The sequence below is a fragment of the Carcharhinus amblyrhynchos genome, unplaced genomic scaffold (assembly GCF_965287045.1).
Source record: "Carcharhinus amblyrhynchos unplaced genomic scaffold, sCarAmb.v2.hapA scaffold_496, whole genome shotgun sequence".
Lineage (NCBI taxonomy): Eukaryota > Metazoa > Chordata > Chondrichthyes > Carcharhiniformes > Carcharhinidae > Carcharhinus > Carcharhinus amblyrhynchos.
In genome coordinates, this window is record NW_027650236.1 from 66,288 (window position 1) to 130,141 (window position 63,854).

The 63,854-nt window shown below is 46.6% G+C and overlaps 1 protein-coding gene across 1 annotated transcript; it reads right to left on the minus strand.

Moving 5' to 3' along the window:
* Positions 1-20,027: 20,027 nt before the first annotated feature.
* LOC145339486 (roundabout homolog 4-like) lies at positions 20,028-55,915 on the minus strand (the record flags this gene model as incomplete). The annotated part of the gene is made up of 6 exons (XM_080183955.1): positions 20,028-21,111; positions 24,333-24,602; positions 37,102-37,508; positions 41,981-42,208; positions 45,793-45,934; positions 55,850-55,915. Coding segments are annotated over 6 exons (1,286 nt in total), but the record flags the coding sequence as incomplete, so codon positions are not given.
* Positions 55,916-63,854: the final 7,939 nt, after the last annotated feature.

The following is a 63,854-nucleotide window of genomic DNA, read 5'->3' on the forward strand; positions in this document are numbered from 1 at the left end:
GGAACAGCTCTAAACAGTTAATTCAAGGTGGTACAGTGGTTAGCACTGCTGTCTCATAGCACCAGGGATCCAGGTTCAATTCTGACCTCGAGTCACTGTCTGTGTGGAGTTTACTCATTTTCCCCATGTGTGTGTGGACTTCCTCCGGGTGCTCCGGTTTCCTGCCATGGTCCAAGGATGTACGGATTAGGTGGATTGGCCGTGTTAAATTGCCTCTTAGTGCCCCAATATACATAGGTTAGACGGATTAGGCATGGGAAATGCATGGGGTTACCGGGATGGGGCAGAGGAGAGGGCCTGGCTAAGATACTCTGTCAGAGGGTTGGTGCAGACCCGATGGGCAGAATGGCCTCTTCTGCACTATTGGGAATCTATGATTCTATGAGACAATCTAGTAAATTGGGACAAAAACCATTCCAAACCTGTAATGATAACAACTAGTGGACAGACACAGTCACACTTAAAAGCCAATACAAGACTATCTGGGTGAGTCGGGCTTGTGGCCAAAAGAGACATTAATTTTATTTGGTCCTGCTTGCCGTTATTTAAAGCCGGGCAGTAAAAGGTAATTACTAGTTTATTAGCGACCTTACTTTTGTCACATAATTAAAATGTACTCATTATAAACCTGCCAAGTGCCTGCATAAAGACAAAAGATCGAGAGGTGAGAGGCAGAGAACTTTTTGAGTGCAATGAAATGTTATGATCTGCCCTGCTTGATGGAAGCAGATTTAATAAAATTTTCAGTAGGGAATTGTATATGTACAACTGAAAAGGAAAACTTAGCAGGGCTATTAAAAAAGCACAAGGGAGTGGGACTAATTGGACAGATCATTCAATAGAACAGGCACAGGGCAAGATGCACCAAAGACCTGTGCTGCACCATTCTGTAGTTCTGTGATAAGATAATTGGCACCCACAGTGAATCATCATATCAAATATTGCAAACCAGCACAGATTAGTTAGTACAATTTTCATTAAAACATCTTTACTTTCTTATAGCATGGGAACTGAGAGAGTGTTCCCCTTATGGGAGAAACTAGAATTAAGGGTCACAGTTTAAATTGGGGCCTTTCATTGAAGAGTGAAATGAGAACATTTTTTTCTCTGAGAGGGTCATTAGTCTGTGAAATTCTCTTCTAAACTTTGGCGGCTGTGTCATTGAAACTACTTAAGGTTGGGTCAGACAGATTTTTGACCGACAAGGGATTCGAGGTGGCAGTCAGAGACCACAAGCAGATCAGCGCAACAGGCACGAGAGCCAAAATGGCCTACTCCAGATCTTAATTCTTGATCTGATAGAGATGTTCAAAATCGTGAGAGGACTGGACAAAGTAGATAGGGAGAAACTGTTTCTACTCATAAAAGGATCAGGAACAAGGAGTGGGGGTGGGGGGACACAGATTTAAGGTGATTTGCAAAAGAAGCAACTATAATGTGAGAAAAGTCCTTTTCATCTGGTGAGTGGTTGGGTTCTGGTAGTGTGGTGGAGGGACTTCAGTCAAAACTTTCAAGTGGGCGTCAGATGGTTACTTGAATAGATACAATACGCGGGATTTTCCAGCCACATTCATCCCGAAACTGGAAAACCCCGCCCGAGATCAAGGGACCTTTCCGTTGTCCGCCCCTTGCCCATTATGAACCCCCTGGCATGCGAGATGGGAACATTTGCCCCATTGTGTAGGAGTAAGGGGAAAAGGTGCAGCACTAACCCATGATGCTTACCGGCGCAGACATGATGGGCTGAAGGACCTTCTCCTGCGCCGTAACAATCCTCTGATTCTTGTGAAATACTAAAAATTGCAAGTGGAGAAAATAATGCGTCAGTCCATGTCGGCAGAGGAAACAGCCAGGCAAATATATCGGGTAGAAACCCTTCAGCGGAACTGGATGAAATTACAGGTAAACAGCAATGTGATGAATGGCTGGTTTGGTTGAGGGAGCAACAGGAGATGTTGGTTCTTCCTCAATAATGCCAGCTTTTATGTTGAACGGAATCTCAATTTCATTTAAAGGAGATGGCATGTGACAATGAGAGAGTCTCTCAGTGCTTTAGTAGAGTTCAAACCTGGATATCTACTGCAGCAGGACTTCAGCCCAGAACTTTATAACCCAGAGGTGAGCATGCTTGCAGCACTTTCTGCATCTAGATGCTCTTGGATTGCAGAATTGTAGCAATTAATAATTATTCCCAGTCAATCCCATGATGTGGAAAACTGAGGCAATGAAGGTTCCTGTGCTGGTTTTGAGTTGCTTTGCTTCCCGCGGCTGGCTAATACACAATCTGCCTCACACTTCACTACTTGTTTCTCGGTTTCCATCAGCTGGTTCCGTACAGGAAGACAGATGTTATGACTGAGAATGAGACAAAGGTAGCATCTCTGACAGGGTAGCGCTCCCTTTGTGCACTGCAATGTGCTGGGGTTTCAGATTCTGCTCTAGAATTAGGTCTTACATCTGACAGTTGCAATTTTCACCAAATCTTAGCAGCACTTCTGGTTTGCATGTCTATTTATTTGTGGGGCATGGGTGTCACTGGCTGCCCAGCATTTGTTGCCCACCCATAGTTGCCCTTGAACTGAATGGCTTGCTCAGCCATTTCAGAGGACAGTTGCGAGTCAACCACATTACTGTGGCTCTGGAGTTACGTGTAGACCAGCCCTAAGGACAGCAGATTTCCTTCCCTAAAGGACATCACTGAACCAGATGGGTTTTTTCTGGCAATTGACAATGGTTTCATGGTCATCAGTAGGTTCTTAACTCCAGATACTTATTATTAAATTCACCACCTGCGGTGATGGGGTTTGAATCCGGGTCCCCAGAAAATTAGCTGAGTTTCTGGATTAACAGCCTAGTGATAATATACTGGGCCATCATCTCCCCATGTGCCTTTGGAGAATTGTACCCTTGATGCTGTCAGGATCAGGGAATTGGTTTCCACAGTACAAACCTAGAGAAAATACACGAGGGAGCAAATTTTCCTGTCTTACTCACCATGGGAACCAAACCGGGCGAAGGGTGGACCGTTGACCTCAAGCGGGGTTTTCCAGTTTCGGGGCGAGTACGGCCAAACATCCCATCCGACCACTGAACTGCAGAAGCATCAAACGGAAAGATACTTTTCAGCCTCGATTTACATAATGTATATATTATTTTATCTATTCAGGGGATGTGAGTGTCACTAGCTGGGCCAGCATTTGTCACCCATTTCTAATTGCCCTTGAACCGAATGGCTTGCTAGTACATTTCAGAGGGCAGTTAGAGTCACTTTTTTTTATTCATTCATGGGACATAGGTGTCACTGGCTGGGCCAGCATGTATTACCCATCCCTAATTGCCCCTTGAACTGAGCGTCTTCCTAAGCCATTTCGGAAGGCAGCTGAGAGCCAACCACGTGACTCTAGAGCCAGGGCAATATGTAGGCCAGACCAGGTAAGAATGGCAGGTTTCCTTCGCTAAAGGACATCAGTGAACCAGATGAGTTTTCCCAACAATTGACAATTGTTTCATAGTCATCAGTAAATTCTTAATTGCAGACTTTTAATTGTATTCACATTCCATCATCTGCCATGGTGGGATTCGAACCCAGGAACCAGTGCATTACCCTGGGCCTCTGGGTTACAAATCCTGTGACACCACTGTTATACCACTTCCCCCCCCCGAGAGGGTAATTTTAGGGTAATTATTAATGTGTTAATGCAGCATTCCAGTCATTTACAAGTGCTAATCTAAGGTGGTGGGGGGGGGGCCGATTCTCCCCAAAAACTTCTAAGGGTCAAATTTGTGTAAAAACTGGAGTAAATCACATTGGTTTTATCGGCAGCCATTTCAAAATGAATCTCCCACACTCTGTGCACTGCACGGTTCCTCAGCGTGAATCACACTGAAAATCATCGGGCAAGGCCTATTCCCACGGGAGAGGCCGGCAGCGTGATACTGAGTGGGCCACTGCACATGCGCGATCTGTCAGCACCGAGATCGACACGCACGCAGTTGTCCCACACTGCCGGCCTCCCGGTCACTGGCCAGCCCCGCAACTCCCACATCGCTGGCTGTGCGAACTCACCATTACCTGATCGCTGGCCCCCCAAACATGCCTGGGCCCTCAAAACACCCCCAACCCCCAGCCTGCCTCAATGAGCCCCCCCCCCCGCAGTCCCGATCTCCTGAAACTAGCCCCCCGCCGATATCCACCCCTTGTTCCCACTGGATGCCCTCCCACCTCCCCCCCACCCCCACAGCCCTGATCACATCCCCTCCCACCTGATGGTCAGCTCCAATCACTGGTCTTCCTCCCGCTGTCACTCAGCTAAAATGCAGAGTGGCAGTGGGATCCCCTCCATGCTCCCACTTATCACCCCCATTAGACTGTGTCTCCATGAGGCCCTACCCCCATTAGGTCCTGCCCCCTTGCCACTGCCCTATGTTTGGTGGGCAGTGCCAATGTGCCCCCTGGGCATTGACACTTTGCCTCTTGGGCAGTGCCTGGAGGTCCAGGCTGGCATTCCCAAAGTGGCAATGCCCAGGGGACACCCAGCCCCCTCCCTACCATCTGATCCTCTGGGGGGGCCTCAATGGCTAACCACCATCGATGCACCTAACCAGCATACCTTTTGGACTGTGGGAGGAAACAGTCTGAAAGACGTGCTGGTTAAGTTCATTGGTCACGCTATATTCTCCCTCGGTGTACCTGAACAGGTGACTAGGGGATTTTCACAATAACTTCATCACAGTGTTAATGTAAGTCTACTTGCGACTCGAATAAATAAACTTGAAAAGAATCCTATACTGTTAAAAAGAAAGTAGGGGAAGCACATGACATTATTTTGTGCTTTTCAAAATTCAGGATATCTCAATGATTGTGACAATGAATAGACACCTTCTGCAGCATTCCAATTTGAATTTCATGTCTGTATGTAGCTAATTAAATTACTTAATTTAAATTAATTTACGTCTCAATTGCAGACAGTGAAAATCAATATTTGGCTTGTTTCACCTTAAAAAAAATCGCAAATTGGAAGACAAACATTTGGTAATATACAATGTCATGAGAATGAGTTTGATTTATTGAGAATGGTGCAAAATTCCACAACACAAAAGGGAAAACAAAATTTTAAAATGGTGGGGAGAATAATTTCTGAAGTGTTGCACTCAGTAAGAGTGACATTCAGAGTTGTTAAAAGACAAAAAGAACAAAGAACAGCACAGGAAACAGGCCCTTCGGCCCTACAAGCCCGCACCGCCCATTTTAACACTCAGTGAGTGCCTCATTCCAATCCTCCGTCTACCTACGACTTTTGCCTACGCCTCTTGGACTCCACAATAAAAGGGGTGCAAATTTAGAGAATTATATATGTGCCAGATTAAGGGAGGTCTAATTTAGGGGCAATTTATTAACACCAATCAGCCTAAAAGCACGTTTTTGGGGTGTGGGAGGAAACCGGAGCACCCGGAGAAAACCCACGCAAGCATGGGGAGAATGTGCAAACTCCCACAGATACCGACCCAAGTCAGAGATCCGACCCGGGTCCCTGTATCTGCACAGCAAACAGTGATAGTCACTGATCTGTCGTGCCAGAGGATTCATCTGCATGATATGACACATTCTGTCAATGCTATTGTTGAGTTGTTTGTCAAAGAGTTCATCACCTCAGGTTTCATACTTAGCCTGACTAACGCAGTGAGATTAGTAGCTCACCATTCACAAACTGCAGTGTTCATGGTTGAAGACATCCATTCTATCATTAGACTGCATGAAGGGCTCAGTACGTGGAACATTTTTCATCAATATCTGATCACTAGTGACTCAGAAGTGCAATAAATCACTGAAAATAAGCAAGTGAAGTTTTCCTCTGCTCTTTGTTCAAGTTTCCAACTCTTCTGTACCCCTCCGCCATCAGTCAATAAGAATATTTTGACCTAAAAGACAAAGCAACAGCAGGAGACCATTTAGACCCGCAAACCCATTGTATAATTCAATTAGTTCATCACAGAATGGAGTGGCAGGATGGCACAGTGGTGAGCACTGCTGCCTCACAGCGCCAGGGACCTAGGTTCTATTCCCAGCTTGGGTCAGTCGCTGCGCAGAGTCTGTATGTTCTCTGTGGGTTTCCTTCAGGGTTCCAGTTTTCCTCCCACAGTCCCAAAAGACATGCTGGTTAGGTGCCTTGGCCATGCTAAATTTTCCCTTAGTGTAGCCAAATAGGCACCAGAGTGTGGCGACTAGGGGATTTTCACAGTAACTTCACAGTAAGCTCACTTGTGACACTAATAAAGAAATATAAACACCTGCGCTCCTGATTTCTAGATACCATTACCCAACAAAAAGAAAGTAATGATCGAGGCCTTGAAATCTTCAATCGGCCCCCAGCATCTAAAACCTTTTGAAGAGAATTCCAGATTTCTATTACCCTGAGCCTGAGATTTCCCAAAGTTCCGCTTGTTGAACGACAGAGGTAGCATTAGGTGGGATGAGATTGTTCCTTCCCATTGGCGCGCAATGCAATCCAACCACAGTTGAGTGTCATCGGAGATAAGGGGTGGGATTTTACGGCCCCTCTCGACCCAAGTCCGGAAAATCCTGCCCGAGGTCAACAGACATTTCCATTGTCCCCCCCTTGACCGCTCCAATTCCATAGTGGGCTGGGCAATAGAATTCTGGCGAAGGAATCAAACCTCACTCTCTGTAGTTCAGGAAACTGATACAAAGGGTTGTCTGGACTCGAAACATCAGCTCTTTTCTCTCCTTATGGATGCTGCCAGACCTACTGAGATTTTCCAGCATTTTATCTTTTGGAAGCTTATACGTCATTGATGAGACACTGAAAGATAGGATCTTTTAAAAGAGGACCACAAGTTAATTTTGCTTCACTGTAGACCCAGTTGCAGGAGAGCAGGTTGGAATGTCTACCGTTGAAGCATTGCAAATGGGTCATTCTTTCTTATATTTTACATGAGTTTCAAGATAAGCCCCAAATGTAGGTCAGCCCAGACAGACAATGCAGGAACCAGGCTGCTTTAATAAAAATGGATGAGAACATGCTTCCCACAGCTGAGTTTTAATGTTAACCATGCATTTTGTGCTTGATTTGTGGGATGTTTCTTTGGGTCTGCAGAGGTCCATGTGCAGTCGCAACATTCACTAAAAAAAAAGCAGCTCTGTGTTAAGCTGGATTCAACCACAGTGAGAATATCCAGGTCAGGGGAGGATTTCAGAGAGAAAAGAAACAACAGGACAAGTGTTTTTTTTAATCCTTAGAGACATCCGAAATTGTTTTTCTCCTGACACAAAGGAAAAAGAAAAGTGGCCAACGTCAGAAGTTTGAAGCGTACGGAACCTGAAAACAGAAAGGGCCAATATTTCATCAGGACTAGGCGGTGGAAGATGAAGGAGCTCCTTATTATTATTGAACGAAACAATGAGGAGAGGGGAGTACAGCAGATAAAGGTTATGAGTTCAGAACAGGAGCTGCTATTACAGTTCATGGATTGAGAGTTTAAAACCTGAGAATTAACATTTTTCAGAAGCAGTTAAGAGGTAACAAAATGTTGATTGATGTATAAAGACAAGATTAGGTCATTTGATGTTGGTGAGATGTTGGAGAAACGGAGGTAGTGCCACCAGGGTGATAAGGCGGCAAAAGTACAGTGATCAAGTTTTGATTTAGAAATCAGCTCCTTTTTTTTATTCATTCGTGTGACATGGGCATTGCTGGCTGGCCAGCAGTTGTTGCCCACCCCTAGTTGCCCTTGGCTACGCCATTTCAGAGGGCAGCTAAGAGTCAACCACATTGTTGTGGCTCTGGAGTCACAAGTAGACCAAACCTGGCAAAGAAGGCAGACCCCAGTTCCCCAACGGATTCTTTATGCAAAGGCTATTTTGAAGGAAATGGGAGAGGATTTTTAAGCAAATTGTGTAGTGGCACAGTGGTTAGCACTGCTCCCTCACAACACCAAGGACCCAGGTTCGATTCCAGCCTCGGGTCACTGTCTGTGTGGAGTCTGCACATTCTCCACGTGTCTGTGTGGGTTTCCTCTAGATGCTCCGGTTTCCCCCCACACTTCAAAGTATTCAGGTTAGAGGTTAGATCATGCTAAATTACCCCTTAGATGTGTAAGTTAGATGGGTTAGCCTTGGGAAACATACGAGGTTATGGGGATAGGACCTGTGTAAAATACTCTGTCAAAGACTAGGTTCAGGCTTGATGGGCCGAATGGCCTCTTCTGCACTGTAGGAATTTAATAATTCTATGAAAACTGAAAGTACTTGCTGTGCAAGACTTCAATCAATTGGTGAAATCTTTAAAAGCAGAATGCTGAGGGTACAGCCAAGTACATTCCCGAGATTAAGAAATTTAAGAAGAAGCCTACATGGATTAATAAATTAATTAGAAGGGAGATAAAGAGGGAAAATAAATCTGAGAAAGATAAAGAGCTTCGCCAAAATTAATATATGAAAGAACATGCAGAAAGATATTAAGAAGTAATTCAAACAGGCAAAGAGTTCTGGAAATATCATGGCCTCAGATACAAAATATAACAAGATTAAAGAAGGTCATCAGATAAAAGAAAAACCCTAAATAGAGGTCACAAAGTATGACCATAAACTGCTAATACTTTTTCCATCTATCCACAGGGGGTGTGGGAATGATATGCTCTCTATAAATCATGATAATCCTAGTAAAATTAATAGCTTCTACATCAATGATAGAAGTCGTATAGATTAAAAAACCTGAAAACAAATAAATCTCCAGGGATGGATGATATTTATCCTCGATTACTAACAGAGACAAGGGGATGCAACTTGCAAATTTTTGGCAGTTATTATGAGGAAGCTGTGAACACTCAGGGAATTCTCAGAATCGGGTATACATTGAGGCCATTGTCAAAAAAGGTGTCAAAACAAACTCAAACATCTGCAGTCCAATATTCTCCACATCAAATAATTAACCTCGGAGATGATACAGCCTGGCCAGCATAGATTCAGATGATGATCCCGTTTGACCAATTCCTTGTTGGAGAGCGCTTTCAGCAACTTCCACCAAACATTTGACAAAGATTTTCTTGGCAACCCATCCATCACTTTAAATGTGGGCTTTCTCCTTTCAGCAGGGACCTAGCAGTATTATCGCTAGATTATTAATCCAGAAATTCAGCTAATGTTCTGGGGATCTGGGTTCAAATCCCATCACAGCAGATGATATTTCAATTCAATAAGAATAATTATCCAGAATTAAGAATCTACTGATGACCATAAAACCATTGTCGATTTTGGAAAACCCCACCTGGTTCACTAATGTCCTTTAGGGAAGGAAATCGGCCTTATCCTTATTGGCTGTCCTGTCCTTATCTGGTCTGGCCTACATGTGACTCCAGAGCCACAGCAATGTGGTTCACGTGCAACTGCCCTCAGGCAACTAGGGATGGGTAATAAATGCTGCGATGCCCATGCCCCCCAAATTACTAAAAAAAAATCTGTAGCTTTGACTATCTCCAAAGCTGTATAATTGCAATTTGTAATGGCTTCTTCTCCTTTTAAACCATCAACCATCACCACCTAGAAGATGAAGAGCAGCAGGACAATCGCAACACCACCATTTCCAATGTCCCCTCCATGCACAATCCTAATTTGCTCATATCTTGCTCTTATTTTAGCATTCTTGTGTCAGTTTGCAAGGTTCCACAACTGACAATGTGATCATGACCTGATCATCTGCTTTAGTAACGTAAAGGGCTAAATGTTGGCCAGAAAATCAGCTCTTCTTCGATGTATGTTTTTTTAACACATGAGCACAGAGAGGGTGAAGGGCTAACGTCTCACCTGAAAAATGGCATCTCCAGCAGTGCAAGAGCTTTTTACAGGAGTGTCATCATGGATTTTTTCAGATGTTTCAGGAGCGAACTTGGAACCTTCTGACTCAGATGTGAGAATGCTAACAATATGACTGACAATAAGGAGAAAGTAATGAATGACAAAAGTGGCATAACTTGGGCCTCTACCAAAATATTTTAATCAATCCAAAAGTCAACAAGCCTACTTACTCTGAACTACTGTTTGACTGTATTTTCAATACATGAGTTAGTATGCCAAATACGCACCAACCCTTAAGGTTTCAAACAAAAAGAGACCACAAACATCTATTGTTCAACATAAACTACTAATTCAAACATCTTTCTAAGTCAACTATAAATCATGAATTTAGACAATATTATATTGTTGAATTTTCATTGTGCATTAACAGGCTTTTCCAAACGCAAAATAATTGGAATGAAGAGAGGGTAATCATAGAATCCCTACAGTGCAGAAGGAAGCCATTTGGCCCACTGAGTCTGCATCGACCACAATCCCACCCAGACCTTATTCTCATAACGCCACATATTTACCTTGCTAAACCCCTAACACTAAGGTTAATTTAGCATGGCCAATCAACCTGACCCACACAACTTTGCACTGTGGGAGGAAACTGGAGCACCCGGAGAAAACCCACACAGACACCAAGAGAAGGTGCAAACTCCAAACAGACAGTGACCCAAGGCCAGAATTGAACCTGTGTCCCTGGTGCTGCGAGACAGCAGTGTTAACCACTTTGCCGCCATACCGCCCAATGTGGCCAATTTCCCAACCCATTTGGAAACCATTTGAACTCATGTTACCCCTGGTCAGCCCAGGAGTCTGCTGACTCAGAGCGGGGTAGCACGAATCCATGTAAATTCGAATATCAGGATGTACGATTTTAAGACATAGCTGGATAGACACCCTGCACGGTATAAGTTGGAAGCCAAGAAGAAGAGATAAAATGTAAGGGTAAAAATTATTTTTGAAGGCTGGAGGAGGAGAGCTCTCCACAAGCATCACTCACCAAAGGTACCTTCCACTCCATTCCCTTGGACAATCAAACCGCTCCCTGAATCCACCTTTCCGTTAGGCTGACCGGTTTCTGGGCTGTCCAATATTGCCTATGATCTGGAGCTGGCATGGACTGCCCATTTGGGCAGGATACATTTTAAAAAGGTCAGCTCTCAAACAGGACTGACCTCTCACTCATCCACCACCAGAAGTTTTGGGCGGTTGGTCAATACATTCCTCTGGGCAACGGTAAAGTCACCCTTCAGTCCTTTGCCAGAATGTGGTCGGCACAGTGGCACAGTGTGGTCAGTGCAGATTCGATGGGCTGCATGACCTCTTTCTGTACTATAGGATTCTATAATTCTATGAGCCAGCAATGAGAGGGATGAGCAGGACATCATCTCTCCCTGCTCAGGAACACTGGGGGGCTGTGGGAGGGAGGAGTTTCAGTGCTGAACCTTCTTACTCAGTTTGTCTTTATAGATTGAACTATCAAAAATCTGTCAGCTTTAAAAGTTTCAATGGAATTCCAGCCTCAAGAGCTTTTCAGAGAGAGCTCCAAAATTCTATGTGGACAGGTTCTTCCTGATATTGTATCATATCTGAATGGCCCAGCTCACATTTTGAAGTTTGATTCCCTCTATTCCAGGCTGCCCCATCAATGAAATAGTTTCTCTCTGCCAACTAACTACTTTGATCATCTAAAACACCTCACTTCGATCACCCATCAGTTTTCTGTACTTGACATAATGGTTTGTGCAACCTATGTCATGTTCATCTCGCCATCATCTCTACTGCGTATCCTCCAAGGTCAAGTTATCTTTCTTGAGATATAGGGCACAGAACAGAACACAATACTCCAGCTGGGCTTTGCCAGAGCTTTATATATAACTGGGAATCACAAACGTTGAGTGTATTTACATGGTTTGTTACCATTGTGTCTTATGTTCTGCTTTTGATTGACAGTTCTGCATAAGCTTGGGAATAAATATGACAAGCTTTGACTAGTTCCTTACAGCAGCTTGTGCTGTTCATTCAGTCATACTGTCTGTCTGAGTCCCTGTTGTGAGACTTGGGAATCTGAAGTGCTCGATCACGTATTTTTAAACTGTAGCAGTAAGAGTTCATAGAATCATAGAACCCCTACAGTGCAGGAGGAGGCCATTTGGCTCATCAAATCTGCACTGACCAAAATCTGACCTAGGCCCTATCCCCATAACCCCACATATTTAACCTGCCAATCCCCTGACACTAAGAGGCAATTTAGCATGGTCAATCCACCTAATCTGCACATCTTTTGGACTGTGACCACTAATCACCCTGTTCCAGATATACCCGTCTGGAAAGAGTGTTGGTAGGAGATCAGAATGTCATGCAGCAGAGGGGTAACAGTGTGAACCAAAAGTCAGTCACAGCTACAGATTCAAAGACTGTAAACCTTTTCCTATGGAAGCCTCAACAAATAAATGAATTCAGAAATCATACAGACACTGCCACCTTCCCAAGTAGAATCTGCTGCTATATTCAGCTACGGTCTCAGAAGCTTCTACCCTTGTTCACTTGGACATTTCTGCTGGAAGGCAGAATCCAAACATTTTCCCATCTAACACCAAAACTGAAGTGGACAATGAAAGTGGCTCTTTAACAAGCTCAATACCTCGTCAACTTGTAATGTCAAAATAGTGGGCACCTGCTCGCCATCTATAGTTTCGGAGACTGGTTTTATGTCACTGTATTTTCTGCTTGTATCCAGGGTGAGGTGAGGTGGGGTGAGGTGGGGTGGGGTTGGGGGGGGTGGGGGGAGGGGAGGCAGCCCACCCAATTTGCAGCCATAAAATCCAGCACTTTGATCCAATTCTCAACTCATATGCCTGAGAGAAAGAACTGCTTTCATCTTATTAATAGTCAATTCAAAAGAATTCTTGACCCACTCCCTGTGTACAGAATGAATGTAGAACGGAATAAATACAGAATGCAATGCTGTAATCAACTGAACGGGTTATTGAGGATTGGGGATAATGACTACAAGTCCTGGATGCTTGTGGTTCTTCCCAGCACGTGGGTCCTTGGTGCTGTGAGTCAGCAGGGTGCCACCGTGCAGCCCTTAGATTGGAAAGGGTACATTTAAATTGCTGTCTATTGCAAGGAGCAGTGAGGTGCAGTCAAAGGCATGGAAAAAGGCAGTTGTCAATCAAAAGGGAGAGTGAATAGAAAGTGAGCGGAAGGAGTAATGGGTTATAATGAATAATTGGTAATGAAATCATTCAACAGGTGGTAAAAATAATAGAACGCAACTTCTCAGATAGAGAGTAGTAGAATGAAAGGCGGGGGTTTTAAGGATTCTGACTGTACAAATACTGGGTTGCAATAACTGGCAACGAGGGGCTGACAAAATTAAAGATTTATTGATCACACTGGACAGATTTTACATGCTGTATGTCTGCCCACGCCCCCAGGTCCAAAGAGATGCAGGTTAGGTTGATTGGACATGCTAAATTGACCCTTAGTGTCAGAGGGATTTGCGAGGTAAGGATTACGGGGATGGGTCTGGGTGAGATTGTTGTCTCAATGGACTGAATGACCTCCTTCTGCACTTTAGGGATGCTATGATTCTAGGAAGTCCTTCCCATTGGAGCAAAGATGTGGAGATGCCGGCGTTGGACTGGGGTGGGCACAGTAAGAAGTTTCATGACACCAGGTTGAAGTCCAACAGGTTTACTTGGTAGCTCAAGCTTTTGGAGCATTGCCCCTTCATCAGGCGAGTGATGAACTTGATGAATGAGGGACACTCTGAAAGCTTGTGCTGTCAAATAAACCTGTCGGACTTCAACCTGGTGTCGTGAGACTTCTTATGATTGGAGCAAGAGCAGGAAGCAACATCAAGGTGGCGAGATGTGAGTGGGACTTCACATAGCACACAAAAGATTGGCATATCTGGGAGCCATACACGTTCTCTTAGTGATACCTGTAGTATGTGTGGTTCTGAAAAGCGACAGCAAGTTCAGCCAAGCAAAGGAGGGCAGTCTGAGGCCATTTTGTGTCAACACTATTATCTTTTTCCTCTTTCTGATTAGAACAGGAAGCCTTTCTTGTGTTTCTTTTACTCCGGCTGGGTGAATTTGTGACAAACAACGCAAGCTAAAATCAGATAGTGCAGAATGATGAAAAAACTCGTTGTTCCACAGCCCAATCAGTGCCCAACAACTGAAAACAATTGAACGTCATGAACTAATTAGTGCTTCCAGTCAGGACGGGCTCCATTTCCCACTTCCATTGTGTCTGTGGAACGTGCGAGCACATTGTAGCTCATTCCAATTTTGACACACAATTACACAAACAATTCATTCCTTGTAATTCATCATTTCCTCTCATTTTGGGCCTCGAGGTGAAAGGTCATCAAACTAAATTCTTGTGTCAGGCATTTATTAACAATTTAATCGTGTCATGTAATTAATTGGATTGTCTATTCAACATGCTTGATAGTAAATGTCTGATTTGAACTCAAAACAGATGATTTTCACCCGTGTTCACCATCAGAAAGAACAGCAACGTGGGCTGAAAATCCAGGGAGAATCGGAAATCGTGATTCTCTCCGGAAAGATCGTGCCCCGCAATTTCCCTATTGCGAGAATCTGATTTAATTGTATTTTAATATATTTCAATATTATTAACCACCCCCACTATACCCCACTATATCCCCCCCACCCCCATATTTTCAAATTTCGCCAAGTGAACAGCTGTGGGAATCCTCCCCAGGGGCACAAAGTGAGTATAGCCCCAGGGAGAGGAACATGGGCTAGGCAGTGCCCTGGCATTGCACCTTGACACAGTAAAAAGTCTGACAACACCAGGTTTTAGTCCAACCTATTTATTTGATAATATACTCACAAGCTTTCGAGGGGACTGCCTCTTCGTCAGGTGAATGGAGAGCTGAGGCCAGAACTCTCCATTCACCTGACGAAGAGGCAGTCCCCTCGAAAGCTTGTGAGTATATTATCAAATAAATAGGTTGGACTAAAACCTGGTGTTGTCAGACTTTTTACTGTGTTTACGCCAGTCCAACGCCGGCATACCCACATCATTGCACCTTGACACAGGTTGCCATCATGTCAATGCAGCAATGTCAACCTAATAGTGCCAACATGCAAGTGCCAATCTGTGCCAGGGGACAGCACCAGGGTAGACCCAAGCGAGAGACTCATGCAGCGGGTGCGAGGGGGGGGGGGTGGCATGTGTATGTAGTGGGGGAAGAGAAGGGGTGATGACTATTGGAAAGTGGGGTGGGAGAGAGAGAAGGGTTGATGCTGAAAGTGGGGTGCGGAGAAAGATGCCAGCGAAGACTTGGTGGGGGAGTAGTGATGCCAGCTAAGATTATGGAGAGGGCTGATGGTGGCAGTAAGAGAGATCCCAGCGTTCATTGCAGGGAAGGAGGTGAGGGGAAACCCTTGAGACTTCTGTGGTGGGGTGCGGGGGAGGTAATCTCTTAGCGCAGCCAGGCTTCGCCAGTGTGTTTAGGCCCCAGACTTGAATATGATGGTGTGAAACATGCCCCTCTGTTATTTGCTCCAAGTGCCATAAAAATCAGGACAGAAATTCCCTGTGTTTCTCCGGAAGAGAAACATTTCAGTTTTCAATCAGATCCTGACACTTTACTATTTCTTGGTAAAATTCCACCTGAGGATTCTTTCAGTTTCTGGATAGAAATTACAGCGCTTGAAACTGTTCACTGATTCTTCTGTCTAATGACTGTTTTGCACTTGCATCAATGTGAGAGTAACATGCTCGAAGTGCAAGATTCTGTCACTACATAGGTTATTGGATCTATTGTGGCAATGTTTATTGCATATCAAACAGTTTTATAAGGATGGATGTGTTGTAGAAATACTAGATGGATCATGTAGAAGAATGATGACCTTCAAAACCACAGGATACCCCAAAGCCAGTGGAGTATTTTCTGAAGCGTAATCACTGTTGTAATGTAGGAAATGACATGGAGAGTGCGGGAGATACTTTTTTCAGCGGAATCCCACTTACCTGATGAAGGAGCAGTACTCCGAAAGCTGGCGGATTTTGCTACCAAATAAACCTGTTGGACTTTAACCTGGTGTTGTGAGACTTCTTACTGTAATGTAGGAAACCCAGCAGCTAACCTACACATGGCCAACAGCGAAGAATATGAGCAGATAATCTGGGATTTTCTTTGTTGGTGATGTTGTTTGGGGGATAAATATTGACCAGGCCACCAAGAGATATTCCTTCTTCAAATAATGCCACGGGATCTCACCCATCCACCTCAGAGGGAAGATAGGGCTTTGGTTGGACCTTGCATCTGAAAGACAGAACCTCTGACAGTGCAGCATTCCCACCGTACAGCACTGGAGTGTCAGCTTAGATTGTGTTCAAATTCCTGGAGCAGATTTGAACCTCTGGTTCCAGCTTCTTCTGTATGTACTGCCTGCAGATACAGCAGGCAGTAAAGAAGGCAAATAGATTGTTGGCCTTCATAGCAAGAAGATTCAAGTATAGGAATAGGGATGTTTTGCTGCAATTGCATAGGGCGTTGGTGAGGCCACACCTGGGGTATTGTGTGAGGTTTTGTTGTACTTATCTGAAGGAGGATGTCCTTGCTAAAGCGGAAATGCAGGGAAGGTTTACCGGGCTGATTCCTGGGATGGCAGGTCTGTCACATGAGGAGAGACTAAGTCAGTTAGGATTATATTCACCAGAGTTTAGAAGTGTAAGAGCCGATCTCGTAGAAACTTATAAAATTCTAACAGTGTTAGACAAAGTAGATTCAGAAAGAATGTTCCCACTGGTGGGGGAGTCCAGAACTAGGGGTCATAGTTTAAGGATAAGGAGTAAGCCTTTTAGAACTGAGGTCAGGAGTTATTGCATATGCGCCCTGATCTCCAATACACTGTGTACAAATACACAAAGTACACTGGGAAGTCTGACACTACCGTCAAACAGCAACCACCACCACCACCCCCCCCCACCCACCACCACCCCCATCCCCCCATCCACCAACCCCCACCCACCACCACCCACCAGCCACCACCACCCCCCCCACACCACCACCCACCAGCCACCCCCCCCCCACCACCACCCACCACCACCCACCCCCCCCCCCACCACCACCCACCACCACCCACCAACCCCCCCCCCAACCACCAACCCCCCCCCCAACCACCACCACCCACCAACCCCCCCCCAACCACCACCACCCCACCAACCCCCCCCCCAACCACCACCACCCCACCAACCCCCCCCCCAACCACCACCACCCACCAACCCCCCCCCCAACCACCACCACCCCACCAACCCCCCCCCCCCCAACCACCACCACCCACCAACCCCCCCCCCCCAACCACCACCACCCCACCAACCCCCACCACCCCACCAACCCCCCCCCCCAACCACCACCACCCACCAACCCCCCCCCCCAACCACCACCACCCACCAACCGCCCCCCCAACCACCACCACCCACCAACCCCCCCCCCAACCACCACCACCCACCCACCCGCCACCCCCCCCCCCACCACCCACCCACCCGCCACCCACCCCCACCACCACCCACCAACCCCCCCCAACCACCACCACCCACCAACCCCCCCCCCAACCACCACCACCCACCAACCCCCCCCCCAACCACCACCACCCACCAACCCCCCCCCCAACCACCACCACCCACCAACCCCCCCCCCAACCACCACCACCCACCAACCCCCCCCCCCAACCACCACCACCCACCAACCCCCCCCCCCCAACCACCACCACCCACCAACCCCCCCCCCCAACCACCACCACCCACCAACCCCCCCCCCAACCACCACCACCCACCAACCACCACCCCCCCACCCCACCATGGACATTACTCACCACCCCCACACAGACACCCCCAATCGCTGGCCCCCAACACCCGATCGCCAGCCACTCCCCGATCACCTGCTCCAACCCCCAACTCACCGGCCCTTCCCGATCGCCAGCCCTGACCACCACCCCCCCAATCGCCAGCCTCAATTTCCGACTGACCAGCCCCTAACCCCCGAAGCAGAGATTCCCCCTTTTCCAATACTTCTACCGACCTCCCCAGTGCCTCAGTAACTGGCCCCACTTTGTCAGACTCCAAGGCCCCACCCCCTCAGGCCCCCATGGTGCACCCAACCACACAGGAGATTCAATGGCCTCTGTTCCCTCCAGTGAGGCCATCACATCTGGTCCCCATTGGTGACCCTCACTGGTGAGGATATCCATGGGCAAGGTCGGGAAGCTAGGTGAACCTGGACCAGTATGTCCCGGGCTCACGAACAACATTAAAATTAGTAGCTACGTATTTAAATCAGTCTCACGGTCTTCCCAGGTGCGAGGCTGATTTTACCAGCAGAACGAGTTGGCAACAGTGGGAGCAATGAGAAATCCCACTGTGCTACTTGATCAACTCAGCAGGGTGGAAAATTCACATCCTATGATGATGATAATGCCACTTTGAAATGTATGTTACATGCACGGTTCTTGATTTGAGTCCAATAGGATTCTTTTTCAGTTCTGAAGAAGTCACGTGGACTCAAAACATTAACTATGTTTCTCTTGACCTGCTGACTTTATCCAATATCTTTGGTTTTTATTTCAGATTTCCAACATCCGCAGTATTTTGCTTAGAGGTTGTTTTGAATGATTTAAGGTCACCATCACGAAAGCCTATCATGGGCAAACATTTACACGGGGTGAACCACTTACCATTCCGACTGAAATCAACGCCAAAGTTGCTGCTTAATTAGAACACATTAAGGGTGCCAGCTAATTGAGCCAATTCAGAGCGGTGTTAGGTATTCTTTGATAACCTGGTGGTGAAAGGGAAGCAGGAATCCACAAGGTAAATATGTCTTCAGAGAAAAGCTGGTGGAGCAAGAGCCCAACAATGGTCTCCCTCCCTCATTCCTACAACACAATGATCAATGGGTGGCACAGTGGTTAGCACCGCTGCCTCACAGCGCCAGGGACCCAGGTTCGATTCCTGGCTTAGGTCACCATCTGTATGGAGTTTGCATGTTCTCCTTGTGTCTGCATGGGTTTCCTCCCACACTCCAAAATGTGCAGATCAGGTGGATTGGCCATCCTAAATTACCTGTTAGTGGCCCAAGATGTGTCGGTTAGATTGATTAGCTATGGTAAATGTGTAGGGTTATGGGGATAGGATGGGGGAAGAGAGCCTGGGTAAGATGCTTGTCAGAGAGTCAGTGCAAACTCGATGGGCCGAATGGCCCCCTTCTGCACTGTAGAGTTTTTAGGATTTAATGACCAAGTTGCTGTTAGTTTTCTCAACCGGCAGCCCATCAGTCCAACCAGCGACTGGGAGGGAAACAAAAGATAGGAAATGATAATTGGATTCTGCCGCTAAGTTTGACTGGACGTCAACATTCCTGGGATTTCTCGTCCCCACCCCCTACTTCCTGTAACTATATTCCCTGCCTCTACCACCTCTCTGTAAATATGAAGGCTAATGTTTTCGTTTGACACTTTGACACTGGTTTCATCCGCCAGGTAGTATAGACAAATGGGTGAGTATTAAATGCCCCTGATGTAAAGGCATGGAGCAGCACGGTGGCATAGTGGTTAGCACTGCTGCCTTAAAGCACCAGGGATCCAGGTTCAATTCCAGCCTTGGGTAACCGTCTGTGTGGAGTTTGCACATTCTCCCAGTGTCTGCGTGGGTTTCCTCTGGGTGCTCCAGTTTCCTCGCACGGTACAAAGATGTGCAGGTTAGGTGAATCGGCCATGCTAAATTGGCCCTCAGGTTAGATGGAAAGTTGTAGGATTATGGGAATAGGGCAAGAAAGAGGGCTTGGGTAAGATGTTCTGCCAGATTTGGTGCAGACTCAATGGGCTGAATGGCCTTATTTGCAGGGTAGGGTTTCTATGATATAAAGGACAGCAGATTATCACATCACACCCTATTCTAACAGTACAATAATGGTATGGAAACCAAAAACATCCTGAACATATACACGCACAATACGGTGGCAAGAAAATCAGAAATTACTTGAGAAAAGCGAACAGTATAATGCTTGTGTTCAGTTATTCTTCTCTGAGCTCTTTCCTTGACTTGTACAGATGTTGCCTGGTTTACCTTCAGCCCTGCCATTCAAATGTAGAGTCAACCTTTCACACATTCCACAACTCTCAGTAGATACATCTCATCACCACACAATGACTGACACATGTCATTTTTTAAATGTCATTTGTTTATCGTGAAAATAATAAGTACAGTTAGACTCAGGGAATGAAGTAACTTATTGCCTATATTCGGTCTTCAGGGAGAGGGGATGTTAAGTGATGATTCTTTTCAACCAAGGCTGTTTATGTGCTTTGATCTCTCTCCTTACGTGACCAGTATTAGGCAATGTATATTGGTGTGCTGTTGTCCAACAGCCATTGTTCCCAATGATGTTATCTCACTGACATTTTGGGCTTCCTTGATGTTTTTGTTGAGTTTTTAATGTCGCTCCAGACTGGTTTTCAAGGTCAGTTTTATTTACATACATCTGTTAGACTAATTAGTAATGAGATAAGTTAAAAGCTGGTGCAAGGCTGTCTGTGTACACGTACTCAGAAACTCCGAGAACAATAGCCTTTGCTTTTGAGTTTAATCCCACCTCCCCGTGTTCAGAACTCAGGTGCCCATCTACTCAATCTACAAGCCAATGTCTATATTCAGTCAGTCATCCAACTGGCTGTTACAGGTTTCTAATATCTGGCTGTACACAAGCTGCCCGTTTTGTACGTAGCCCTGGATCTTGAATAGATTGCGAGTTTAGAAATAGCTTTCCGACCCCTTTGGGGTTCAAAACTACCGAGTTTCCTATAAAAGCTACACAGACTACACACAGAACCATCCTCCAGTTTGCCAAGTGCAGCCCTGTCCCAAGTGGGACTGAAGATGACAAAGTGCCCACGCAGCCCACCAATGGCTGCCGGAACGTCTGCACCCAATAAACATCCCCCTTTCCTTTCCTCATGGATCTGGATCCTTGGTATCCATCGATTTCTGTGCACACAGGGATGGGTCGGGTGTTCCAATCCACTCTTATCCTTAGACCTTAACCATAGTGAGGCCATTGGCATCCGCTGGGAAGTTCATCAATCCAACTTTCTCCACCTTCCTCCTAACTGCAAAACTCTTGTGCACGGGGGCTCCGACTGTTGCGAAAGATACATGCACTGCACTGAGAGCAGGGTTCACCGGGATTTCCGATTTGGAGTTGTCTGGAAAACAGAAGTCAAATTGGATTTAACTCCGGTAGCTTATATCTCCTCCAATCCCAATTAAAATACATCCTCCGACAGAAAGCTGGCATGTTCTTTGGCCTCAATTTTCTCCCCAGTCTCAGCTGGATCATGGTCCCATTAGTAGCCGCACTATCCAGCTACCTTGTTCCACTGTAACCTTCGATAGCAACTGCAAGGAGGTTTGACGCATTCTGAGGTGCTGCGGTACTGCTATTTGGGTAAAGATTAAATCACAGCCACAACTCTGCAAATTAGATGACCTCAGTGACCCAAGTCTTAAAGTAATGCAGATAGGACATCCCAAAGTCCTGAAAGGTGCTATACAAATGCAGCTTCTTTCTTGCCTTCTCATTAATGCATTCCTGACATGGGTCTAACATAACTCACTGTGGCTATATCCATTAGTTCTGAGAAAAATCAATATCATATTTGTCATAATCTTTTACCATCCTCAGAACCCATTTATTAATGCAAGAGGAGTGAGTTCTCCAAGTGCAGCAGAAATCAATAAACATTATTTCAGTTGAATTATCTGAACCAAAGTTTCCATTGTGAACTGGCACTGGGTAATTCAGCCAATGAAACCATGCTAAAATCAGCTCCGATCTACATTGTATAATGGCCACTTCAAATCACACTTGTCATTCAACCTTCCGTAGGAAAGAAATGTATGTATAGAACTGAATAGTTTATAGGCAGAAGTAGGCCATTCAGCCCATCGTGTCTGTGCCAGCTGTCTGACAGAATATCTTATCCAGGCCCACCCTCCGCCCTATCCCTGTAACCTCACTCCTTTACCCCGCTAATCTGCCTAACCTAAACAGCTTTGGGCACAAAGAGGCAATTTAGAATGGTCAATCCACCTAACCTGCGTACCTTTGGCATGTGGGAGGAAACCGGAGCACCAGGGGGAAACCCACACAGACACAGGGAGAACGTGCAGACTTAACACAGTCACCTGAGGCCGGAATTGAACCCGGGTCTCTGGCGCTGAGAGGCAGCAGTGCTAACAACTGTGCCAGTGTGCTGCAATATTTCATGGTGAAGAATTTCTGAAAGACAGAGTTAATTGCATTGACATCCAGCTGAGCTAACTTAAGTATACCAATTTGCCTTGTCCAATTCAGAGCTGAGCTTTGGGAGAGGTGTCAAACTTATAAAAATCGAATACTACACTGGTAGGGCAAAGAGCAAAAGGTAGAAGAAAACTGTTGGTCTCTATACCCTCACAACGACTGTAACACTACACTCTGCATTCTCTCCTTTCCTTCTCTATGAATGGTATGTTTTGTCTGTATTGCAAGAAGTAATATTTTTCACTCCATACTAATGCATGTGACAATAATAAATCAAATCAAGAAAAGTTGCATCGCGTTACAATATTATTCATAAACTCAACCTAACTCATATCTTGTAATACTTGGTGTTAAGAGAATTATAGGTTTAAAGGCCTTTAACCTAAAGTCCTCTCCTCCCAGCTGATAGTTTTGGCAGTGAAGGAGGTAATGTTGTAACATTTCAGAGTCAACAAGGTGCTTTTGTTGAGCTTTCCTGTCAAGTAGAATTCACTAAAGTTCCTTGGGCAGCTCCTTTCAAACGCACAACTACTACCATCTAGAAGGACAAGGGCAGCAGACACACAGGAAGACCAGCACCTGGAAGATGCTCTCCAAGCCACTCCCCATCCTGACTTGGAAATATATCGCTGTTCCTTCACAATCACTGGGCCAGAATCCTGAAGCTTCCTCCCTAACAGCACTGTGGGTGTACCCACGCCCCAGTGACTGCAATGCTTCAAGAAGGTGGCTCACCCCCACCTTAAGGGCATTAAAGGATGGGCAATAAATGCCCACATCACTACCAGTTGGTCATGTTCTTCATGATATTGGATGCCAATCAACCAATGATTTTTTTTATTGCACTGGATTTGTTTAATCCTTCCAAAAGCAGTTGAGAAATTTGTGAATGTGACTTCCTAAAAATGCACTTAAAAAATAATAGCAAATATAATCTCAATTGTTGCCTCCATCTAGTTATTTATTTACCCGAGTTTCTATCTCACTGAGTGATCCTATGCATATTTAGCCCTGTTTGTTCAGACGGTCTCAACAGGGATCTTGGGTTCATGTCACACTATCTGTAACCCCCGTGACTTGCCTGGGTTTGCAAAACCTCACTTACTGTACTGTCTGGAGACAATACACATCTCTTTAAACTGTGATCAGTGCTCCTACCACTCACATTATCAGCCACTTCAGGTCTTGAACAGCAGGTTAGGTGTAAGGATTCGCATTTTAATCAGTAATCTCTAAACTGTCTGTGCTTTATATGCTCTGTCTGAAGCCAGAACTCTCCATTCACCTGACGAAGAGGGTAACCCCTCGAAAGCTTGCGAGTATATTATCAAATAAATAGGTTGGACTAAAACCTGGTGTTGTCAGACTTTTTACTGTGTTTCAGTCTATGCAAAGGCTTCATTTTAAGATATTTCTGCCTATGTAATTACATTTCAATGCTAGACTTTAGGCGTTAACTAACACTTCTAACTTGACTACATTTTAACTCAGAAGGCATGCTGGGTTAGTTAAAAATCGACAGCGTTCCTGAAGAATACACAATGCAGGCAAGACAAGTCTTTTATAACAGTAGCTGCAAGGCTTGTTTTCCTATGCTGGCTGCTTTGCCGAGGCAGTGAGAAGTATAGACAGAGTACCTGCTAAATAGTTCCAGCATTTTCTGTTTTTGTTTCAGATTCCAGCATCTGCAGTATTTTATTTATGTGTCACTCGTAGGTTTATATTAACACTGCAATAACGTTACTGTGAAAATCCCCTGGTCGTCACTCTCTGGCTCCTGTTTGGGTACACGGAGGAAGAATTTAGCATGGCCTCTGCATCCAACCAGCGCGTCTTTCAGACTGTGGGAGGAAACTGGAGAACCCGGAGGAAACCCATGCAGACATGGGGAGAACGTGCATACGCTGCACAGAGAGTGACCCAAATCGGGAATTGAACCCAGGTCCCTGGCGCTGTGCCGCAGACGTGCTAACCACTGTGCCACCCCTTACTTTGCCATTACCTTAGGGTTTAACTTGATTTGAACCCGTGTTACCCTTCCCTAGATGGTGCGGTCTGTGTTTTCTGAGCACACCCAACCCAAACTAAGTGAATTAGGTTTTGTTAGTGAACTGATTGTACCGGTGTTGTATTTGGCCCGGGGCTGTTGCTCTGAGAGCTCATCGAAGGGTCCGTTGGAGTCCTTTCCAGTAATCGTCAGGTTCCTAGCTGCAATTCCCATTTTCCGTGTGATTTTGTCTTCTATCTCACCAGCCCAGGACATGTTCCAATCCCAGATCCGACCTGGTTCAGATTCCGGACAGCCACTCATGACCTCTGACCCTTCTGAGGGATTGTGGGAAACAATGGCATCAGGGAAGGCAGTGGACAGAGAGGAGGTTGTAGACAGAGCTGGAATTAGAGAAATAAATGAGAGTCATAATCCTGCAAATCAATCTCATTTAAATCATAGAACAACTCAATATGTATCGAAAACTAAAGCAATAAAACAAAAGATGCAATAAATTAAGAGATAGCCAAAAGGTACAGCAAAAGATTTAAATACTAGTATCATGCTAAATATCCAGAGGTTAGCTGAAATGGAAGGCTATTGGTGCACAATACAAATGGTCGAAGAGATAGTCAAATGTATTTCTGAAGACAGGAATGGTTCGATCTATCATCAAGAGGTTGCTCGTGCCTTCTGGTCACTTCCTGTTGCTAAAAATACTGATGTGGAGATGCCGGCATTGGACTGGAATAAACACAGTAAGAAGTCTCACAACACCAGTTTAAAGTCCAACGGGTTTATTTGGTAGCAAACTAAGTGGATTAGGTTTTGTTAGTGAATTTGCTACCAAATAAACCTGTTGGACTTTAACCTGGTGTTGTGAGACTTCTTACTGTGCTAAAAATAGTTGCATTGTTAACACACTGTGTGCGTGTGTGTGAGATACATTGACAACAGGGAGAGGGTAAGAGAGAAACCGGCAAATGTACAGAGACAGAGAAATAGAAAGAAATACAGAGAGAAAGACAAATTCACAAAAGGAGAAAGAGGCAAAGAAATAGAGACAGACAGTCAAAGACACAAAATGAGAGAGAGAAGCTGAGAGATAGAGGAGACAGAGGGACATATGAGAAATAGAGACTAAAGACATAAAGGGAGAAAAAGGCAGAGACAGAGGAGATAGAGAAAGAGAGAGACACAGAGAAAGAGTCAAAGACATAAAATGAGAAAAAGGCAGAGGAGACAGAGGGTGAGGTGAGAAAGAGAGAGAGAGAGACTGAACACATAAAAGAAAAAAAGAGGCATAAAATCAGAGGAGACAGAGAAATAGAGAGAAAAAAAAAAGAGTCAGAGACACAAAAGGAGAGAAGAAGAGTCAAAGAGACAGAGATAGAGAGACAGAGAGAGATAAAAAGAGAGAAAGGCAGAGAGACAGAGGAGACAGAGAAATAGAGAGACAGGGAGAGAGGTAAAATGACAGGGATAGAGAGAGAGGAGATGGGGAGGGAGAAAAAGAGATTGAGAAAGTAATAGTAAACAAATTTGTAAACATTTGTGGCTTATGGTTTTCCATAGTTTGCTAGATTACCTACGGCTCATGGGACAGTTACACACTAATGCACCAACCTCACTGTGTATCACAACACTGATTTCTCCCAATTATCCCCCTCCTTTACCAGCCTTGTTCTCTTGTATTTATGCAGAAAGCGGCTATTCGCCAAGTATGAGCCCAGGTAGCTCCAGCTGATGAATGTTCTGTGAAGGGCATCACAGCTAAAGCACAAGCCTATTCACATCTGACACCAACAGCTCGATCTCTTAAATGTTTAGCCGGGGTGGGAGACCCACGCTATGACTACCTTTATTCAGCTGCTCTAAAGGCCAATCTCAGCATCCGAAATGTGCCCTGGGCTGAGATTAGAGAACAGTAGAAGTGAGGAATCTCAGCTACTCTTCTCTATGTGATCCAGCGCTGAGCTGCTTGGGAAAGAGCATAGCAAGGCCTCGGGGAAGCTAAGGAATCCTCCCTCCACTCAATGGTGTTTTAATTGTAAAACTATTCCTGCAAACCAGGCAGAGTGGCTTGAAGCAGGCACGGCTCCTGAGAGAATTGTATCATCACTTTGTTCAATGATAAAGTTGAATAAGATGGGACAGATTTAGGATACGGAGGCAGATTAATTAATTAAAGTGGTGTCTTCTGCCCAATCAGCATTCCTATGGCTCGGGATTCTGGACCAAGCCATAAATATCACAGCCTCGGAGACAGAAAAAAAACCCAATAAAAACTGACCCCAATTTAAATGCATTTTACAATTGCCCAGTAAACGAACAGACAAGCAATCCAATAAAACAGAACTTTACATTTCATTTAATCCATGTAGTGCAGCACTCAGAAAACAGGCCCGCCACAAAGGTCAGCAGAATAGGTGTTTATCATTGTGACATGTGTCCCATGCAGTCCATTTACAGGCATCTGCAATCGAGCGGTTCCCCATCAACAACGTACTGTATACATCCGTGCATTAGAGGGAAAGCTAGGAGCATTTGGAGAGATTAAAGACCGTGCTGATCTATAATCACTTGTACAAAGCTCAGACTCTTCCCGAGCACAGCCTGAAATTCCACCGTGTTTCATCTGGTGCCTGGTTCATCCAGAGGCCAGCCCAATCCAAGATAGGGAATGACCAATACTGAACACGCGGGGTGGGGAAACGACACACGGAGAACACACGAGATAGGAAGCATCAGACACCGAACACACAAGGCACACAGATGGCATGGGATGGGAAGCGTCACACAGAGAACATGGGATGCGGAGCACCGCATGCAGAACATGTGGGACGGGGAGTGTCACATGTAGGACACATGCGTTGGGAAGTGTCACATACAGGACATGTGGGATGGGGAGTGTCAGACAGAATACACAGGATAGGAAGCATCACACACAGAACACGCAGGATAGGAAGCATCACGCACAGAACATGCAGGATAGGGAGCGTCACGCACAGAACATGCAGGATAGGGAGCGTCACGCACAGAACATGCAGGATAGGGAGCGTCACGCACAGAACACGCAGGATAGGAAGCGTCACGCACAGAACATTCAGGATAGGGAGCGTCACGCACGCAACACGCAGGATAGGAAGCGTCACGCACAGAACACGCAGGATAGGAAGCGTCACGCACAGAACACGCAGGATAGGAAGCGTCACGCACAGAACACGCAGGATAGGAAGCGTCACGCACAGAACACGCAGGATAGGAAGCGTCACGCACAGAACACGCAGGATAGGAAGCGTCACGCACAGAACACGCAGGATAGGAAGCGTCACGCACAGAACACGCAGGATAGGAAGCGTCACGCACAGAACACGCAGGATAGGAAGCGTCACGCACAGAACACGCAGGATAGGAAGCGTCACGCACAGAACACGCAGGATAGGAAGCGTCACGCACAGAACACGCAGGATAGGAAGCGTCACGCACAGAACACGCAGGATAGGAAGCGTCACGCACAGAACACGCAGGATAGGAAGCGTCACGCACAGAACACGCAGGATAGGAAGCGTCACGCACAGAACACGCAGGATAGGAAGCGTCACGCACAGAACACGCAGGATTGGAAGCGTCACGCACAGAACACGCAGGATTGGAAGCGTCACGCACAGAACACGCAGGATAGGAGGCGTCACGCACAGAACACGCAGGATAGGAAGCGTCACGCACAGAACACGCAGGATAGGAGGCGTCACACACAGAACACGCAGGATAGGAAGCGTCACGCACAGAACACGCAGGATAGGAAGCGTCACGCACAGAACACGCAGGATAGGGAGCGTCACGCACAGAACACGCAGGATAGGGAGCGTCACGCACAGAACACGCAGGATAGGAAGCGTCACGCAGGATAGGAAGCGTCACGCACAGAACACGCAGGATAGGAAGCGTCACGCACAGAAGACGCAGGATTGGAAGCGTCACGCACAGAAGACGCAGGATTGGAAGCGTCACGCACAGAACACGCAGGATAGGAAGCGTCACGCACAGAACACGCAGGATAGGAAGCGTCACGCACAGAACACGCAGGATAGGAGGCGTCACGCACAGAACACGCAGGATAGGAAGCGTCACGCACAGAACACGCAGGATAGGAAGCGTCACGCACAGAACACGCAGGATAGGAAGCGTCACGCACAGAACACGCAGGATAGGAAGCGTCACGCACAGAACACGCAGGATAGGAAGCGTCACGCACAGAACACGCAGGATAGGGAGCGTCACGCACAGAACACGCAGGATAGGAAGCGTCACGCACAGAACACGCAGGACAGGAGGCGTCACGCACAGAACACGCAGGATAGGGAGCATCACACACAGAACACACAGGATAGGAAGCGTCACACACAGAACACGCAGGATAGGAAGCGTCACACACAGAACACGCAGAATAGGGAACATCACACACAGGATAGGGAGCATCACACACACAACACGCAAGTTGGATTGTGTGATATTAAAGATAAAGATCGCGGGAGATTGGAGAGAGAGAGAGACTAAATATTACTCAGTGGTACAGCCAATCACATATATTGGCAAAATAGTTTTAAAAATAACATCTATTTTGCTGCCTGATACTGGATAGTCACATATTGCAGAATAGCTAAACAGTCTGTCACACATTGATCACAAAGTTCACCTCAAACACCCCTCACATTTTGACAGTTATATACAGGACTGAAGTGTGTTAAACACATGTCAAAACCAATCCTGGGTCTAGATCTTCTTTTCATTTGGCCTCAGGCTGAACATACAGAGCACGTTCTGTCTCATCAGGGGTCTCAAGTACACACTCTCACCTTAGGCACCAGGAAGTCCATGGCAAGGTATTAGAATCGAGCATTAACGAGGTTACAGGCGATCACTTAGACAAGCACGAGGTGATTGGGAAAAGTCAGTATGGTTTATGAAAGGGAAATCACATTTAATGAATTTACCAGACAGGAGAGAGGTAAAAATTTAGAAAAGGGGAAGCAAAGGGGGTAAAAGGCAAGGGAAAGGGGATAAAGTAGGGGAAAAGAGTGGAGGGGGAAAGAAAAATGAAGGAAGACAATAAAGAAATAAAAGGTAGAGAACAGTGAAAAAGTAAATAAAATAGAATGAAAACAAAGGGGTCGAGGTGGGGTAGAACTAATCATCTGAAGATCTTATTGGAGAGAAGGGCAGTACTTCATCAGGGTGGGCATTCCTGGAAGAGAAGTGGCAGTGAGTTGGGCTATGGGGTAACCTGTTGGCATGGCGTTGGCTGGCAGAAAACAGACAGTATGCATAAATGGATTTGATTGGCAGGATGTGTCGTGTGGAGTCCCACAAGGGTCTGTACTGGGGTTTCAACTTTTTACCATTTATATCAGTGACTTAGATGAGGGGAGTGAAGGTGTGGCAGCTAAATAGGTGGATAACACAAAGATTGGTTGACAGCTATGTTGTGAAGAAGACATACTGAGTGTGCAGATGGATTGAGTGAGTGGACAAAAATCTAGATGGAGTATAATGTGGGAAAGTGTGAAGTTGTTCACTTTGGCAGAATCATAGAATCCTATAGTGCAGAAGGAGGCCATTCAGCCCATCAAGTCTACACCAACCACAATCCCACCCAGGCCCCATTCCCATAACCCCATGCATTTAGCCTAGCTAGTCCCCCTGACACTAAGGGGCAATTTAGCATGGCCAATCCACCTAACCTGCACATCTTTGGACTGTAAGAGGAAACCGGAGCACACGGAGGAAACCCATGCAGACACAAAGAGTATGTGCAAATTCCACACAGACAGTGACCCAAGAATCTATCTACAGGAAGCAGAGTGTTACTTAAATGGAGAACTACAGGTGGGGAGGGATCTAGATGCTCTCACGCATGAGTCACAAAAAATTAGTATGCAGGTGCAGTGTGTAATCGAGCGGGCTAATGGAATGTTAGCCTTTATTATGAGGGGAATTGAACATAGAAGTAAGGATGCTACGCTTCAGTTATAGGGGGCTTTGGTGAGGCTGCATCTTGAATAATGTGTGCAATTTTGGTCTACTTATTTAAAGAAGGATATAAATGTGTTGGAGGTGGTTCAATGGAGGCTTATGAGATTGAGATCTGAACTGAGTAGATTGTCTTATGTGGAAAGGCTGGACTTGTTTCCACTGGAGTTTAGAAGAGTGAGGGATGGCTTCGTTGAAGTAGATAAAATCCTGAGTGGTATTCACAGAATCAGAGGATCCCTACAGTACAGAAGGAGGCCATTGGGTCCATCGAGTCTGCACTGATCACATCCCACCCAGCCCTATTCCACTAATCCTATAGACAAAGTAGATATGGAAGAGATGCTCTCTCTTGTGGGTCAGTCCAGGATTTAAGGGCACTGTTTTAAATTTAAAGGTCACCCTTAAAGGACAAGAGATGAAGAGTTTTTTTTCAGAGCATTGTGTAACTTTGGACCTCACTGCCTCAGAGTACATTGAAGTGGAGGTAGATAGATTCTTGTTAGGCAGGGGAATCAAAGGTTATCGGGGGTAGATGGGAATCGAGAAGCCAACATAAGACCAGCCATGATCTTACTGAACTCCAGAGCAGGATCAAGGGACTAAATAGCCGACTTTTGCTTCGACTTTATATGTTTTAACCACCAGTGATTTCGTGGGCAATAAAGACAGAAAATGTTCTGATATAGAATCAACATCGATCTGAAGTATTAACTTTATTTCCCACCACAGATACTGCAAACCAGCAGAGTATTTCCATTATTTTCTCTTTTTATTTCTGATTTCCAGCATCTGTAACATTTTGCTTTTGTGAAATTGGTGACGATGTGAATGTAGAAGGTTGTGATCTCAAGACTACGGAGTTAGAAGTTTAGCAGCAGGTTGAGGAGGACGTTGAGTTGCAAAAGGTCTGGTTCAAAACTTTTTTATACATTCACGGAATGTGGGCATCGATGACCTTTCACAACAATCAGGCATCTCAAAGTGCTTCACACTCAATGAAATACTTTTGAAATATAGTCACTCTTGTAACATAGAAAACATAGCAGCCAATTTACACACAGCAAGCTCCCACAAACAGCAATACGATCATCACCAGATATGATTTGTTCTTTGTGATGTTGATTGAAGAATAAATATTGGCCTCTTTCTCGAAATAATGCCATGGGATCTTTACCATCCACCTGAGAGGGAAGACAGGGCCTGAGTTTAAGGCCTCATCTGATAGTTAACACCCCTGACAATGCAGCACTCCCCCAGTACTGCACTGAAGTGTGAGCCTAGATTGTTGTGCTCAAATTCTGGAGTGAGACTCGAACCCATGGCTCTCTGACTCAGAAGCAAGAGGGTTACAAAATGAGAGTTCCAGCAAGCAGGATGGAGTTGGGAGTGAGGTGTAGCATTATTGGCAGGCATTAAAGTGACCTCAACCTACACGGTGTTCAATTCTTCCAGAACATCCAGCTGAATAGGTGGACCAGGCCTCTCACCTGAAGAATGGCCATTTCATTTCCCACCCACCAACTGTGTTGCACTGGAGTGTCATCATGGTTTAATGAACTCAAACTCCTGGTAGCGTATTGAAGCAATAATTGTCTAATCCAGAGGCGGGTGCACTAGCATCTGAGCCTGTTTTTCATTAGAAAGACCTTCGTCCCGATTATCTGTGCTCGTTGGAACTGAGAAGCACAGATGACACTCCAGCCACTCCCTCACACTGTACAGCCTCTAGAAACCTCTGCAAATAAAATTACCAGGATGACAGATTTACATTGGTTCAATGGGATGATACTTCCATCACCCCTTTGCTTCCCCGTCCCCCCAAAACTCCCTACCACGAGATTTGAACACATCCAGGGGAGTTTTCCCATCCTTCCCGCTACTGGAATTATAGCGGGTGGGGCCTGACCATGTAATGATTCCATTGACATCGGGTGAGATTTTTCGGGCTTGGGGCAAGGACGGTTGAAAATCCCACCCATCGTCTAGGCTAATACTTGAGTGCTGCTGGGACACTGAAGTCAGCTCCTCAAACAAAGAGGTTAAAAAGAAAATCTCCATCATTTTATTCAGCAAAGTGGAGGGGAATTTTCCAACCAGCTGGTCAATATTTATCCTTCAGCCAACATTGTTAAAACAGATGACTGACTGGTTGTTGTTTGCGGGAGTTTGCTGTGTGAAATTTACTGTCACTGTTCCTACAACGCCTACACTACAAAAGAATTTCATTGGCTGTAGAACAGTTTGCAGCGTTGTGGGTGTGGTGACTGGCGTTATATAAATGTAAGCTTTTCCCTCTTTGCTGCAGAGAAAGAAAATTTTCAGCACAGCCCGTAAAAGCAAAGAGATTCTGCACCAGAGATAGGGGTTTACGATGGAAGGGTTCCATCCAGACACAGCCTCCCTTCCCAGACACCAATTCATTTACAAGGATTTGATGTTCAATGCCGAGTGAGACACTGGTTTATTAAATTGCCTCAAAGTAAGGTATTAAAACTGTTTCAAATCACTGTAGTGCTATTTATAGCAACACTTGGATTATTCAGAACAATTGTCAGCAGCGATAGGGAAGCAAGAATAGCAGCATTGGCAGAACATCACATCATATTCCAGCTCGATTAGAAATTGGTGTTTTAATCAGGTGGTTAATGCAAAATAAACTTCCGCCAAAGATAGTGCTGATCGCACAAGATTTAAATTTTTTTTTCCACCTGTTTTATCATCCAAGAGTAACCTCCTGCAGCAGCAGCCCCTGTCTACACTGTTTGTTATAGTGTCAGTATAAATCGCACTGGACAAAACAGCATACACTGCTAACCTCTGTGTTACACCTGAGCTGCCAGATGGGACAGTGCAGGTCAGCTTTATTCCTTATCGAAGCAACTCTACACCATGTCTGCCTTCTGCAGAAATTGCAGATGTATGGGATTGAGGGTGATTTAGGAAATTGGATTAGGAATTGGCTGGTGGATAGGAGACAGAGGGTGGTGGTTGATGGAAAGTATTCGTCATGGAGTTCGGTTACAAGTGGTGTGCCTCAAGGATCTGTTTTGGGGCCACTGCTGTTTGTAATTTTTATAAATGATCTGGATGAGGGTATAGTTGGGTGGATTAGTAAATTTGCTGATGACACCAAAGTCGGAGGTGTGGTTGATAGTGAGGAAGGGTGTCTTAGTCTACAGGAAGACTTGGACAAGTTGCAGAGCTGGGCCGAGAGGTGGAGGATGGAGTTTAATGCGGAAAAGTGTGAGGTAATTCACTTTGGCAGGAATAATGGATGTGTAGAGTATAGGGCTAACGGTAGGACTCTGAATAGTATGGATGAACAGAGGGATCTAGGAGTATGTGTACATAGATCCCTGAAAGTTGGGAATCAAGTAGATAGGGTTGTTAGGAAGGCATACGGTGTCTTGGTGTTTATTGGTAGGGGGATTGAATTTAGGAGCCGCAGCGTCATGTTGCAACTGTACAAAACTCTGGTGCGGCCGCACTTGGAGTATTGTGTGCAGTTCTGGTCCCCACATTATAGGAAGGATGTGGAGGCATTGGAGAGGGTGCAGAGGAGGTTTACCAGGATGTTGCCTGGTATGGAGGGGAGGTCCTATGAGGAGAGACTGAGGGATTTGAGGTTGTTTTCGTTAGAAAGAAGGCGGCTAAGAGGGGACCTTATTGAAGCATATAAGATGATTAGAGGTTTAGATAGGGTGGACAGTGATAGCCTTTTTCCTCGGATGGAGAAAGCTAGCACAAGGGGGCATGGCTTTAAATTAAGGGGTGGTAGTTATAGGATGGATGTCAGGGGTAGGTTATTTACCCAGAGGGTGGTGAGAGATTGGAATGCCCTGCCTGCTGCAGTTGTAAATGCGCCTAGTTTGGGGGCATTTAAGAGATCCGTGGATAGGTTTATGGATGGAAAGGGTTTGGTTTAGGTTAGAGGGTCATTGCTTTTTAACCGGTCGGCGCAACATCGTGGGCCGAAGGGCCTGTTCTGCGCTGTATTGTTTTATGTTCTATGTGTTTGGAACTCTCCACTCACCTGACAAAGGGGCAAACCCCGAAAGCTTGTGTGTTTACTATCAAATAAACCTGTTGGACTTTAACCTGGTGTTGTGAGACTACTTACTGTGTTTACCCCAGTCCAATGCCGGCATCTCCACATCATGTGGGTACAGAGAGTTTTATTCAGGACATGACCCGCTCTTGTCCTGGGTGGTGAGAGGGTCAGCGTAGAGAAACCTTTCCTCTGTATCTAACCAATTCTATGCACAGTAAGAAGTCTCCCGACATCAGATTAAAGTCTAACAGGTTTATTTGGAATGTGAGTGGAGCCCGTCCCAGTCCAACGCCGGCATCTCCACATCAATGCTGGGCAGATGGACAATTCTGTCCTATCAGCACTGAGGGCAGCTGGGAGGTGGTTCCTGGTTATGGTGGGTTGCCAGGCAACAGGCAAGTTGGTCAAGGTGGTACAATGAGTGGGTCACTGAGGTGGGTGCTCCCTGGGTCAATCAATTAGGGGGAAACAGTGGTCTAATAGTAACATCACTATATTCGTAATCCAGAGGCTGGTGCAATTTGAATTCAATTAATAAAATCTGGAATATAAAGCTGGTGTCATTGATGGTAACTGTCGTCGTAAAGACCCAATTCGTTCACTAATGTCCTTTAGGAGGAGGAAATCAATCATCCTTGCCCAGTCTGGCCTACACGTGGGGCCTGACCCACTGTTTTGAAATGTTCAGTTTCAAGGCAATTCCAAACATGCAACCAACTCTGGCTTTGGCAGTGATGCTCACTTCCCAGGAAACAATAAAGGGTAACAAAACCACTAAAGGCCTCTTAGAAAGGGCTCTTGTTAAGGGAAATCCTGCAATGCCAGCCCTTACATCCGAGGTGGCTGCTTGTTTCCTGGAGGTTGCTTTGTAAACATTAGCTAAATCAAGAATTGCACACTTCAAATCACAAAGGAGAGCCAGGAAGCTTGGGCAGGGCAGCAAACCAAGGATCAAACCAGAAGAAAGTTGTCACCCAAGGGTCAGTATTGGCCTACAACTCTTCTTAGTTGAGCAGGTTAGGTTGATTGGCCATGATAAATTGCCCCCTAATGTCAGGGGGATTAGGAGGGTAAAATGTGGGGTTGTGGGGATGGATGGACGCAAGCACAGGCACACACGCACACGAGTGAATGGCTTCTTCCTGTAGGAATCTCCATCAGGGATTTATACAACAAAATCATACTGCAATCCAAACCTCTCTGGGGAAGTGACAACCCAATTGGACAGTGGTTAACTCCCCTTCAATTCCCAAAAGGCTTGCTGCAAAGTTCCACAGGAAAGGCTGTCAATGAAACTCAAAGCTGTGGAGCTCGTGGCAAAACACGAGGATTGATTTACTAGAATGACTCCAGAGATGAGAAACTTCAGTGATGAGGATAGACTGGAGAGGTTGGGACTATGCTCCTTGGACAGGAGAAGGCTAAGAGGAGATTTGATAGAGATGTTCAAAATCATGAGGGGGCTGGACAGAGTTGGCAGGGAGAGACTGTTCCTGCTTATAAACTGACCAAGACTGAGAGGGCACAGATTCAAAATGATTTGCAAAAGAAGCAAATGTGGGAGGGGCAGTTTTGAGCCCACGGGAATGCCGGATCCCACTCCCGCTGTCCACGGGAATGCCGGATCCCACTCCCGCTGTCCACGGGAATGCCGGATCCCACTCCCGCTGTCCACGGGAATGCCGGATCCCACTCCCGCTGTCCACGGGAATGCCGGATCCCACTCCCGCTGTCCACGGGAATGCCGGATCCCACTCCCGCTGTCCACGGGAATGCCGGATCCCACTCCCGCTGTCCACGGGAATGCCGGATCCCACTCCCGCTGTCCACGGGAATGCCGGATCCCACTCCCGCTGTCCACGGGAATGCCGGATCCCACTCCCGCTGTCCACGGGAATGCCGGATCCCACTCCCGCTGCCCGTAGGGTTGCTGAAGTTTGCTAATGATCAGTGGGAGGGGGTGGACTGAGACGAAGCTGGGTCTGATGGAGAGGGAGTGGGTAGCCGGGGGGAGCTCCTGAGACTTCCGTGGTGGGCTGGGTTGTGGGGGGCGGGGGGAGAAGGTTTATTGCTGTCCTGATCGGGGCATCCTTTAAAGATGGCGCCCCAATCTCAGTGCAGCCGATTTTTGCTGGAGTGTTCAGGCTCCACCACCCTGAATTAAACACGCCCGCTTGAATTATTTTGGCAGAATGTGGTAAAATCTGGGGAGAAAACTGACCAATTTCTCTGGACCTGGGTAAGATGCTCTTTTGGAGAGTCAGTGCAGACTCAATGGGCCGAATGGCCTCCTTCTGCGATTCTAAGGTCACCACTCTATTGGCAGGAAGGTCACCAACCCGAGGACACAGGGTTAAGATAGTTGACAAAAGGACTGGTGGGGAGATGAGAATTATTTTCCTGTAAGCAGGAATTGGGTTCATCGGGGGTTCACTCATTCTAAGAACGGTGGAGACTGACTCAATAATAACTTCCGAGAAGTGAATCAGATTAGATGGTCAAAACGGACTGATTTACAGGGGTTGGGACTAATTATCAGTTCTTTCAAAGGGCCAGCACAGATACAGAGGGGCTGAATTCCCTCCTGTGTATTATATGATCCTAAACTCTGGAATGAGACATGAATCCACAACCATCTGGGTGCCAGGTGAAGCAGCAACACACAGCACCATGGCTGACATCCTTCAGCCTGTGCCTAGTCCATTTGCCTCCACTACTGGCTGAGCCATGAGTCTAAGGAGAGACCGGAATTCTTATTCCACTGCCCCATTCTGTCCTCATAAAAAGAAATGCCCACCCTTGCCGAGATTTACCTGTGTAAGGAGTCTCCGTCTCTGTGTGTTTCAGACTGAAGCAGAAACTGTCAACTGCCACAGCAAGGGCCTGGGCAAAGTTGGCATCCATGAGGAAGGAGCCGTCCGAGGAGCTGACCATGCTGCAGCGGGCACTCGTGAAATTGTCCTCGGAGACCGAGCCCCAGCCGTTGGCCAACGAGCCGGCGAGGGAGCTCTCGCACTCGCTGAGGCTGGAGGTTGGAGTGTGGCAGAGTCTGTGGAAGAACCTGTGAGAGTTCATACGGGCCACCTCCACGTCTAAGTCGTCGTCCTCATCGTCATAGTCCGCAGTGTCCGTTTCCAAGTCAGAAGGCCCGCAGATGTACCCATACGTGTGGGGTGGCGAAAACGGCCTTTGAAACGAGGGCGAGCCGTTTGTGAAGTGCCTGTAAAGAAAAATAGATCATTCTCATTGGAATGAGCTTCAAATACAAATATCAACTTGCAACAACATAGGTGACTCTAACACACTAAAATACTCCAAGCAAAGATGGCAATCAGAATTTACACCAAACTACACAAGGGGAGGTGACCTAAGGCCTGGCCCCAAGTGATGGTTTTAACAAATATCTTGAAGAAAGAGAGAAAGAGGTGGAGAGGTTTAGGGGGGGAATTCTGCACCTCGGGACCTATCCAGCTGAACAGAACAAATAACTAATTGGCCTTTCCCCTCCCTAGACCCGACTGTAACATAGGAACAGAAGTAGGCCATTCAACTCCCCCCTCCCCCACCCTGCCAGAGCCTGCTCCTCTGTTCAATTAGACCATGTCATCAACACAATCCAATCTGAAAGAAAAAAAATACATTTAAAAAGCACTTTTCACAACTTCAGGAAGTCCCATAGTGCTTTAAAACCAACAAAGTACTCTTGAAATATCAACACAAGTGCACTTTAAGAAACACAGCCGTCAATTTGCACACAGCAAGATCCCACAAATAGTGGCGAGGTGATGAACAATGTTTTTAGTGATATCGGTGGAGGGATAAGTATTAACCAAGATATCAGGGTGGTTCAATTCCTGGCTTGGGTGACTGTCTGTGCGGAATCTGCACATTCTCCCCGTGACTGCATGGGTTTCCTCTGGGTGCTCCAGTTTCCTCCCACATTCCAAAGATGCGCAGGTTAGGCAAATTGGCCTTGCTAAATTGCTCCTTAGTGACCCAGGGTGTGTAGGTTGGGTGATTAGTGGGGTAAATATGTGGGGCTACGGGGGGTAAGGTCTCGGTGGGGTGCTCTGTTGGATGGTCGGTGCAGACTCGAAAGGCCGAATTGTCCTCCTTCTGCACTGTGGGAATTCTATGATGTTCAACGAACCCTCATGCCTTTGCTCAAGATAATGCCCTGAGATTTTTTTGCATATGTCTTAGAGTGCACATGGCATCAGTTTAATATATCATTTGAAAGAAGGCACTCCTGGCAGTGCAGCACCTCTGCAATAAGTGCACTCGACCATCCAAGGACCAAAGCTGCCACCTTCCTGGCCCTTTTATCGCAGAGTGACACTGGACAATGCATTTACCAACTGCCTTTTTTTTTAAGTACAGCGGCAGTTGTGACTCAGCACTTTAGCTTCCGAGTCTCCAAGTTGAATTCCTACGCCATTGCAGTCCATTATAGAACTAGCTCAAACTAACCAATTGTATTTGATCTGCCCAATTCCAATTTCCGTTGAAAACTGGACCCGGAGAAACTGATCTTCGTTCCTGGGGAGGGAGTGCTGCACTGTCAGAGGTGCCGTCTTTCAGATGGGATGTCTGAGTGGATGGAAAAAGGTCCCACGGCAATGGGATCTTTTGAAGACAAGCAGGTAGGTTCCCCCCAGAGTCCTGGTTGTGATGTTGATTGTGGGATAAATATCAAAGGCAGGTTATCAGGTTGTTCTCACATTGCTGTTTGTGGGGGTCTGCTCGACGTACATTGGCTGCTGTTTTGAGGGTTTAAAATTTAATTTATTAATGTATTAACTTTTAATTTTGAGGCTGTCAAAAGGAAAACTTGTTGTGTGAGACTGTGGGATCCCAGACTGGATTGCCCCAGTTCAAAGGCTTCAGTTGAAGGTATTTCTGCCTATGTGACTAATTGTGCTACGTTCTAAAGCTAACTTGAGCTAATTTGGCCACATTTTAAAACTCAGCTTGGAATTCTGGGTTTAGCTTAGAAATTGACCACATTCTTCGAAAGTACAATGCAAGGTAAACAGGCTTTCTCATAAGGTCAACAGTAGTGTTTTATGGTCACAGATGCTGAAGATCGCTTGTATCCAGCTCTTTAACAACACAGATAAGGATTCGGTTATATTGTAGACAAAGATCGATGTCCAATCCAGACTATGGGCCTGATTTTACCATTTTGATTCTATGTGCTGAATCTGGGCATAATTTAGACCTGACTTGGAAACCTGTCCTCAGGCCCCGGCACACACATTTAGCCTGAAAAAGAATCGCGAGTCTGAATCGTGCTGTGAGGGGTGGGGCTTATCGCGTCTGAAATGCCGTAGCTCCGATTGGAGCCTTCAACTGCACATGCACAGCAAAGGATAAGATCGAGAAACACTCCCCTGTCACGTTGCTCCCGGGGCCGCAAAAAGCGGATAAAGCAGCCCAGGAGTGAGAAGTGGGAGCGATGGCCCTCACAGACATCACCCCACCCCACAACATAATTGTCCCCCTTATCCACCACCCCACTACCCAGACCAAATGTGACTCCCCGCTTCCCCCCGCCCCCCGACCCTCAACTGATCGCCTGCAGAGTGGCAGCGGACCACCCCCCCCCCCCCCCCCCCAAACCCACCCACCCACCAGAGAATGATCTGGCCTCCCTCCTTCCCTCCCCCGCCACCAGAGATACAACTGGCCCTCCTCCTCACCCACTAGAGAATAATTGGGTCTCCGTCCTCCCACCCCACCAGAGAACGACCTGGCCTCCCTCCTCCTCATCCTTCCTCTCCCCCCCCTCCCCTCCCCCGCTGGCTTTGCCCTTCCCTAGACTCGACTGTAACATAAGGACAAAAGTAGGCCATTCAGCCCCTCAAGTTTGTTCTTTTGTGCAATTAGATCATGTCATCAAATTGGGATGGGTGCACTGTATTATCTCTATTATTAAAGTCCAATATCACAATCTTTCTAATAGCATGACACTGCCTGCCCCACCTTTTGATTTATTCTATTTATGCAAACAGTTCTTTATTGCTAAATATATAATTCAGTTTGTGCTTTTTTTTTCTAAAAAACAATTCACTAAAAATTTACAAATTCCCTTTCCATATTAAATAATTCAGGCATGGTGCAGAATACCAACATTTTCAAAATTTGCTATAATTTTAATCTTGGGTAATTCACATAAAAAAGGTGAAAAGCTTGAACATATTTCTTTTGTTTGCTTTTCTTTTGACGGGTCCTTGTGTCATTTGTAGCGAGTGTAAATGAGCTGCAATATGAATGCCACTTGTCTTAAATTGGTTGTTAGTGTAGCTATTAGCGCACTCAGGATTGTCCATCAAGTGCTGCCCAACCACAGAATAACATCTGACTTTAGACTTTTGTTTTTATAAGTTTCAGTTGGTTGAGTACAATCTGTACTCGGCCTATTAAAGGCAGCCGAAGGAATATGTCATTTGATTCAACCAGCCAATCATTAAGATGTATTGCCAATGTGCCTTTGTATTGGTGCATTGTTCAACGGTTTGGGAAGGAAGTTTTCTTTTGCCAATGACAAACATTCGGGGGAGGTTTCTGTGCACAAATTAATGGTTGCATTTCCCTTCATTACCACATCAAAGAGACAAGAGAAAGTACATATGGCCTATAAATTGCTTTGGGATGACTTGATTGAGATTATGAAAGGTGGTAACTCGATATTTTGTGTTGCAGGAAAGAAATTTGAATTTTTTGATTTTACTGCGAATACAAAGGTAGCCAGTTAATTTCAGTAATCCAAGAGAAGGAGCTGTAATCATCACACTGTTACTGACATTATATCACAACGTAGAGTTGACACAAAGATTAGACAGGATAAAGCTGAAAGGCAGAACAGGCTCAAGGGATCACATGATTCACCATTGCTCCTGTTTCTTACGTTCCCACATAGCATTGAAATGAGTCACTTGGTCCAATTGGTTGGTGTTGATGTTTCTGGTTCATTGAGTCTCCTCGAGGCCCTAATTTGGCTTATTCTTCCTATGTCTTAATGTAACTCCTCCATAAATGCAGCAATGTTATTCACCTCAATTATCCCACATTCTGAACACTCCTTGGGTTTCTCTTTGCAGCATTTACTCATATCTGTCTTACATTCACGATTCTGAGTTTTTGACTTAACCCAATATTTATATATTTTTTTTACAGAATCCCTGCAGTGTAAAAGGCGGCCATTTGGCCCATCGAGTCTGCGCTGACCACAATCCCATCAGGCTCTATTCCTGTAACCCTACATATTTTATCTTGCTAATCCCCCGATACTAGGGTCAATTTAGCAACCTAATCCACACATCTTTGGACTGTGGGAGGAAACCAGAGCACCAGGAGGAAACCCACAGAGGCATGGGGAGAACGTGCAAACTCCACACAGACAGTGACCTGAGGTTGGAATTGAACCCGGGTCCTGGCGCTGTGAGGCAGCAGTGCTAACCACCGTGCTGCCCTGTAGGAGCCTATTTTCTCTACATCTACCTTATCATTTTCAAGACCTCAGTTAGGCCCACAGCCAACTACCCGCGCCCCTCCCTCCCCCCCAAACACCCCCCTTACCCAATCTATCCCTATGCCCACCTCACCCCACTCCCTGCCACCAAGACTTCTCTTTGACAGAGATGCGTTAATGGAAAGGAACAGCGAACTTTAGGAAGATCCTCCTCAAACCTTATGTTACCCTCGTCCGTCAGCTCCAGGTACTGAGCCACTTGCTGTGGCTGGCAGCCACTTTCAGGGTCATCATTCACTGACAGTGAGAGGGTGGCAGTGGACAGGCGGCTGTAGCACGTGGTCTGATAGGACATCTCGTCATCTTCCAGAGGAGAGCAGCTTTCCATCCTTGTTGTTCCTGGTGTGATGGTGCTCGAGTCAGAAAGCTTATTAGATTTGCTTGGCCTGCAAGAAAACACAAACACAAGTGAGCCTTTTGCTTCCCATAACTTCCTGAAGAAAATGGCTGCCTATTTTCCTCAGGAACAGCATCAGGGCTCCTCAAACCTGTCTGAATCTCTCTTTCTCTTCCTTTAAGTATCTTCATAGAATCCCTACAGTGCAGAAAGAGGCCATTTGGCCCATTGAGTGTGCATTCAGCACAATCCCACCCAGGCCCTATTCCCATAACTCCACATATTTACCCTGTTAATCCCCGAGTTAAAATTTATTTATTTATTAGTCATAAGTAAGGCTTCCATTAACACTGCAATGAAGTTACTGTGAAATTCCCCCAGTCACCACAATCTGGCACCTGTCCGGGTTCAATGCACCTATCCAGCACATCTTTCAGAATGTGGGAGGAAACCGGAGCACCCGGAGGAACCCCACACAGACACGGGGAGAACGTGCAAACTTGGCACAGACAGTGGCCCAAATTGGGAATCTAATCGGGACGCTGGCCCTGTGAGGCAGCAGTGTGCCATCCTGCCACCCCAAGGCAATTTAGCATGGCCAATCAACCACACATCTTAAAACTTACCTAATTGACCAAGACTTTACCATAGGACCATAGAACACTGCAGCACAGAAACAGGCCCTTTGGCCCTTCTTGGTTGTGCCGAACCATTTTTCTGCCTAGTCCCACTGACCTGCACCTATAATTTTGGCAAACTGTCCCAATATTCCCTCATATGATGTCAAATGTGTTTGCTAAATTGAGTGCGGCTAAAGAAACTGAGTGCAGACTTGGAGTTCGGTGAGTGGGGGAGTTCGGTGAAGGGGGAAAGAGGTGTATGTTTCCTTTCTCGATCTTTCGCATGTTGTAGGAATTGGTTCTCACTCTACTATGGTGAAGGGGGCTCACTGGTGAATATCTGGTAAGTGGGTAAGTTCTATTCTATCATTAAGATTATAAAGAGTATACAAATTGGTGGCAAAATTAATAAAATGTATTTAAAAAGCAACATAAATAAGTGAATAATTTAAGTAAATAACTTAAAGCATACTAAGGATGGCAGGACAGGTGATGCGCCAGTGTTGCTGCATGTGGGATCTTCTGAATGACATTGTGATCCAAGGCAAACATGTCTGTAGTAAATATCTGTGGTTTCAGATGTTCAACTCATACTCACTGAGCTGCAGACAGTGCATTAGGGAGGGGTAAAGTTATTTTGATCTTTTTGTACCAGGAGGCAGTCACACCACTTAGGGTAGGGTCTTCTGATTTTGTCAACGTTCAAGGGGAGGCAATGGCCTCATGGTATCATCGCTAGACTATTAATGCAGAACCTTAGCTAATGTTGTAGGGATCCAGGTTCAAATCCCACCACGGCAGATAATTCAATTTGAATGCAATAAAAAAAAACCTGGAATTAAGAATCTATTGACAACCATGAAACCATTGTCAATTGTCAGAAAAATCCATCCAGTCCACTATGTCCTTTAAGGAAGGAAATCTGCTGGCCTTACCCAGTGTGGTCTACATGTGACTCCAGAGCTACAGCTATGTGGTTGACTCTCAACTGTCCTCTGAAATGGGCTAGCAAGCCACTCAGTTCAAGGGTAACTAGGGATGGGCAATGAATGTTGGCCCAGCCAGTTATGCCCATGTTCCACGAATGAATTAAAAAAAAGGATAGGAGGTTGTGACTGCGAGTGAGGCAGGTAAGGGGAGCCAGAGGGCAGGAGTGCAGGAGGATGAGCCTCTGCAATTGTTCAATAGGTTTGAGGTTTTCACAGCTTGTTTGGGTGAAAGCAGAGGCTGCAGGGTGGATGAGCAAACTGACATTGGCACCTCGGTAGAACAAGCCATTCAAGTAGGCGGAGTAAAAAGGAACATAGTGATAGTAGGGGAGGGTATAGCGATATGGATCGATACTGATCTCTGCAGTAAAGAGCAAGAGTCCAGACAGCTGACCTGCCTGCAAGGAGGATCCAGTTGTGGCGGTTCCTGTAGGTACCAAAGACATAGGCAGAACTAGCAAAGAGGTTCTACACAGAGAGTCTGAGGAGTTAAGCACTAAATTGAAAAGTAGAATCTCAAAGGTTCTAATCCATGGATCATTAACCGAGCCCTGCGCAAATTGGCATAGGGTACATAAAGTTAGAGATTAATACATAGCTCAAAGACTGGTGTGGGAGAAATGGGTTCTGGCTTGTGGGGAACTGCACCAATACTGGGGAAAGTGAGGGCTGTACCACTGAGGGGGTCTATGCCTGAACCATGCTGGGAACAGTGTTCTTCTGAATCATGTAATAGGGAAACAGAAAGGGTTTTGAACTAGTGGGGATGAGGAATCAAATGTGGAAACTTCTGGTATATCCAAGAGACAAGGCTAGAGTGTAAAATAGTGATATGGGAAACGTGGATCAGAAAATAGCAGGAAAGGACAGAGAGAAAAAAAACCTAAGAATATACAAAGAATCAAGACTAAATGTTACAAAGATATCAAAATGACAAAACTAAAGGTTTTGTATCTGAATGCAGGTAGCATTCATTATAAAGTAAACCAATTTATAGCACACATTGAAGTAACTAAGTATGATCTGATAGCCATTACGGAGACACGGCTGCAGCGTGACAAGGATTGGGTCCTGGCTATTGAGGGATAACTGATATTCAAGAAGATTATGAAGCTTGGTAAAGGTGGAGGGGTAGCACTGTTAATCAAGGCTGACATTTAGCAATAGGTAATGGTTCAGGGGATCAAGGTGTCAAATTGATTTGAGTGGAGATGAGGAAGAGAAGGGGAAAGAAGTCACTAATGGGAGTGGTCTACAGGCCCCGAACAGTAAGTACAATGTAGGATAAAGTGTACAAGAAGAAATGTCAGCTGCTTGTGATAAAGGCACAACAATATCTTGGTGGAACCTTGCTTTATGGGTGGCAAAGTGGTTAGCACTGCTACCTCACAGCACCAGGAACCTGGGTTCGATTCCCAGCTTAGGTCACCATCTGTGCAGAGTCTGCACATTCTCCCCTTTTCTGTGTGGTTTCCTCGGGGTCCCACACTCCAAAAAAGTGCTAGTAAGGTGCATTGGCCATGCTGAATTCTCCCTTAGTGTACCCAAACAGGCAACAAGAGTGTGGCAATTAGGGGATTTTCACAGTAACCTCATTGCAGTGTTAATGTAAGCCTACTTGTGGCCAATAAATAAGCTTTAACCACGAGTGACTTTAACTTTTGGTTCGCATGTGAATAAATGGTGTTGAACAACTAGAGGAAGCAGTGTCACAGTGGTATTGTCACGAGAGTAGTCAGCATAGGGTAATGCTCTGGGGAACTGGGTTCGAATCCTACCATGACTGATGGTAAAATTTGAATTCAATGAAAAGCTGGAATTAAAAATCTAATGATGACAATGAAACCACTGTTGATGGGGATCTTACCTGGTCTGGCCTACGTGTGACTACAGATCCACAATAATGTGGTTGACTCTGAAATGGACTAGCAAGCCACTCAGTTCATGAGCAATTAGAGACGGACACACACCCCTTGGAAGAATATCCTCCCCCATTTTTCTCAGTAATGTAGAACAGTCCTTACCCTTCCACTGTGCGCCAGACTTGTCCACGTTCCTCTAGGGGGAGAGGTGGAGGAGGTGGGAGAGCATCCACTAGTTTGAGCCCAAAGGTGTGATGCTGGATCTTTGGAGAACAGAAAGTCTTCATCACCTTTCTGCCGTCACCTGCCAATGAGACAGAGAAGTTAGGAACACGGGACAGGAGGAGACAATGGCATTTTCTTACCACTCCACACGTACCTTTTCAGCTTGGTCCTCCCTTTATAATGTAGAGACCCAATCGACACTATGTCACTTCCTCAGCTCTCTGACGTGCAGGGTGTCAACACAACAATATATTGTTGACAGCAGGTTAAATATCAAAGAATAATTTAATTTTTCAAATTGCCCCAAGGGCGAGTGAAAATCTATAACATCCTGGAGTAATGATGATAAGTAATAATCATTGCAAAATGAAATTGACTTTTCCACTGGATTGAACAGTGGCACAGTGGTTAGCACTGCTGCCTCACAGTGTCAGGGACCCAGATTTAATTCCAACTTTGAGTGACTGCCTGTGTGCAGTTTGTATCTTTTCCCCGTGTCTGCGTGAGATTCCTCCTGGTGCCCCAATTTCCTCCTACGCTCCAAAGATACTCAGGTTAAGTGGATCGGCCATGCTAAATTGTCCCTCGATGTCCCAAGATATGAGGGATTAGTGGGGTACCTGCATGAGATTAGGGGGACAGGGCCTGGGAAAGATGCACTGTTGGAGAGTCGGTGCAGGCTCGATGGGCTGAATGACCTCCTGCTGCACTGTAGGAATTCTATGACTGACGGAGAGCACTGACATTCCTCGGATCTAAAATTCCCACCTAATTCTTCTCCCCAAATCTACCTCCTTTTAAGGCACTCCTTAAAAACCTAACTGACCAAGCTTTTGATCTGATCTAATATTTCCTTACGTGCCGCAGTGTCGCATTTTGTATTATAATCCGGTTATCCCTTGCGTAGCAACCTTAATGTGTTTGTAGAAGACAGAGGGCTGAACAAAAATCACATCTCTACAAGAAAACATGTCATAATGCTGGGTTCCTGACCTATAAATTCAAACCAAATGGCTGCCTTTAACCTAATCAACTCAAAAATCCTCTTATCAACTCTTCCTAACCGACTCTTAATAACTTACAGAACCAATTCTTTAACTCAGCTTCTCTTTGTCATTCCCCATCTCCAGCTCACTACCTCTCCCACACACTGCCTCCCCGCCCTCCTTCTTCCTCTGGCCACCTCTCCTGAGTCAGCCTCCTCTCTCCCCACTTGCTGACCTGAGGACTTGCTCACCTGTCCACTCACTGCCTTTCCCAACTCGCTGCTTCTTCTTTGACCCTGCGTCTCACCACTCCCATCCCTCACTTTCCAGCTTATAACTTCCCTCTGGTCTCCGTCTGTCTTTAGTGGTAGTTATTGTCTAAGGACCTTATTTCCACTGTAAACTCTTATGGCTCTTTGGCTTATCACCATCCTCTTGCCGTGAGCAACGGCTATGAGTTTTTAAAGTTTTTATTTATTAGTCACAACTAGGCTTACATTAACACTGCAATGAAGTTACAGTGAAAATCCCATAGTCGTCACATTCCGACACCTGTTCAGGTACACAGAGGGAGAATTTAACATGGCCAATACATCTAACCAGCACGTCTTTTGGACTGTGGGAGAAAATCGGAGCACCCGAAGGAAACCCACGCTGACACAGGGAGAACACGCAGACTCCGCACTGACAGTGACCCAAGCTGGGAATCAAACCGGGGTCCCTGGCATTGTGAGGCAGCAGTGTTTACCACTGTGCCACCGTGTCACAATGAGGATCAATGAGAGGGAGAACGGGACAGAGAGTGGGGAAATTTTGGGTGAAAGTGTTGGGGATGGAGGCAGTAAGTGGGAAGGTGGCAGTGAATGGGAGGGTCGGTGAGCAGGAGGAGGGAGGGGCGAACAGGAGGGTCAGCAAATGGGAGGATAGCAGCAAGCATGAGTGTCGGGAGAGGTGGCGAGTGAGAGAGTTGGCGAGTGAGTTGAAGCAGTGAATAGGAGGGTCAGAAATAGAAGCAGGGGTTGGCCACCAGGCCCGTTCAAGTGGAATGAAGGCAGTTTAGTTTTTAAAAAGCTGAACATGTGCGAGTGAGGAACACTCCTAAATCATCAATCACATTAATGGGAAAACAAACTATTAGACCATGCTTTGATCGAGGGATACCTGAACTTTGAATGGCCTTGGAAAATTTTATTACACTAAAGATGCTATACAAAGAAAAGTTGTTATATTTTGATTCCATTACCTCATAACATCGGCTATCTGTGGAGATCACATCTCAACCTCAGAGTGTACCCAAGTTCTTTACAGTCAATAAATACTAATGAAGTGCGGTCACTGCTATAATGTCGGAAACACAGCAAGTAATTCGGGCAGAACAAGGTCCTAACAACGTGATAATGGCCAAGTAATCAGTTTTGGTGGGATTGGTTGAGGGATAAATATTGACCAAGAACTTCCCTTCCAAATAGCACAATGGATTCCTTTCCATCCACAAAATGGCTGATGGGGCCTTGCTTTAATGTTTCATCTGAAAGGCAACACCTCTGTTTTATACCAAGAGCAGCTTAGATTTTTCACCCAAGTCTTTGCTGTGGAAACTAAGAACACAACCTTCTGACCCAGAGGCAAATGTGCTTCCCATTGATCACTCATAGGGATGTGGCTAGACTGGCATTTACTGGCCATCCCCAATTGTCCTTGAGAAGGTGATGGTGACAGTCTTGAATTGCTGCAGTCCATATGGTGTAGGTGTACCAGCAGTGCTGTTAGGGAAGGTGTTCCAGGATTTTGACCCAGTGAAGGAACGGTGACATATTTCCAAGGTAGCATGGTGAATGGCCTGAAGGAGAATGTCCAGTTGGTGGTGTTTCCAAGCATCTTCCTCCCTTTGTCCATCTAGATTGTCGTCATGGATTAGGTAGGTGCTGTCAAAGGAACATTAATGAGTTCCTGCAGCGCATCTTGTAGATAGTTCACACTGCTGCTACTGTGTTGGTGGTGGAAAGAGTGGATATTTGTGGATGGGATCTCAGTAAGTTGGGCTGCTTTGTCCTTGGATGGTTGAGTGTTGTTGGAGCTGCACTCATTCAGACAAGTGGAGAGCATTCCATATCCTAACTTGTGCCTTGTAGATGGTGGACAGGCTTTAGGGAGTCAGGAGGTGAGTTACTCTGCACAAGATTCCTCGCCTTTGACTTGGTCTTGCAGCCACAGTATTTATATAGCTAGTTGAGTTCACCTCCCACCAACCCCAGATGTAGACGGTGATCTTATTGTGTCTTTAATGGAAGGAATACATGACAATGTAAGTACCTCTCTCTTTTCTCTCTCACCCAAACCCCTTGAACTGTGGAATCGCAATAAAATTTGATTGCTGACTGGTGATTGGCAAGTTTTTTTCCAAAAGTTGCTTCTATTCATATCCCTTTTCCTAATCTTACAAACACATTTTTTATGTCAATATATTGAGACAAGTAATGATCATCTTACCCTCATAAACAGTTGCAACTATATTCCTGAATATTTTGAGGCTTTTAACTGCAGTGACTCCATTCCATCTACATTTCTGGGCACAGGCCACGGCACCATGGCAACCGATGAATGATTGAGCAGGCCTATCCAGCCTAGTGCCCGCCACACAAACTGTGGGCCAGAACAGATGGCGGGCTGCACTCTCTGTGGGTCTGTTTCTAGTTGCCATTGAGTACCTGTAGAGACCACATCTCACCGTGACACACCGCAGTGCCAAAGGGAGCAGGGGAAACTCATATCTTAGAGTGTCAACTGCAAAACAGAGGTCAGTGCCAATGGTAGTTTTACAACGGGAAGGAGGACTTAAAAGGAAAGCTAATAGCTCCATCTGTCTGTCTGACATGATTAATTCCCTGTTTGCACGCAGATTAAAATAAATCACTTGCTTTGTACAGTTTTTGACTTGATCCAATCATAGTGTAACGATACATTAACCTAGGTAACGACATATTGTGCTGCGTAATCATATACCCCAAGTATCATATATGACCATAGGCTTCATATATAACTAACTGCTGTACTTTGTGCACATTGTCCTCACGCAACACAAAAAGAAAATATTGCAGTCGCTAGAAATCAGAGATAAAAACAGAAAATGCTGGAAGTATTCAGGAGAAAGAAATAGAAACACATTAATGAAATTCAAGATGGCGCCAAAGTGAGGCAACTTCTTGTGAGCTGTGCCCAACATACCCTCAAATTCTATCTTATACTTTTGTTTTATGCTTTTAAAGCTCTACTCTAACTCTTTTAAACTCTGTAACAATGCTTTAATTCCAACCTTACGTTACGTTGATCTTCCTCCACACCCTAGCTCCCCTATGTACTCTATGTACGGTATGCTTTGTCTGTATAGCACGCAAGAAACAATTCTTCTCACTGTACCCAAACACAATTCATTCATGGGATATGGGTGTCACTGGCTGGCCAGCATTTATTGCCCATTCCTAATTGCCCGAGAGTCAACCACATTGCTATGGTTCTGAAGTCACATGTAGTCAGATCAGGTAAGGATGGCACTTCTCCTCCCTCCCCTAAAGGGCATTAGTGAACCAGATGGGCTTTTCCGACAATCGGCAATGGTTTCATGGTCATCAGTAGACCATTAATTCCAGATATTTTTATTGAATTCAAATTCCACCATCTGCCATGGTGGGATTTGAACCCAGTTCCCCAAGAACGTTATCTGAGTTCCTGGATTAATAGTCTAGCGTTAATACCACTAGGCCTCCCCTGAATACAAGTGACAATAATGAATCAAATCGAAGAGTTCATGTTTCAGATCAATGAATTTTGTCAGGAAGTTAACTGTGCCTCTCTCCACAGATGTTGAGTTTTTCCAGCATTTCCTGAGTTGGCAAGTAAAACAGCGCCAGTCAAAACTAGAGGGGAGGGGGTGGAGAAATGGCCATTATTTGCAGCAAAATATATCAAAATGAAAGCCCACTTCCAGCCACAATCTGTCTGTTTTAATAGCACAGCGGAGAGAGTTACACTGCAGTCACTGAATACTACCAGGTTGTAGAACAACTACCACTGATATAATATTACCTAATACTAAACATCGGCAGCTTACTGTATTACAGCTGGCCAGGGGTGAAAGCTTGAATGTTATCAGCATTGCTGAGCAGTTACCGGTGGAAGCAAAGCTCCTCCTATTGGTTTCCCTGTGAATTCCTCTCCACACCAAGCGTGGGATATCCCCCTGTGAAGCTTGAGATTGCCGGCAGCACAGACGTGGGACTGAGTCCAACTGGTGGTTGGTGGGAGGTGCAAGATAGCTGAACACATATGATCTTGCGCTATTCTAATCATTATTCATCACCCAGAAGGGAACAAGCATTCAGACCAGTATTCTTATTTCCCTGTTTTACGGCTATTCCATTTTTCTCCTCTGGGCAGTACAGAGCCTGGTGAATCTCATGGTGGACATAAGCCTGTTATCTCATTGCGCACCATATTTATAGGCCACCCAGACAGCTATTCCCTCAGTGTCAGCCAGAAGCTCTGCATTCTGTATCCGCAACGATGTTGCACGGTTCAGTGATGGCTCCCCAGGACTCTCATACAGGCTGTCCAGGAAAGGCAGGAGATGCTGCCTCCCCAGGATGGCAGCAGGAGGCCCACAGCAGCCTGGAAGGAGGTCGCAGACAGAAGAGGATGAATGATCTATTCACCTGGGTAAGTACGCCAACTACTTACTGTGAACTGACACACTCACACAGGCATCAGACAGCCTGAAGATCAGAGTGCACAGGGATGTCACACATGACCAGCACATGGGGCATCAGTCTGAGTGTGTGCCAACCACTTTAAACCCTCAATCACTTCATCGCACTCTCGCTCTCTCCTCTCCTCCCTCAATCTCGCTCTCTCCTCTTCTCCTTCACACGCGCTCTCTCCTCTTCTCCCTCACCCTCGCTCTCTCCTCTTCTCCCTCACTCTAGGTCTTTCATTGCTGTCACCTTCCTCTCTTTCCTGCCTTTGGTTACACCTCTTCCCCTGCACCCTCAGTCCTGCTTTGTAGAACTTTTCATACTTCATTGCTGGTGTGAGAACGGCAAAGAGACTCAACCACAGACGGCCCAATAGAACATTGGGAGATACCATGTGACCACCTGTCACATGATCCAAAAACCTGTGTTCAGGTGAGTTGACCTAATCAGTTAATGGTAGGGCACTGGGGAGAGTTACAGAACAAAGAGATCTAAGGGTACTGGTTCATCGCTCTTTGAAAGTGGAGTCACAGGTGGACAGGATGGTGAAGGCAGCATTCGGCATGTTTGGTTTCATTGGTCAGAACACTGAAACAGGAGTTGGGACGTCTTGTTGAGGCCACATTTGAAATACTGTGTACAGTTCTGGTCACCCTATTATAGAAAGGATATTATTAAACTAGAAAGAGTGCAGAAAAGATTTACTAGGATGCTACTGGGCCTTAACGGTTTGAGTTATAAGGAAAGGCTGGATAGACTGGGATTTTTTTCTCTGGAGCGTAGGAGGCTTAGGCGTGATCTTACAGAGGTCATTAAAAATAATGAGGGGCACAGATCAGCTAGATTGTCAACATCTTTTCCCAATGATCGGGGAGTGTAAGACTGGAGGGCACAGGTTTAAGGTGAGAGGAGAGAGATACAAAAGGGGCAGAGGGGCAATATTTTCACTTAGAGGGCGGCGAGTGTCTGGAACGAGCTGGCAGAGGTAATAGTAGAGGCAGGTGCAATTTTGTCTTTTAAAAAGCATTTAGACAGTTACATGAGTAAGATAGGTATAGTGGGATATGAGCCAAATGTGGGAAGTTTGGACTAGCTTAGAGGCACAGACAAGTTGGGCCAAAGGGTCTGTTTCCATGCTGTAAACCTCCAAGACTCTGACAACTCAAAGCAAATGAGCAGAGATAACAAAGTTTATTTTTAAGACAAATATAAGAAAGGAGTTACATCTGAAAATGGTAAATATTTAAACGAGGTGGCATGTGGCAGCTCTGAGCAAAGAGAGGGAAGGACGGGGCACCATTCAAACTCCAGGTCAAGGTTCACTCTGACTGGATCCGGGCTGACCCCCGAGGTACAGGCTCAGTGCTGAGACTGTGGTCAAATATCCTGCTGACTGATTTGATGTACAATGAGTGCAGAGCTGTAGTTTCTGTAATCACTTTTGGAGACAGGAACGTGAAGTGTCGGGCGAATGGACCAACTGTGAATCGGTGCTGCTCTCTAGGGGCAGAACGCAGTAACTGCTGGGCATGAAGACATTTGAAAGGCTGATTTGCATGCATCTCAGAAACATAGTCAGTCGTCTGACAATACCAGGTTTAATTGGTGACAGACTTCTAACTGTGTTTACCCCAGTCCAACACCAGCATCTCCACATCATGACTACTCTCAGAAACATCCAAAGAGCAGCGCTGAATATCTTTGGGGCAGTTAATTTCGGGACGAAGCCCTGCATACCGTACACACCAGCACAGCTCATCTGGTTCTTCCCAAAGATGGCACCCTCCAATATCAGTGAGCGGCCTACAACTGCACTGCGGTGTCAGTCTCGACCAGCAGGAGGCAGCCTGCGGCTCAGGGACCACATGCGGCCCATCTGGGTTCTGAGTGCGGCCCCACCAGATATTTTGTTGATTGTTGCCCCTGCGCAGGGTTGCCAAATTCCACTGATTTCCATCCCCGTCGTTATTTCTCTCCCGGTGTGACTGAAGTGATTCTCACGTAAAGCAAGGGCGAGTGAAGTGAGGTGCGTGCTGATGGCTCACAGCATTGACTGTGAGAGCCGTGCACTCCCTCTGTGTCCAAAGTGTCAATATTTCTTCTGTTTTTACCATTTGGACTTGGTGACAGTTCTGTCAATATGCGAATGATTATTAAGCGTCTTCTATAACTTGTGATGAAATATCCGCCGCGTATTAAACGTATTAATATATATATATTAAATGTCATGGTTAGTGAATAAGGCTGATTTCAATCTTGCGGCCCACTGAGATGGAGGAGGGCCAGCCATGCTGCCCACTCACCGGTTTCCCATCGCTGATCTGGATTGCGATTGTGAATTGGGGATTGAAGCCATCATCTGCACTGGCCTTGAAGTGAGGGACACAGCTGACTGACGTAGAAAGAAAAGCCAGTAGTTTCAGATCCTACAAGACTGGAGCTCAGGCAGAATGATACAGAAATGACGTACGTCCTTCCCAGGACAAATGATGCCGGGGGCAGGGGTGGAGTCTCCCTCAACCTAAGCCTTCTGCGGGACCCGGTTTTGTCATGCCTGCTGGTAAGTTGATGAGCGGGGGTACATTAGCTTCCTCAGAGGGTCTAGATTAGGTGATTTGGTCATTGTACCGGTACTGAGCACCAGTCACCATTAGTGTTGCATGTTTATATCATGGAGCTATGTAGAAATGACACTGGTTTCGGTGTGTGTAGCAGGGTTTTTATCACAATGTTTTAAAATGTCTGCTCCCTGCTTCAGCTCTGCTGTCCAGTTCTTTCTGCAGTTTTACTTACTGTTCTCTGAGACCACACCGAGACTTAAACAAAGAAGCACAGTGAGCATAGATCAGTTACCCGACTCAAATATATAAACACAGAACAACTAAACACTACAGTTAATGATGAGCTTTGTGAGAGAGGAGTGTGTGTGTGTGCTTGTGCACGGTTGCCAAGTTAACTTTGGTGTTTACTCTTGAAATTGCTATTTTAGCCTCGGTGAGAAAGGTTTTGATTCGGATGGAAGGAAAATCTCAACTGCAGTGCAACTCCTAATCAATATCCAATGACCCAGTTGCACAGTGGTTAGCACTGCTGCCTCACACATCCAGGGACCCAGGTTCAATTCCGGCCTTGGGTCACTGTCTGTGTGGAGTTTGCACATTCTCCCTGTGTCTGCATGGGTTTCTTCCAGGTGCTCTGGTTTCCTCCCACAGTCCAAAGATGTGCAGGTTAGGTTGAGGTTTAGGTTTTAGGCCATGCTAAATTGTCAGGAGGATTATCAGGGTAAATATGTGGGGTTACGGGGATAGGGCCTGGGTGGGATTATAGTTGGTGCAGGCTCGATGGGCTGGATGGCCTCCCTCTGCACTGTCGGGATTCTTTGATTCTATGACCCTTCTGGACAGTAAGAACTGCGAGAGAAGACAATAGATTCACTTTGCAAATCACCCATGAAGAATGACAATCTTGGGTGAAATATTGAGGGCTGGTACCAACCAAGAGTCAGTGCCTCAGGAAATTAGTAAAAACACATTGAAATGATATCAAATGTAAAATTCTGTGCCATGTTAAATAGGGTTCAGAGCAGAATTTGGGAGGAAGCTGTGATCACCTCATGATGGACATTTCACTTTCACTCCTAGGTCTTTACCTTAGTGAAGGGGGGGATAGGGTAAGAGTTTCAGTTGACACCAAATGGCGAATGTACCTTTGTTCTCTCAGAGCACGCCCCGTTCAGGTATATTCGAGGTCAAACGAAGAATTCATCCCTCTCTACACAGTGTTCGCTCAAACCTGGACACTGATCGCTTTTGCTTCACAGTTGACAGAGGGGCGAGAAGCTTGTTCATAGACCGTGTGAGCTTTAACTGAATTAACGATGTTGCGCACTCCCCATTTTATTCCGTTTTGGCTGAACCAAGTTTCTTTTCATTCGTATTTAATAACACTCCCCACCTCGACTATCCGTACAATCTCTAAAAATGTCATTCTAACTAAGGAGTCACCAAGCAACTGGAGCAACTCCCCTCCTAATTGTCCTTCCCATCTCATACAGTGATGCCTACCCCAGTAACCCTACCCCACTCCGCCAACGGAGAGTGAGAAACTGCAGCTCCAGACATTGTACCATAATATAGATATGCCCTTCCACTTCTAGAGCAAGACCTTAATGTTCCACCCTCTCCGGGGGTATTGCAGTACCTTTCAGCCAAGATCCCCAAAATGAAAAGTAACTTCATCACGATAGAGGCAGTATTTTACCTTTGCGGCTGGATCCAGGGCTGGTGACCAGGTTCCGATTGAGAGTAATGACGGATCCATTATTTTCTAGAAATGGAATCAAAAGAATTCTGTGAAAATTCATGCTCAAAGCACATCAGTGTCCGCGCTCTCACAGAACACCCACAAGCCAGCCATAGAATTTACCCCCCAGCACGTGCTGCTAGAATTTGTTTCATGGATCAAGGGCCTACAAAATGTCCGAATCCCCACCTTCCCACGGATCTGGAAGACTTTTCCTCGTTCCATTTGCAATTTCAATCAAACAGAATCCCAGAGTAATTGGCTTCACGTTGTGTACACTAGGTTCTGGAAAGAACTCGCAAAATGGGAGATTGGGGCCACTTCACTGTGAACGGTGCCTGATGCTGTTTTACTATCACCCTCATCTTTTTTCTCTGAGAATTGTAAGGAATCCCATATTTAACCCACCACGAAAATATTCTACAAACTGCAGCTCAGGCAAAGACTTCCAGCTCAGGAACTGAGCTTAAGGCACTCGAACTGGGAGAAGATGTCAAAATCCTGTAATTTCTGATTAGTTAATGCGTTCACACGAAAGTCTTCCACCCAGTCTCAATAAAGGGCATTTAAAAGAGCCAATACAATAAACAGGTTATAATAAATGAGTTGAAGTAGTTCATTTTGGAAGGGAGAACAAAAGAATAAGTGTATTATTTAAATGGAGAAAAACTGCAGAAAGTTGCCACTGTCCAATTGTGTCCCTCACCCCGATTGGAATACATATCTCCCACCGATGTCTGGGTGAACCTGTTGTAAGCTGCACCTTGACGTCACGTCAGCGCAGTGTCAATATATGGCAGGTGGGTCGATATTTGGTAAGGGGTTGGGTTAATTATATTAAAATCTATTTAAATAAGCCCCCACCAACATTCACACAGACATCAAAGATGGGTTCAAGATTGCCCCCAGATAGATTTCTGATCAGTAAGGGAATCAAGGGAAAAGGGCAGGAAAGTGGATTTGAGGAATGTCGGGTCAGCCACGATCCTATTAAATGGGGCAGCAGGCTCGAGGGGCCAAATGGCCTTGCCCTGTTCCTATTTCTTATGGTGATACTAAAAAAGTTAAAAAAATAAATGAGTTAAAGTGAACATTTTAAATTAACCAGATTAGAATAACTAAACTACACTGTTTAAAATAGAATGAGTTAAAGAAATGAGTTAAAAAGATGAACAGATAAGAAGAAAGTGCATTAACACATGAAATAGCACAAGGGAAGTAAACTGGTCAAACAGGCTAACATAAACAGAATAAATAAATGGATCAACATAAATAGCTTAACATAATGGGTTAAGATCAACGATCAACAAAAGGAGAAAAGTTTAAAGGGAATATTGGCGGGGGGGGGGCTTCTTCATGCAGAGAGTGGTGGGAGTGTGGAACGAGCTGTGGATAAAGTGGTAAATGCAGGCTCACTTCTAACATTTAAGAAAAACTTGGACGGGTCCATGGATGAGAGGGGTGTGGAGGGATATGGTTCAAGTGCAGGTCAGTGGGACTAGGCAAAAAATGGTTTGGCACAGACAAGAAGGGCCAAAAGACCTGTTTCTGAGCTGTAATTTTCTATGGTTCTATGATTAAAGCAGACAAATTAGTTAAAATAATTATGATAATTATTGACTAATATCTTAGTTAACTGTAGGCTAACTCAATAGCAGTTTGGTACTCTGTCACAAAGCAAGATTCTAGCCAGCTCCATTAATAACCTAAATCATAATTTAAGGCAACATATAGTTACTACGGAAACACAAATCAAGAACACTTTTTGGAAGGGAGGAGGATTTGAAATGGGGATTTTCCAGCCGCGCTCATCCGAAGACTGGAAAATGCTGCCCGAGGTCAACGGACCTTTCCACGATCCTGTCCCGCCTGCTTCCCGTGGCAGGCAGGACGGAAAAACAATCGACTCCATTAGCTCCGAGGATTGGAGAGGCAGGGTCCTGTTAGATAAACTGCTGTGGGCTCAAACAAAACGAATACACAACCATTCCCCTGAACCGCACACGCACACACACACACCCTCACACACACAACACACACTGTCACCCTCACACACACACCCTCACACACACAACACCCACCCTCACCCACACACACACACACACAGTCACCCTCACACACACAACACCCACCCTCACCCACACACAACACCCACCCTCACCCACACACAACACCCACCCTCACCCTCTCACACACACACACACCGTCACCCTCACACACACACACACAGTCACCCACACACACACACAGTCACCCTCACACACACAACACCCACCCTCACCCACACACACACACAACACCCACCCTCACACACACACACAACACCCACCCTCACCCTCTCACACACACACACACCCTCACCCTCTCACACACACACACACCGTCACCCACACACACACACACACAGTCACCCACACACACACACAGTCACCCACACACACACAGTCACCCACACACACACACACAGTCACCCACACACACACACACAGTCACCCACACACACACACACAGTCACCCACACACACACACACACAGTCACCCACACACACACACAGTCACCCACACACACACAGTCACCCACACACACAGTCACCCTCACACAAACACACACCCTCACACTCACACACACCCTCACACTCACACACACCCTCACACTCACACACACACCCTCACACACACACACCCTCACACACACAACACACACCCTCACACACACAACACACACCCTCACACACACAGTCACCCTCACACACACACTCACCCTCACACACACACACAGTCACCCTCACACACACACACAGTCACCCTCACACACACACACACACAGTCACCCTCACACACACACACACACACACACACACACACACACAGTCACCCACACACACACACAGTCACCCACACACACACACAGTCACCCACACACACACACACAGTCACCCTCACACACACACACACAGTCACCCTCACACACACACACACAGTCACCCTCACACACAAACACAGTCACCCACACACACACACAGTCACCCACACACACACACACAGTCACAGTCACCCACACACACACACACAGTCACCCACACACACACACACAGTCACCCACACACACACAGTCACCCACACACACACAGTCGCCCACACACACAGTCACCCACACACACACACAGTCACCCACACACACAGTCACCCTCACACACAGTCACCCTCACACACACACACAGTCACCCTCACACACACACACAGTCACCCTCACACATACACACAGTCACCCTCACACATACACACAGTCACCCACACACACACAGTCACCCTCACACACAGTCACCCTCACACACAGTCACCCTCACACACAGTCACCCTCACACACACACACACCGTCACCCTCACACACACACACACCGTCACCCTCACACACACACACACCGTCACCCTCACACACACACACCGTCACCCTCACACACACACACACACCGTCACCCTCACACACACACATCGTCACCCTCACATACACAACACACACCCTCACACACACACCGTCACCCTCACACACACACACACCGTCACCCTCTCACACACACACACACCGTCACCCTCACACACACACAGTCACCCTCACACACACACAGTCACCCTCACACACACACATCGTCACCCTCACATACACAACACACACCCTCACACACACACACACCGTCACCCTCACACACACACACACCGTCACCCTCACACACACACACCGTCACCCTCACACACACACACCGTCACCCTCACACACACACACACACCGTCACCCTCACACACACACACACACCGTCACCCTCACACACACACACACCGTCACCCTCTCACACACACACACACCGTCACCCTCACACACACACACCGTCACCCTCACACACACACAGTCACCCTCACACACACACCGTCACCCTCACACACACACACACACCGTCACCCTCACACACACACACACACCGTCACCCTCACACACACACACACACCGTCACCCTCACACACACACACACACACCGTCACCCTCACACACACACACACACCGTCACCCTCACACACACACACACACACCGTCACCCTCAAACACACACACACACACCGTCACCCTCACACACACACACACACCGTCACCCTCACACACACACACACACCGTCACCCTCACACACACACACACACCGTCACCCTCACACACACACACACACACCGTCACCCTCACACACACACACACACACCGTCACCCTCTCACACACACACACCGTCACCCTCACACACACACCCTCACACACACCCTCACACACACAACACACACAGTCACCCTCACACACACAACACACACAGTCACCCTCACATACACAACACACACCCTCACACACACACCGTCACCCTCACACACACACACCGTCACCCTCACACACACACACACACAGTCACCCTCACACACACACACACACACACAGTCACCCTCACACACACACACACACACACAGTCACCCTCACACACACACATCTTCACCCTCACATACACAACACACACCCTCACACACACACCGTCACCCTCACACACACACACACACCGTCACCCTCACACACACACACACCGTCACCCTCACACACACACACACACCGTCACCCTCACACACACACACACACCGTCACCGTCACACACACACCGTCACCCTCACACACACACACACACACCGTCACCCTCACACACACACACACACACAGTCACTCTCACACACACACACACACACACACACCGTCACCCTCACACACACCCACACACCGTCACCCTCACACACACACCGTCACCCTCACACACACACACACACCGTCACCCTCACACACACACACACACCGTCACCCTCACACACACACACACATCGTCACCCTCACATACACAACACACACCCTCACACACCGTCACCCTCACACACACACACACCGTCACCCTCTCACACACACACACACCGTCACCCTCACACACACACACACACCGTCACCCTCACACACACACACACCGTCACCCTCACACACACACACACATCGTCACCCTCACATACACACACACACCGTCACCCTCACACACACACACACCGTCACCCTCACACACACACACACCGTCACCCTCACACCCACACACACACACAGTCACCCACACACACACACAGTCACCCACACACACACACACACACCGTCACCCTCACACACACACACACACCGTCACCCTCACACACACACACACATCGTCACCCTCACATACACAACACACACCCTCACACACCGTCACCCTCACACACACACACACCGTCACCCTCTCACACACACACACACCGTCACCCTCACACACACACACACACCGTCACCCTCACACACACACACACCGTCACCCTCTCGCACACACACACACCGTCACCCTCACACACACACACACACCGTCACCCTCACACACACACACACCGTCACCCTCACACACACACACACCGTCACCCTCACACCCACACACACAGTCACCCACACACACACACAGTCACCCACACACACACACACACACACACACCGTCACCCTCACACACACACACACACCGTCACCCTCACACACACACACACACCGTCACCCTCACACACACACACACATCGTCACCCTCACATACACAACACACACCCTCACACACCGTCACCCTCACACACACACACACCGTCACCCTCTCACACACACACACACCGTCACCCTCTCGCACACACACACACCGTCACCCTCACACACACACACACACCGTCACCCTCACACACACACACACCGTCACCCTCACACCCACACACACACACAGTCACCCTCACACCCACACACACACACAGTCACCCACACACACACACACACAGTCACCCACACACACACACACACAGTCACCCACACACACACACACAGTCACCCTCACACACACACACACCGTCACCCTCACACACACACACACCGTCACCCACACACACACACACCGTCACCCACACACACACACCGTCACCCTCACACACACACCGTCACCCTCACACACACACACCGTCACCCTCACACACACACATCGTCACCCTCACATACACAACACACACCCTCACACACACACCGTCACCCTCACACACACACACACACCGTCACCCTCACACACACACACCGTCACCCTCACACACACACACACACCGTCACCCTCACACACACACACACACACCGTCACCCTCTCACACACACACACGTCACCCTCACACACACACCCTCACACCCACCCTCACACACACAACACACACCGTCACCCTCACACACACAACACACACCGTCACCCTCACACACACACACCGTCACCCTCACACACACACACCGTCACCCTCACACACACACACCGTCACCCTCTCACACACACACCGTCACCCTCACACACACACACCGTCACCCTCACACACACACACACCGTCACCCTCACACACACACACCGTCACCCTCACACACACACACCGTCACCCTCACACACACACACACCGTCACCCTCACACACACACACACACCGTCACCCTCACACACACACACCGTCACCCTCACACACACACCGTCACCCTCACACACACACACACCGTCACCCTCACACACACACACCGTCACCCTCACACACACACACACACCGTCACCCTCACACACACACACCGTCACCCTCACACACACAACACACACTGTCACCCTCACACACACCGTCACCCTCACACACACACACACACCCTCACACACACACACACACCCTCACACACACACACACACCCTCACACACACACACACCCTCACACACACACACACCCTCACACACACACACACGTGAGGGGAAAGACTGACAATTTATGACATGGCGTGTGGGGAGGCTTTGCAATGTGACAGGCGATCACAGCTCCTATTCTGTCCTTACCTCACGTCCAATCCCATATATTTCCAACAAGGATTGCTGTACAGTGATCAGGAACCCGAGACTGTTCTTCACTTTCTTAATCAGTTAGTGGTGAGGCCGAAAATAAAGGCACTGCTAAAGCACAGGGTGCAATCAGCTACCTCAGTGTAGACCAATGATTAAACTTGGGACCTTTCCTGTTCTGTGCAGTAACCTTCTACGTGAGTGTTTTGTCTTCCTCAACATTTGTGACATTCCCCAGATTGAATTCTTAAGGTTATGTTTTTTTTTGCTTTTTTATTTTCTGGTTTTTCCTGTCTTCTTTCCTTCCCTGGATTAATTACACTCGTCATCCTCTGGTGCCTCATAAAACTGTCCATTATACTGACTGCACTGATATATGAGCAACAGCAGGATATGTAACACAGACCTCTGAAGACTGAGAGAGAGAGGTCATAGAATCATAGAATCCTACAGTGCAGAAAGAAGCCCTTCGGCCCATCAAGTCTGCACTGAACACAATCCCATCCAGACCCTGCCCCCCAATCCCTACATATTTTACCCAGTACTCCCACTAACCTGTGCATCTCAGGGCACTAAGGGGCAATTTAGCATGGCCAATCAACCTAACCCGCACATCTTTGGACTGTGGGAGGAAACCGGAGCACCCGGAGGAAACCCACGCAGACACGAGGAGAATGTGCAACCTCCATACAGACAGTCACCCGAGCTGGGAATCAAACCCTGGTCCCTGGAGCTGTGGAGCAGCAGTGCTAACCACTGTGCTACCGTGCTGCCCCAAAGGGAGAGAGAGAGAGAGAGAAAGGGGGAGAGAGAGAGAGAGAGAAAGGGGGAGAGAGAGAGAGAGAGAGAAAGGGGGAGAGAGAGAGAGAGAGAGAAAGGGGGAGAGAGAGAGAGAGAGAGAAAGGGGGAGAGAGAGAGAGAGAGAGAAAGGGGGAGAGAGAGAGAGAGAGAGAAAGGGGGAGAGAGAGAGAGAGAGAGAAAGGGGGAGAGAGAGAGAGAGAGA